A 72,089-nucleotide genomic window follows, 5' to 3' on the forward strand; every position below is an offset into this window, starting at 1 on the left:
TTGGGGACAGGGAAAAAAAATCTTCATTTCATAACCTTGTTTCAAACTCCTTAATTATGTAAATGTACATTCAAGACTTTATGAAACAGTTCACCTACTGTTGGGCCAATGTATCTTGACTTTATTTCACGCTATCTTTTCACAGAACGTAAAAGTGAGAATTTCAGAATTACTTGCTTCTCAAAGCCCACTCTTTCTTTTGTTTTAATTTTTATTTTATATTGGAGTAGAGTTGATTCAATGATGTGTTCCAGGTATACAGCAAAGTGATTCAGTATGGATACCCATACAAGTATCCTTTCTTTCTCCAATTCTTTTCCCATTTAGGTTATTACGGAACATTGATCCGAGCTTCCTGTGTTATACAGTAGGTCCTTGTTGGTTATCATTTTATTTATTTTTTATTATTTTTTTGTTGATTTTTAAAAAATTTTTATTTACTTTGTTTTTGGCTGCACTGGGTCTTCGTTGCTGCGTGCAGGCTTTCTCTAGTTGTGGCGAGCGGGGGCTGCTCTTTTTTGTGGTTAGCGGGTTTCTCATTGCAGTGGCTTCTCTTATTGTGGAGCACAGGCTCTAGGCGTGCGGGCTTCAGTAGTTGTGGCACGTGGGCTCAGTAGCTGTGGCTCACGGGCTCTAGAGCGCAGGCTCAGTAGTTGTAGCACACGGGCTTAGTTGCTCCGCGGCATGTGGGATCTTCCTGGACCCGGGCTTGAACCTGTGTCCCCTGCATTGGCAGGTGGATTCTTAACCACTGCACCACCAGGGAGCCCTGGTTATCTACTTTAAATAGTGTGTACATGTCAATCCCAAATTCCCAATCTATCCGTCCCCACCACCCACCCCCTTTCCCCCTGGTAACCATAAGCTCGTCAAAGCCCACTCTTCTTCCACCACAATCCATGGGCCAGCCTCAGGAAGAATTTTAGGACTACCACTTATGACTGGACAAGCAGTGCATTGCTCAAATACAGGGCCGCACCATTTGACTCAAAGTCACTGTAGATTCATAGCAGGTTAGCAGACAGGTATTTTGGAGAACACGTATTTTTCTAACTTGAATACATCCACCAAAGGGATAAGCAATGTGGCAGTGGATGGGATTCCCAAACCTTCTATGTATTTGCAGGCAGTGTATTCATACCCTTGGCAGTGTACCCTTCAGGTCTTCAAGTTCTCGGGAACCAATGTGGGGCTTCTGGGCTATTTTGGTAGCTGTCTGCTCTATAGTATTCCCTTGCTTTGTCAGTGTGGCAGTGATAATACCCATAAGCTTTAAGAGACATATACCAATGGCCTACAGACCACTGATTTTTGTGTGTCTGAATGAAAAGGAATGGCATCAGTGGTCACTGTAAATAATAATGATTTAAAACACACTGATTCCCCAATATAAAAATAGAAAAATATCACAATTCACAGACGAAATTCAAATGACATTAAACTATGAAAAGCTCAATTTTACTAGTAACAAAATCGATTGAAAATTAAAACAGTAAGGCATTACTTTTCATTTATGAGACTGACCAAAATAAGGGTGCTGACAAAGGCAGGAAGAGTTGGCATTCATATGCTGTTGATGGAAGTGGATGGGCATCACTTTTTTGGGCAATACTTAAAACATCAAATGTACATTCCCTTTGATTCAGACACACCACTTTTAGGAAATTATTTGAGTAGAAAGATGTAAGTAGGCAAAGCTTTGCGTATAAGAATGTTTACTGCAGTATCATTGGCAGCATTGCAATATTAGAGATAATCTTTATCTCCAAATACAATTTATTGGTTGAATTAAATTCAAAATTGAATGTATAGTATTTCAAAATGATATGTGCATATATACATGTGTGCATACAAGTGCATGTATATGCACATATACACGCATATATACATAGTAAAATAGAGAAAATGGTGGGCAGTGATTACTTCTGGGAGATAGGAATGGGGGAAAGAAGGATTCTGACTTTCACTTTATATACCATTGTAATGTCTGATGTTTTAAAAAAAAAATCATCTGTAGCACTTTTGTAACTTTTTAAAAAGTAAACCTATTAAGTTTATATTCCACTTCTGAATTGGAAGCTAGCCAGCAATGTACTTCAACTGTGTACTTACTGCACATTGAAAATATTTTTGTAAAGTGTTCACAGGATGCCAGCTACTTTTCTTTGGGGCAAAAGTGGTTTTTGGCATATCTAACACTCGTGAGTTAAGGTACATTTCATAATCAGAAGCCAAAGAAACTATAAACGAGATTATTCTGTATATAACATGGTTGATATCTGCAGTAGATTAATGACAAACTTGGGACAATGACACAGGTTTAAGTTCTGAGCCCCAAAATATATATTGGAGGAGGCAACTTGTTTTTGTTGATAACAAGAGAAATGCATGGAAGGCCCTGAGAAACAACAACCTTTTTGCAAGAGTCCCTGAGCAGCACAGGCAATTACTATTCTCCATTTTAAAAGATTCAAATCTTCATCTAAGAGGAATCTGCAGATTTCAGCTTTTCTGGGGTGTTCATGCAGTTACCTAACTTCTTCAGGAATGCAAACAGACAAACAAAATTACATTTATAAAACGGCTCTTCTGCTCCACTGTCCTTCCAGAAACAGAAGGACACTGCTATGGCCTGAATGTGTGTGTCCTCCCAAAGTTCGTATGTTGAAATCCTCCTAACTCCCAAAGATGATGGTAGTAGGAGGTGAGGCCCCTGGGAAGAGCTTAAGTCATGAGGCTGGAGCCTCATGAATGGCATGAGTGCTCTTATAAAAGAGAGAGATCCCCAGCCCCTTCCCCGACGTGAGGACACAGGGAGAAGTCTGAGACCTGAAGCGGGTCCTCACCTGACTCTGTTGACACCTGATCTCAGACTCCCGGCCTCCAGAACCGTGAGCAAGAAATTTCTGCTGTTTATAAGATGCCCAGTCTGCAGTATTGTGTTACAGCAGCCCGAACAGACTTAAGGAACACTATTCACAAGACCAGGTTCAAGTCCCGATTTTTCTCTTTCCTGTGGGCCTGAAGTAAGTCACATACTCTCCTATTTCTTTCTGACAATACCTAGGCCAAGTCCTTTCCTATGTTGACACAAGGCTGAAATGTGGTCACATGGGTAAAGTGCTTTCAAAACTGTGAAGTCCTCAACCAACGGGAAAATATTTTAATACGAATGTGTAACTTAGTATTATTTTGAAGGTGGGAACATTTTCAAGGATGAGTCCAAGTTTATGGTTTTTCACTGTTCTGGTTTAGCAGACCGCTATCCTATTTATAAGCACTTCAATAAAATAGTGTTGTATTAAGTTTTATTATATGGTGACCATTGCGGGCCACTTCTGGTATAAAGGATATTAGACGTAATTCTTCTACGCTGGCACTCATAGATGATTTTATTAAAATAACATTTTTAAAGCGCAGAAAATTAAGAAACAATCCTATTTGACGTATTAGAGAGACCATCACAGAACAGACTGTAGAAATTCTTTACATCTTCTGCAACAATAAAATGAAACACTGCCTAAATTTAGCAAAGACACTACTAAGAGGCAGGTATTTTGCAGGCAGGAAAACCTTTTATTTTAAACCACAAATAGTCAGCAGGTGGCCACAACTATCCATGTTTCATTAAAATCACGTAAAACCTAGGTACAAAAGCACCACTGATTATTGCTCTAGAAAAACTGCACGAAAAAATTCAAATACGCACAGTAAAAACACCACAGTATGCACAGGACTAAATTTTTAAAGCAAGTGCATGGAATGCTGAATCAATTTTACAGACAGCTTCCAATATTAAATTGGTATTTCTTTTACTCAAGGATGACGGGAATTTCCAAAAAGCTTGACTATGAGAAGGTAAAATGTCCATCCTTATATATTTTTGTATGCCAACTAGTAGAGTCCTAAAAAATTAGCATTTACAAAATACTTGGTAAAAAGAGCTCTTAAAAGTTGTCCCAAGAGGTACATAAAATCAACCCCAATTTTCATGACAATTCATTCTCCCTCGTTTACAGATTCAGTTTTCTGTGCCTGTGAAAAAAGAACGGAAGACAAAAAAGATAGAGTTACTATTAAAACTACTATAAGCCAAAGAAGAGTCCACCCCACCAACACACACACTTTGGAACATCTGTTTTTTAGCAGCTCTACTGCAAAACCGACTTCAACTCTGGGTGTAAAACAGACAAGGCAGGAATATAGGACACAAACACTTGGCTGCCTTTATTGCTTTCTGCTTTGCAAACGACCACGGAAGCTTTACCTGTGAGCTCCCTCGGTTCACGATAAAAAGACCACCACACTACTATCTGATGCTAGTCACTGCAAACGTGCGGAATTTTCTACTGTACCCTTAACTCTCACTGTTTCAATCTGCCCCTTTACTGACAGTGTGCTGGGTGGGGTACCTCTGGAGGCTGAGACATTAACAGTTGAGCGAGAGATGTGGATCTGCAATAATATTACAGGCAATAAAGAGAGACATTATGAACATGCGGTCGCCAGCTGAAGGATCGAGCAATTGCTTTCAAGACACTGATTCAATCAGCGGGAGGTATTTAGGGAAAGTACCTCTTCAGCTTTAGTGTCACCATTTTCAGATGGTGTAGTACCTTCCTTTCCAGCTTCTTGCTTTTCCTCCTTCTTCCCTTTAGCACCTTTGTTAACCTTTGTTGCCAGTTCTTTCTAACAGGGGATCAAAGCACAGGGAAACAGAGTGTGTTAGACACGGTGTGATGTTGTGTAAGCTCAGCCAGCCTCTGTCCAAACACAGGGGGAAACACAAGCAAGGCCAATGTGGTGGCTTTTAGGGGAAAATGGAAACCCAGTTCCACTGAGCTTTGAGTGAGTTACACTGAGGCTCCATGAACATGTAACAGGCAGCTTAGAAAATCCACTGGACTTTGATTTCCCCTCGTGTGTGTCTTTGGCGAGCACCGTCTCTTGCTAAAGTGAGAAGTGGCTCTGCCGTGGGGAAGTAGCAGCAGGGGGACGTGGTGAAGCCAGGGCAGACCCAGCAAGAGAAACAATGCGCGTGGGGACCTGGGGCTTAAGTGACAAGAAAGCTGAGAAAGCGCTTAAAAGGGAGGCCCAGAGGAAGAAAAATTCCTGATTTTAAGACCAAGCTGGGACTTCCTTGGCGGTCTAGTGGTTAAGACTCTGCGCTTCCACTGCAGGGGGCACGGGTTCGATCCCTGCTCAGGGAACTAAGATCCCACAAGCTGTGCGGTGCGGCCAAAAAATAAAAAAATAAAAATAACCAAGCCACAGAAATGAGTTCCGCTTCCGAACTGCCTACTCACACCATGATACACATCGTTTCAAAAAATTCACAGCAAGGGACGATGCTCTGAAGGGCAGGGTACAGAAAAGCCATTTGGGGGTAAATTTCTTAATAATTCTGTGCCGCAGTTTCCTCATCTGCCAAACGGGATACGTGTACCTACCTCAGTAGGGCTGATGTGAGGATCTATGCATAGGATAAGCACCATGTAACTGTTTGCCGGTATTAATTATTTGCTAGTATTGATTATTATAGGATTATTATCAGTCCTCCGACTGACCTCCTCAGATCAGTTACGTGAAGTCAGAAGCCCCTCCCCACGCCTCCAGCTGTTGGCAGCAGTGTCGCCCGGGCCCGGGCTCCCCCCTTCTGAGCCCCATCTGAACGGCGTGTTCACGAGGCAGCTACCAAACCCCGCCTTGGACATGAGGCTTCTCACACCAACACGCTCTGACCTCCTTCGCTTTATGGACCAAACGGAAAACACACTCCCGGGGAAACATAAAGTTGTGCTCTCTGCCTTGGGAGAAAGCCTGTCTGTAGCTGGGGGAAGTTTTCCAGTCCGTACATTGAGCCTGGATCATAAAATGTGATCGCGCCTCGGATGACTCTGGGATATGGGATTATAATTTATTCACTGCTGAAAAAGCCAAAGCGGGGCGGGGGAGCACCTCTTACCTTAGCAGATGTTTTTCTTGGTTTAGGTTCAGGTTTTGGGGGAGCAGGTTTCTGCAAAGATAAATTAAGTTATACAAATACTGAAAAAAGACAACCCTCAGCACCAAAAGGAACAGCAACAAGACTGCCAAAGACAGTCCATTTTGACTATGACGTTCATTTCAAAAAACAAAAATATGTCGTCCTATTTTCAGCATCAGGTAGCAGCAAAAAGACCTCCGCATTTCATAACTATTTTCATCCTGGGTTCTCAAGTGAATGGCAGGTGAGATCTGAAAGCCAACTCACTATTCCCGGGGCCAGAACAGCTCTCTGGGAACAGATTTAAGCTTCTGTGTCCCGTGTCTCTGTACTTCCTTTTATCACAACACAGCAGCAAGAGGAACGACTCAGGCCCTTGGCCAGATGACTCAGTGAATTCAGTCACACCGACCTTCCGAACAGTCTAGAAATCCTAGCACCATCACAGGCAAAAGCCCATCGGGAATAAGAGAGCTGCCCGTGAAGTGTTCCAAAGCCAGTTCCAAATCGTCCCATCTCTGATGCAGGTTTCAAGAGCTTGTTGAAGCTTGAGCTTCTTCCTACTTTCCTCTTCCAAGGCCAGCTCAAGGCGAGGAGACTCTCCTGCCCATCCAGACCCTGGGCTCATTTGTCCCTAGAGCTTGTTATTAAGAACACAATTATAATGATACAATGTCCACTGTTAGCTCCCAAAGTTCAAGATTTTTCACAGACCCTATTAGCCAAAGAGCCCACCGGGCAACTCTTTTTCTCTTGCCGCGTGCGGCTCTCCCCAGTCCTGGGAGCAGTGCCCACCCGTCCCGTGGCCCCAGGCCCCCTCACACAGGGCTTCAGCCCGGCTGCTTCCTAGGGGTCTGAGATGGGCACATGGAGATACTGCGGAAGTGTAAACCTGTGGTTTTCTACAGCTATCTTAGGGCAAATATTTCTCTCATTGAGTTAGGAAAAAATTATACTTCTTTCCTGGCACCAGGGAGAATGATTTTTAAATAGAAAACACTGCCCAGAGTCCCTCTCTGCCCCCCCCCCACCACCCCGTGGAGAAAAAACACATGTTCTTCCCCAACACCTCCAGATGTTCAGGATCATACAGAACCTGGCCCTTTCCATCAAGGGCATAAACTGAAATTGTAGTCGGTTCAGTTCTGGAAGATTGACCATTGGACACAACCTCTCAAATAAAAAAAGAAAGTGGAGCTTGAAAAGTAGGGACTATTTTCCTTCACCTTCTGGCCACTGTAAATTTGTACTTTGCTCCCCACATCTATCAGCTTGCATGGCTCCTACATTTTCAGGATTAAAAAAATTTTATTTTGGGCTTTGATATAGTGTATTAACATGCCCTTGTTTTCTCAATTTACAGCAAATAATGTCCTTTCATATTATTTTCTGTTAAGACAGACCTTTCCCCCAAACTCAGCATTCGTGTTTTGATGGGGCAGGAAATGATGAGGCTTTGTAGTCTGTAATCCCACTGGCTTCCAAGTGCTCTGCCTCAGCACCACGGGCAACGACGTCAGTGGAAGGTATTATACTGCTGGTCCCTGGTGCTCAGGAAAGTCCTTATTTTAAATTTTGGCTTTTGACTTACATGATCTACCCCCTTGAAAGGCTCGATATCCATGGAATACAATGGCTTTCAGTATAATCTACAGTGAAATCTACAAAAGAGTTAAAACTTAACTTCTCAACCACAGTGAAAATTATACCACTGGACAAGCACACCACCTTTGAGGGGTTTTGGCAGAATCTGGATTAACAGGGTACACACACGACCACACCTCCCAGGTCTTAACCTTCCTGTTCACACATGACCACACCTCCCAGGTCTTAACCTTCCTGGCAACTCTGACATTGCTTCCTAGGTTGGGACTCATGTGAAACACTGGCTCACCCAACCCAAACCTGGCTATACTTCTGAACTTGTGAATGGTCCCAATACCTATTTCTTTTTTTTTTCTTTAAATTTGTGAAACAAGTTTAGCAAAAATATATTGAGAAGAAAAGCCAGAAACTGCTATCTATTTTTTTTAATTTGTGAAACAAGTTTAGCAAAAGTATATTAAGAAGAAAAGCCAGAAACTAGTATTTTTTTAAAATTCAAAAACAAGTTTCCAATATCCATTTCAGCTTGGATTCCCTACACTGTGCCAGGCACAGGTGTGGGCTGAGGAGGAAATCCATGCTTCCCTGAAGGTCACAGTAGCTTGCAGCTCCAGGGCTATCTAATATCGGGATACGTGCCATCAGCCAAGAGGTCAATGCCTTTCCCTCTGCGTCTCAGCGGGCAGTGCACATAAAGTAACCCAAGTCCTCCACCAGAGAGCCAGGCTGCCCTGGCTTGGCAGAAGGAGTACTGGTGCATGACCAGGGCGGCAGGGAGGAGCTCTGGAGCCAGCCAGGAGCACGGCGTGCTGAGGAGGGCTGAGGCATACTCCTGGCCAAGGCTTGCTCACACCAGCCGGTCCCAGCTTTAATGATCTTAACCCTTGTCCTTTCCCTGGGCCTGGCCCACAGAGGGAGACCCCAGGTGGCAGAGTGGAAATCGTTACTTTTTCAGGTTCTCTAGTTCTGAAGTGAGGCTAGAGCCTATGGATTCAGAAAACTTTCAGAATGTCCTGACTAAGGTATGAGTCATGGAGGGAGAAGTGGAATTCTTGACTCCTTTAGCAGATCAGGTATAGAATGGGAGACTAGGACTTCGCTAACATAATTCTTCATCTCAGGGATCCAGTGATATCAAACAGCTTCCTGGGCTTTGTATGCTTGCCAACCGGGCTGCCCACTGTTTTTCACCAACGTATCTGATCAAGTGAGTTGCTGGCCACACCAGCCAAAGTTGCTAGAAATTCTGACCCAGGTTATTTCTAAAAAGGAAATAAAAAAAGCTCAAGGGAAATACCACCTTAAACTTCCTTCTGCCGCTTTGCTCTGGACCGAGGGAACATGTATTCATAAGAGCTAACAACAACGGGGTCCAAAGTACTCACCGCTGACAACCTGGCAGACCGTCTGGTGGGCTACAAAGGAAATGAAAACAAAAAAACATATTTTTTGGTGATTATACACGACCAAGTTGAGTTTAAAAAATTCATTCTTACTGTCTTACTTTGTTGAAAGAATAGAATGCATGAGTCCCATGACCCTCCCCAGGTGAGCATAGTGAAACATACCCCCAAGTGCCCTGGGCACTGGAATATTCCAGAGGAAGTGTTCCTAAAGAGGTGTAGGCTCACAGTTCAAAGAAATGGCCTTTCGCAGTAGAGGGTGGGGTGGACAAGGAAAGGCAAAGAAGACACGTTTAGGCTCCGACCCAAACTTTTGTGATAAAACTGGCAGCAAGAGCACTGAGGTGCTATTTAAGAACGAGTCCAGTCTGACTCTTGTTCCTTACAAATGGAACTAAAGCTTATAAATTAATACTAAAAGAGACTTATATAATTGTGCAGAAACCAAAATAGCAGGAGTCCCCTCCCTGGTTACTACATTAGAGAAGAGAATGACTACAAATCTTAGGCAGTTAACAAGCAAGACTTCCTTTTACCTGTAACAAAATAAACACATATATTTATCTACGAAATGCACATGTTGAAAGAGGTAAATAATCTTTTTAATAATCTCATCTTTTCATTTAGAAGTTTACAAATTTAGAGAAACTGGGTTGAGGTTGGTATTTTTTCAAGGAAATCTCTTCTTCTTCAAGGATGGTGCGAGTTAACAGCAAAGGACATGGCAAAGAAAATTTCTAAGAGCAGAACTGTTCTAGGCATTTCAGAAAAACGCATATAGAATTGATATTCTACTTCCCACCAGCAAAAGATGGCTCCCCGAGGGATTTCACTTTCTAAAAGTACAACTGCCTTTCTTTAAAAGTGTTCCAAAAGCAAATACTCCATAGTTTCTGTCTGTTTTGTTCACTGCTCTATCTCCAGTAGAATAGTGTACCACCTAACATACATACAGTGGATATGCAAGAATATTGGCTGAAAAAAATAAACTCAAGCTTTTCCCTAATTTGCTGCCTTAGGCAGACTTTGCCTCATTACAATAGCTTAAATGTCTCAAATAATCTTTTAAGGGGGTCAGCAGGAGCCTGGGTCATGATTGCAAGGAATCATGGAATTCTCTTGTCAGTCTAGGTCAGCTGGTCAAGGCCAAAGTCAAAGAAATGTTTCTTGCCATCTCCACATAGAATAACCTTCTTGCTGAAAATAGCTAGAGGAAGCTAAAGTCATCTTTCTTTAAACTACAGAAGGAAATGAAGGGCCAGAGCCTTCTGGAATAATTTTAACCTTGGGGTCGTGTGCAAAGCTGAGCCGGACTTCAGGCTGGCAGGCAGAACGTGCCGAGTCGGGGAGACTGTGCAGGCTACGTGTTGGCTGTGACACGTCACTGCAGGGGTAAGGGATGCACAGTGTGGGAGGCAGGGCCTGTACCAGATGCTCCATGGGAATCACCACGGCATCTGCTGGATTATCATGGGATAATTGGAACCAATAACCATTCTGGGAACCAGAACCCAAATCCTGTAGTGCCTTTCCCACCCAGGCTGGTTAATTGCATGTGTTGGGTATCCCCGAAGAAGAGGCAGCATTATCACTTAAACCGGGCAGCAAGTGGGTAACCTGTGCTTCTTCAGTATGCTTTCTGAGCGTGTTGGAGCAAAGGAGCATCCTCCAATTACCAACCAGAGCTCAGCTTAACGCTTCTGTGTGGCCTCAAGAACCGCCCACACTGCCTCAAGAGTGAAGTGCAGCCGGCAGAAGAGTACTCAGAAAGATGCCCTCAGAGAGGAAAATCGGCGGCCTCTCTGCTAAAGAGGGTTGAACAGGTCTTGTCTGAATCCCTCCCCACTTGGTGTCGCCCTGCGTGTGCCAGGTTGGCCTGCCCTCCCCTGTCTCCTATCTGTACCCCATCTGCACAGAACCCCATTCTCTTGCACTTCTGTAGCGGGAGCCCTCAGGAAAACGTGGAGGTAAATGGAGTGGTGAGCGCCAGACATGCAAGCGTGAGCTTGCAGGGTGCAATGCCAAGGCCACTCCTCACTTACCATCCAGTCTGGAGCCTGAAAAGGGGCCGACAGGTTAACCATTACTTATAAGGGCCTCTCTATCCACCAACGAGCTGTCCTGAATAAGATCTCATTGAAGCGAAGCCAGATCCTCTCAAAAATCCCCAAACTCTGGGGCCGTTGCTCCCCTCCCTCCCTCTCCAGGCAAACGCACGCAAACACACTGAAGAGCAGAGGAATGTCAGAGCCGCCCCCAACCCCGGTCCCCATCCCCCATCCGCCCCGCCCCCGCCCCACCCCCCGGGATTTCCAGAGAGCCTTGCAACCAAGCCCTGCTCTGCAGGGCCTGCAAGCTGTTCCGATCCAAAAGACTCGCTACCTTTTCATAATTCAGGTCCAGTACAAGAGTTTCAAAATAAAAAGCCTAGGAAATTAATGCAAAAACAGAGTTTGCCTTTCTAGGCTGTCTAAACCAAGCCATCTCTAAAAACCACATGTTTTACTGTAAAATGATTTTATGACTTCCTGCTAAAATTTACCAGCTCTTCTTTCTATGCTAAAAAAAAAAGAGACTTCTCTTAAATGTTCCTTTTCGGTAACCATCCTAAGAGATCTTCTTTTTCACTGCAGACACGGGAGGCTGAAATGAACCTTCGCTCACAGTCAGCAGTATTGATTATGCACCAAGTGTATACACCTTCCTGGAACGTTTCATCAGCTTTCACAAGCCTTCAAATCTATAAATGATTGGACCATATATACCAGATATAAAATAGACCAGACTGCTCTTTTTCCCTCTTTCAAACACTAGAATTCAAAGTATTCATTTAAGACTCAGGCTGTGGGGCAGAACTACTATGAAAAAAAAGATAGTAAGAATTTCTCCTGAGAAACAACAAGGATTTACTGTAGCGCACAGGGAACTATATTCAATATCTTGTAATAAACTACAATGGAAATGAATTTAAAAAAAGAATACAGATATATACATATATGTGTATAACCGAATCACTTTGTATACACCTGAAACTAACACAATATTGTAAATCAACTATACTTCAATTTAAAAAAAAAAAAAGAGAATTTCTCTCCATTTGTTGACTGTGAATCCTCAGGAAAAGTGGCCAAAAGAGCAGTTCTAAGGGAAAAGAGGAAGGTTTTTAGAATGACAGATCGCTAAAAGTTACAGAAACAATGTAAGGGTTTGTCACTGTGGTACACAGGTGCTGGGCACAATGGTATTATTCAGTAATCATTTATTGATTACCTGGTAATTCTCCGGGTTGGAGAAAATTATGGTGAAGGCTACTATGAAAGATGTGATGTCTTTCATTTTAATGTCCTGGTTGTAAAAGCAACATAGAAGTCTAATCTCAATATGACAAAATTCCCTGGGAGAGCTAGATGCAAGTAGAATCACTGGACTTTGCTGAATACTGCTTGAAACATATGGGCCATTTCACTGGAATTCAGAAGCATATTTACTTTTATGAGATTTCTTAATGCTTCTGAGCTTCACCATGTACTTCCAAGCAAAGCCCACAAGTCAAGTCGCTTTTAACTTTCAAAAACAAATGAAGAGCTAATTAGAATTTCCCTTCTTTGCAAAACTGGGAAGTGGGGCAAGATGTGTATCAGGGCCTTGGCTGGAGAATGAAGACAGAGAAAAGGCACTGGGTGATCAGATTTTTTTTTTTTTGGCCGTGTCCTGCGGCACGCGGGATCTTAGTTCCCCGACCAGGGATCGAACCCATGCCCCCTGCATTGGGAGTGCGGAGTCTTAACCACTGGAACGCCAGGGAAGTCCCATGACCAGATTTTTATGATGACCCCAAAAGGGGCTTGAGGATAGGGGATTTTGAGTCAGAAGACGCAGACGTCTTTCCTGATTCTGCAATCTACAAGTTGTGACACCTGGGGAAAATCATGCATTTCTCTGTGAACCTCGTTTGCTCTCATCAAATGGGGATAATAACTCCTATGTGTTGACCAAAACAGTGCTTCTCTGACATGAATTACTCCCTCTCATTGCTTTCTTTTTCTTCATAGCAAATTTTCAGTCACTTTTTATTTACTGTCTCTTTCCCCCTACTACAACAGAAGCTCCATGAAGGCAGAGATTTTTGCTCCTTTTGTTCACTGTGGAATCTGTGCAGCCAGGTGCATTCGAGTGCTCCCTACATTTTTTGTTTGCTTTGGTTGGAATGTCTCTCTGAAAATGCTGAAAGGCTCTCTGCCCTCATTCCAGGGTTATTTTAAGGATCAGATCAAACAATGGAGGTGAAAGGGCTTTGAAAACTGCCCAGCGTAATGACTGTAGCATATTGTTTTGGTCATTTATCGTCCAGATACTATACTCTGCACTATGCCCTTCAAATATCATGGAGTGGAAGATGATTTTCAAAAGGGGATCCCCCTTTGTAACGGATATCTGTTGGCTGTAGCCTAGACTGTGCACACTCATGACATAACTAGAAAATTCAGTCAATTCACTGGGGGAAAAAAATCAATCAATATACGGTCAGACAGTTCTTACCCCAAAGCACCACCAACCAACTGATCTTTTCCCTTTTCAAACAACTATGTTGGTGTCCTGAAGGCAAATCACAGGTTTTAATCTGGTGTTGGCTTAAAGGACAGGAAAAGAGTCTTTTCTAGGAAAGACTTTTGTTAGCAATAAGATAATACATGTAATCAGATAAAATATTAGAAGTAATAATGTAAAAATATAAGTAATAAAAATTCTGGGGTAAAAGAATATGCATAAGGAAGTTGAGACACAGATGTAGAGAACAAACGTATGGACACCAAGGGGGGAAAACCGCGGTGGGGTGGGGATGGTGGTGTGCTGAATTGGGCGATTGGGATTGACATGTATACACTGATGTGTACAAAATTGATGACTGATTAAAAAAAAAAAAGAATATGCATAAAACAGTTGTATAAGCAAAAATCTTTTACATATATTCTAACCAGCTTGATGGTTTTTAGTGTGGAAGGGAGGGAAAGGCTATTTTCACTATCCAAGATCTGCTGTGTGTAATCGTTTCCAGGTTTTCTCACTGTCAAATCAACTTAAATAGCAGTCCCCAAGGAGAAACCCAAATGCATTTTGTGCCCAAATCTAAAAACATTAAGGGGGTATTACACTTAGCCAACTGTCCTACAAATTGTATTTTGCCATTTTCAAGAAAATTCAAGCATTTGAACTTTGGTATGATAACATTTTTCGGTTGGTTCTAAGCATTTGTTTAGCGACTTGACTTTGGATCACCAACTTTACCTCCCAAACTCTATGTTAGACACTGAATACTGGGTAAATGGATGGTGGGGACTTGGCTATCGGCAGTTCTGTTTGTTTTGCTTTTAAATGATTTCTTTACAGATTCCGTTAAAGATTTTCCATTCGGCAGAACGAACTTCCTTGTACAAATCGTGTGTAGGGGTTTTGCTCTCATGACAACCTCTGAATTATTAACACAGTATGAGTCACCCAATCAAAGAATCCGTAACTAGATATTGTTTTTGTCTCTCCCATGACCCCTTTTAGTTTATAAGTTCAAGGATTAGGAGCTGAAGTTTTTCCACACACTGTAAAGCTCTGTGCAAAAGGGAATGGCTGTCATCAGAGTTACCATCTCACTTGCTGCTTTTTTAGCTCATCTCCTTTTTAGAAGTTCATGATATGACCACGGAAGGTCAAATGCAAGCATCTCTTCCTAGTTTTCTGGAGATTTCTGTATTTTATACAGAGCTTCTGTGACTCATTCTCTAACTATCCCAAACCCTAAGAATGTTCCTGATTAAAAAAAGAAAAACTTTAATATTTTGACATTTTACGTACCCTTCATAGTTTTTGACTTTAGAGATGACTCCTTTTAGGCAAATATTCAGAACCCAAAAAGTAATCTATAGTTCACTCACTGGAGCAGAGAATTTATTAAATCAAGTCTTTCATTTCCTTGCTGTGAAAGGCCGACTTTGTTCTGCTTGATGAATTTACCTATTATCTCGCTCTTTGCCCAGAAGGAATTCTCAGTATCCCTTTTAACAGACAGCAGCGCCAACAGGTAGAAACATAAACAACATAGCAAGTGGAAAATGCCTCATGAGTGCCCCTAACTGAAATCTATCCAGGCTAAGGGAGGCTACACAGCCACACTTTTATCTCTGGTTTATGTCGTCTCAACGATCTGGTTTCGAAGAGTATTCATTCAGATGTAGACCATCATAACGATATTAAAAATTCCAGTTAATAATTAAATACAGGATGTCAAAGATACACTTACCTCCTGTTTAGTTACTTTGGATCCATCCTTGCCCTCTGGATTCTCTGGAGACTAGAAAGAAAGAATTTCGGTGAATTGTATTTAAATTGGAAAATGCATATTAAAAGACCACATAAGCCCATGATATTCTGCAGGGAAAAATAAGTTTGTAAGAGGATATGTTTCACACACACACACACACACACACACACACACTGCATTTATCTGCATAACTGCTCTAAGATTATACCAGGAAATATTGCAAGAACTGATCTGAGCCCCTGTTCTCAATGCACATTCACTCTAAGGAATTTTCATTGATCTCTTGCTGCCCGGTAAAGAACAGGGACCCAGCAGTCAGCAGCAGGGGTGCCTGGGACCCAACACATGTTCCAGTCACTTTGTTTCCCTAAGGTGAGAGCAGGGAAAACCTAAGCCAAGCGCAAAAGCATACTTTCACCCCATACTGGCCTAGCTTTGATTTCTAGCCCATTTCTTGATACGACTTGATACATTTATCGTGAGTTCCTATTTTTCCATCGTCAGCTCCAGGCTCTCTCCCACACTCCCAGCATCAGTAGGACGGCCCAGCGCCCGGCCACCCCAGCCGATTTCTTTCCTGATTTTGATCCATCTCCGGGGGGGGGGGGGGGCGGGCACCCTCCCACCCTCGCGACAGCTCAAACCTGACTCACAACGGGGGAAATACACTTAGATTTATGAGACACATCAGTTATCCCAATATATTTTTATTGGCTAAAGACAATAAATAAGATAAAAACTATTCAACTAATTAGAAAATTAAAACTATTTAACACAAGATAGGAACGGAGTTCCCAGGGTGAAAACATACAAAGAGCAAACGACATTTGGCACAAATGTTTGGCTTAGGAAAATGAAGCAGCTATGCGGCAATGGCTCATCTGATAAAATGAGAAAAACATTCAAAGCTCCTAAAACCCACTTTTTGCTGGGGTTGGTGACACTGTAAATTAATATAATATTTTCAAAGAACAGCCTGGCAATATGAAAAAGACACTTAGGACTAATCATATAATGACCCAGTAATTCCAATTTTGGAACGAAGACTCAAAGAAAGAGACTTTGTAAAAATACGGTTTTGTTTGTACTGTTTCTAATATGAAATAACTAGAAACAACTCACATGATCAGTAAATAACAGAAAAATGTTTAAATAAACGATATAATTACTAGTGCAATGCAATTAAAAATAGGCTATGTGAATACATGGAATGTCCACATAAAGTTAAGGCTAAATTTAAACACTTAGACTATAGGGAAATCCCTGGCAGTCCAGTGGTTAGGACTCTGTGCTTTCACCGCCAAGGGCCCGGGTTCGATCACTGGTCAGGGAACTAAGATCCCACAAGTCGCACAGCACAGCCAAAGAAAATAAATAAACACTTAGATTATAAAGTAATATGTAAAACACAAGTCAGAAGTAGATAAAGACTTTCAGAAAGACAAAAGCTTTTCTTCAAGACACAGTAAACCTTCTCTTCTTCCCTGGGGCTGCCTGTTACCCACTGTTACCCACCGTCTACCAATTCATCTCTCTTCAGAACCTCCCAGATCCATGGAGCTCTCTCCTGTTTCCCAAATCAATCAATTATTTTTCCCTCATCCATGGAATCTTCTCTATCATCAAGGAAAACAAAGTCTCTCTTTTCTTTCTTTTTTTTTTAAATTGTGTGAAATTTCTTGGTGCAAATTTCTATTTATTTATTTATTTATTATTTTTTGGCCATGCTGCGTGGCATGCAGGATCCTAGTTCCCCAACCAGGGATCAAACCCGTGCCCCCTGCAGTGGAAGCTCAGAGTCTTAACCACTGGACTGGTGGGGGGGGACGGGGTGGAGTCCCAGAACTTCTCTTTTCTGTCCCCACTCTCTTGCAAAGAATGTCTGGCTCACAGATCTCATGCTATACCAGCCAGCTGAGTTAGAGACAGAAAAATCTTAGAAAATCGAATTCCTAAGTGAGCCATTTGGCTTTGCTCATTTCCACGGTTACAAACTTGACCCTTCCGGCCACAAACCAGATCCTCTGTTGTCTAAAGTGCTGGGCTCTCATTCTTACTTATCAGGCCACTCAGTAGATTCAATCTGGGGTACCCTCCAGCTGTAACTGATAGGCTTTTAAAGAAGCAGCACACAGCTACTACTGATGTTAAATGACATTAAAAAATTTTTCTTAAACTGATGTTAATGACATTATGTTCAATATTCTTCTAGGCAGTGGATTTGTGACAGCAATTTGACTGAAAGATCACTCTCTAAACACTGACCTAACAATGTTTGTACTGGATGCAAATTATTGAAAAAGAGAAACTTGGAAAGACCCCACCAAAAAAGCAGGTATAACTGAAAATGTTAATACTTTCAGATGCATGAACGAATGAACCTAAGACTGGAGATGGGAAGAGATACAACTCCAGCAAAGCTCAACCTCTCCATAAGAGCATTCTATGAACAAGCACATAGCAAATTGCAAGTCAGGAACAACCCAAGTGATCTTCACCCTGGGATCAGTGGGGTATTGTGGCACACATGCAGGTCAAGACACTGGCTTCAATCTTGGCTCTCCACCTAGGAGCTGTGTGATCTGGGGCAGTGACTTGATCACTGTGGCTCAGTCTCTTCATCTGATAGATAATAATGACATCTAACTCAGAGGGTCATGTTTACGATCAAGCCAGATGTTGGGGAGAGCATTTCACAGACTGCATCGCTATACAGATGTTATACAACAAAATATATAAGTCTTCTGAATTATCAAATATGATATATCATATTCAACAGAGCCTTGAGGTTGAGCACATTTCCTTACACCCAGAGTCCCTGCAACCTTGTCTGTTTTTGTTACACAGAGTAACAGGTACATGATTTTGGAAAGACCTACCGTTTCAGGCTGTCTTATCACACACTCTGTCCACCGTTAACACTTAGCCATGAGGCTGGAGAGAGCAGGAGATCATGGTATGAAGGGATTAAAAGAGAAGCCCGAAGGTTTTGTCCCAAGGGATCTTGAGGAATAAAAACAAAGAAAAGGGAGAAATGAGGCTTGGGGGTGTACATAGATGATCTCAGATGTACTTCAACCACCTTGTGGGCTGACGGGAAGGATGAAGTGAGTTAGACGGGATGTGGGGAATTCCAAGGCAGAGGGGTTCTTGCCCCACTCCCCCAGACAGGGCAGGCTTATGCTAATCCAGTTGGAACCCAGAATGGTCAAGAGGGCAGAGAACCATGGTCTGACAAAAAGATCTCATTCACATATCTGAGGCTCCTTCAGCACCCAAGTGGATGGGGACTGAGCTGAGAGCCAGCAAGGGGTGGGGGACACATGTGGTGGCCTGATGGAAGGCACAGCAGGGATTCTGGGGAGTCGGAAGCACCACTGAGAGATGATCTGAGGGCAAGTTGGCAGGCAGGGGGATCACTGAACACCTGGTGACCCAATGGAGACACAAAATCAGCCAAGAGCATGAAATTTGGCAAAAATCAACAGGTAGTTGAACTTTTTAAAATTACAAGTTCTGAAAATTAAAGTAGGCTCGTTGAAATCAAAAAACTCAAAATATAAACTCTAGAACAGGGACAGTAGAAGAAATAATGAATTGTCACAGACTGCTGAGGAATTAGCCCAGAATGCAGGAAAGAGCAATAAAGAGATAATATGAAAGACAGGTTAGGAGACATGGTGGCTAACTGCGAGGTTCCACATGTATCTAATAGACATTCAGAAGCAGAGAACAGAGATACTAACTAGTAGTAAGGCAAAGGCTTAATGGGTGAGAACTTTCCCAAACTGAAGTCATGAGTCTCCAGATGGAAAACTCACACCAAGGAACAAACTGGAAACAAAACAAAGCAAACAAATACAATGAGACATAATAAAACTACAGAAGGTCAAGGAAAATGAGAAAAATCTTTAAAAGTTATCAGAATTAAAAGATGAATTATTTTTAAAGAATTACTTCTCAAGCATCTATAAATTATAAGAAACTACAAAGCAATGTTCAAGGAGTTGAGGAAAACTGTCAGCCTAGAATCCTATACCCAGCTATCATTCTAGAGTGAAGGCAAAATAAAGACATATCAGAATACAAATACTAAGAGAGTTTACTACCAACAGAGCCTTTCTTTCAACAAGGATCCAATACTAAATAATCAAATTCAGCGATAAGAAAAGTGAATTAAGATGGAAGGAAAATATGTAAGAAAAAATGTATAAAATATATTGGCAAATCTAATTATTACCTGTAGATACTAATATCTATTTTTTGTGTGTTTAAAAATATTTCAGTAGAAATCCTAGACTAGTGCTGCCCTATAGAATTATAACACGTAATTTTAGATTTTCTAACAGCCACATGAAGAAAGTTAAAAGACATGGGTGAAATTAATTGTAATAATATATTTTATTTAACTGAACATATCTAAAGTTTTATCATTTCAACATGTTATCAATATCCAAATTATTAATGAGATATTTCACAAATTTTCTTGGTACTAAATCTTCAAAACCTGGCATGTATTTTACACTTACAGCACACCTCCATTCAAATATTAAGTTTTCACCAGGTACACCTGACCCTCTAAATATGTTAGAGATCATAAAGTTTATAGTAGTTTCACATATCCAGGTTGTTGCAAACATATTTAAAATTTTCCAGTAACTGAATCTAATACCAGTTCTTAAATTTAAATTGATTAAAACTAAACTTTTAAAAATTCAGCTCATTCTTTCTCATTGGCTAATAGACTCATGCAGTTAATGGCTGCCATATTGGATGGCACAATTCTAGACAATAACAACAGCAAAAGATGAGAGGAGGGGGAACAGATCATCCTCACCCCCAGCATGGGAGGGTCCTGGTTTTGTTCTGGAAAATGATACTGATACAGAGTCATTTTAGACTCTGTTAAAACAAAATTTAAAGACAGTCATTAAAAATTTTAAGAAAATAAATAAGATCTATAAACTTAAAAATCAGGAGAAGTGGAATAAGGCAAATTTTACAATCAAAGGCAGGGGAGAAAAGAGCAAACCAAAGGAAAACACATCATAAATAGAAACCACAAAATAAGTCATTAAAAAAGTCCAAATATATTAGTTATCATAATATACCTAAAGAAATTATATTCATTCATTATAATGTCAAGTAACAGAAGACATAGAACAATACAGGTATATGATTCCACTTTTACAAATTTTAAAGCAAATCAATATTATGGATTTATATATGACGTATACATCATAAACGTATAAAGTCATGGGCTGGAAGGATACACACCAAATTCATGATCATGCTTCTCTCCAGGGAGGCTGACAAGGGAAGGGAACCAAGGGGGTGTTCCGAACTTGAACTCTATCTGTAACATTTTATTTTTAGAAAGATCTGAAGCAAATAGGATTAAAAAAAAGTTCAAATGTGTGAATTCTGAGTGATGGGTAAATAGGTACGTTATATTATTTCCTGAATTTTTCTGTACTTAAAACCCCCTAAAAATATTACCAATATTAAGGGGGTAGGGGAGTGGAAGCAAAGCCCAGTTGGCAGTGACACATCTACTCCCAACACAAACTCCATGACTATTAGTGCTTTCTGTATTCCTTTTTTTTAAAGTTTTTTTTTTAATTTAATTTTTATTTTTATTTTTATTTTTGGCAACGCCATGCAGCGTGCAGGATCTTAGTTCCCCAACCAGGGATCAAATCCATGCCCCCTGCAATGGAAGTGCGGAGTCTTAACCACTGGACCGCCAGGGAAGTCCCAGTGTTTTCTGTATTTCTTAAATGGCTTATAAGTCTGGTCCACACACTGCCTCTTCCTTTTCTGTTCAAGACATATAATTCATAGTCATTTCATTTGCGCTGATATGAAGGAATCTGGAGCTGGGTAAGGAAGCCGAGAGCATTAAAAACGCGAATTCAGAACTGTCCCTCTTGGGTGAGTGTAGGATGAGAGCTGGGCAGAGGCAGCTCGGCTTCCTTCAGCAGCTGACCAACTGCACTGTCTCCATTCTCCCATCTCACAGAGATGCCTGGGTCCTGCACCTGAAGACACGAAAATGCACTGAAGGGGACACAACTGTATTTCCTTAAGATAACTGCAGCAGCAGCCCTTCTCAGGAAACCAAGAAAAGAAACTTAGAATTTTCATTCTGTAGACCATCCATAGGAATCAAGAGGACACATTACCAACTGCTGAGCTTCTCCTGCAATAAACAGTGGTTACCACCTTACACAGGGGCGCTTGTGGGCATCGTGAGCCCAGTTTTCTCTCTCCAAACTCAGGAAGGTATCAGAGAAGATGAGAAAATCCTTATGGTCTTCAACAGTTGCTTGGGAATAGCACTACATGGTCTTAGCCTCCAAATTTGTCACTACAGAGAAAAATATTGAGGGTGTGGCAGGAAGCTAGGAACAAAGGCTAGTACCTCCTGGTGCCATATTTCTCAGCCACAGGAGAAGAAAGAGGAGGGCTCGGGGTTCTCAGCAAAGAGTACTGGACCTTGTATTAAAGTTCCAAATAGTCTTTACTGGTAAGTGTAGGCTCTCAGAGTTTTCCTTCTAAGATTTTAAGTGACAAGGGCTACTGCTTTATAACCTAAGTGAATTTGTTGAGAGCCTAGAGTACCTAGAGTATGAAATTCAAGTAACCATCTGCCAGCAGCCATAGAACAAATCCAGTCTCAACTCCTGGGTTATCCATGCTAATGCACAAAAGCTGGGAGTAGACGTAACACTGCAAATAAACCAACAACCACTTCTTTTCACCTGGGGAATGTATTACTTTGAGGGGATTTTTCTCTAACTTGCTGGCCAATATGTTTAAATTATTATTATTTTTCTTTACATTTTCTTTTATAAACCTAAGGCTGGAGAAAAGAAGGTAGTCCAATAGTAAGCTGGTTAGAGGAGGAAAACCATTCTAGGACAAAAATCCAAACAACCCACCCAGAGAAAGACTGAAATGTGTCCATAACTAACTCTTTACTTTTCTGCTAAAATTAACACATAAACACAACTACTTGATTAATTTCCCTCCACAAATGGGGGCACTGTCCAGGAAATTATGAAGTTTTCCAAATAACAGGTACTTCCCTTAAACTCAAATATTCACATATTTGAATTTGACATATGAAACAGACACTGAAAATTTTATTCAAAGCCACAAGGACCACTGTTTAACATCAGCATAGCTGTTTTTCATTCATGCTGTAAGTGTATGTTTGGGATCCTCCAATACTGCCTTGCTTTCTTTACAATAACCCTTAAAAATCCAGCATTTAGGATTGAGAGCTCACATGCAAAGGATTAATAATCAAACTGATGTCAAATTTCTTTCTTACCTCCTTCCTTGCTTGTGCCTATTAATTTCATCAACTTCTATAAACCCAAATAGCTTATTAAGGCCACGAGGCTAGTATGTCTTCCCCAAATAAAATTTTGTTGTTCAAGATAAAAGTAATTGAGTAAGAACTCTGCTTTAGAAGACTTTGGATGAACCAATATAAACAGCAACTCTTCTTTTCTGAGAGATATTTTTAGGGAAACTATCTCACATTGTACTCCATTACAAAAGATAACTGAAAGCAAAGAAAAAGCCCTCTTCAAGTATGTTCAGTGAACTTTTCTTAGTATAAATACACATAATTTAATAATGGAAGTATATCATTAATATGAAATAATTTAAAATATTTTACACATCTCTCTGGTCTGAGCTGCCTCTTTCATGAGAGCTATCTCTTCCCCCGTGTTGTGTGAATGGGATCGTGGGTGAAGGTCCCAGCTGAGGTCCGAAGCCTGATCCCAGTCTGGCTTGTATCTTATGTCCCTGGGCCTGAGTTTCTTCATGAGGAAAACTAAGAGGATGGACCCGAAGATCTGACTTGCCTGACTTTGTGAGATGCTCGTATACATACTAATCACATTATGTAAGCGTCTAGGACAGAGATGCCAGGTATGGGAGTCTTAGAAAAGGACACGAGAAGAGACCCAAAGGAAGAGCCATAATCTCAGTAAACATGGATTCTGTGCTGCACTCATGTGCAAGGCAATGATCTGAATGAGTTAATCTCCTCACCACAATCCCGTGAGGTTGGTAAACAGCATCATGTCTATTGTATAAATGAGGAATTGAAGCCAGAGAGATTAGGTAACTTGCCCAAGATGACCCAGCTGGTAATCTTGCTGGTCAGTGGAAGAGCTGTGATTCAGAGCCAGGGAGGCTGGCTCAGGTTCACGACTCATCCACTACACCACTCTAAGTCGTTTCTGCTGGCTTTCCCAATTTCAAAACTGTGTGCAGATCTGGGATGCTAGGAGAGCAAAGCGCTTCCAGGGTGGGAAATATCTTAACCTGTAGACCTAGCCAAGCAACACATAATATTTAATGGAGTGTTTCCTACTCCCCCTCATTTGTGAGCCTCTTGGAATAGCAAGACACAATTGCCAATTAAAAATATTACATGTTGATTGCTTCCATGTCCTGGCTATTGTAAATAGCGCTGCAATGAACAGTGGGGTGCATATATCTTTTCGAATTATGATTTTCTCCGGATATATGCCCAGGAGTGGGATTGCGGGATCATATGGTAGCTCTACTTCTAGTTTTTTAAGGAACTAAATGTCCATCGACAGATGAATGGATAAAGAAGATGTGGTACATATATACAATGGAATATTACTCAGCTATAAAAAAGAATGAAATAATGCTACTTGCAGCAACATGGATGGACCTAGAGATTACCATACTAAGTGAAGTAAGTCAGAGAAAGACAAATATCATATGATATCACTTATATGTGGAATCTAAAAAAATGATACAAATGAACTTATTTACAAAACAGAAACAGACTCATAAACTTAGAAAACAAACTTATGGTTACCAGAGGGGGGAGGTGAGGGAGTAGATAAATTAGGAGTTTGGGATTACCACATACACATTACTATATATAAGAGAGATAATCCACAAGGACCTACTGTACAGCATAGGGAATTTTACTCAATATTCAGTAATAACCTATATGGGAAAAGAATCTGAAAAAGAATAGATATATGTATAACTGAATCACCTTGCTGTACACACCTGAAACTAACACAACATTGTAAATCAGCTATACTCCAATATAAAATAAAAATAAAGATTAAACCTACAAAAAAAATAAATTTTTGTCAGATAATTCTAAAAAAAGTTAAAAAATAAAAAAATAAAATAAATAATATTACATGTTTACAAAAAAAATTACATACTGAGATGCACATAAATGTACTATTCTGGGTTTTTAAATGGTCACACACACATATACAAGTATTTTTACCTCACTATTAAAAGTAAAGGCAACACACCAAATCAGTTCTATCATTTTTAACAGTACTTTACATTTCTCTGTATACTTTCACCTTGTTGCTGTATTTCATCCTCTCAGTAGCACTGAGATACACAGGGACTGTCTTAATATTCCCATTTTACAGATGAAGAATAGAGACTCGAAGAGGTCAAGTGACTTTCCCCCAATAAAGAGTTGTGGAGACCACACTAGACCCCAGTCTTCCAACTTTTACACCAGGGATTTTAAAGGGTTGTTATCAGATGGTTACTTTATTTTCCTGTTTGCTCAGACATGAGTTTATTTCTACTAAATGGTAAACACAGTTATGATGTTCCTTATATTTTTGCAAAATGAATTAGCCAGCTCTGATGTGACGGACATGTGACCACTCAAAGGGGGAACGGTAAAATTAAAAATTGTAATTAAGAGAAGCGAAAAAGGAAAGCAATGAGAAGTAGATAGAAAAGATACAGTTAAAAACTGTATTATGTGGCATATATACGTAACTTCAGAAGAAGTCTTTGAAGCTTCACACATTGATCACCTCAAGACTTTGGTATGTTTACCTCCTACATACACCAGGCCCAAGACTCACAACTGCCCGAGAAGTAGAATTTAACAAATTCTGTCCAGTACTGTACTGTAAAAAGCCACAGCTTGTACCCAAGAAGAAAAAACAAAGAGAGAGAAAGAAAGAAAAGAAAACAAAAATCTCTTGGGGTAAACTTTGTATTTATCTTTGTATGGGGTCAGAATAATAAAAATATAATTTTAAAATAATATCACTTTATATCTTTTAAAAATACCTTTGTAATTAAACATGAATCATTTGGTAATCCAGGACTCTGAAATAAAAATCCATCCAGCTTCTAGGTGCAACAGCTTTGATAACTATGAGGCTTTTAGCACCTGCTAAAACAAAACACCTGCTCATTTTTAAAATCCAATGTGTAAGCAATGGTGGCTTAACACTTACATTATAACCTCTGAATATATTGTATAATATGCAAGTGTGTTTACATGTTTCTGATCACAGGGGAATATCCCTATTATTTGAAATATAACAAATTAACGAAGACAATGCATCTTAGAAATAGTAAATCCAGCAGTTCATGGTGGAATTTGAGAAAATACGAAGTTTTAGACCCTCAATACTCAGATACCAAGGCTTGGATGAGGAAACGTCATATATATACCTTGTATATGACCCTACAGTCCATTAGTTCCTGAAATACCCAGAAGGCTTCATGATAATGTACATCTTTCAGAAGCCAGAGGCCTGGACCCTGAGGGCAGCCTTAGGGGGTGATCACAGGTAATAATGACTTGTGGGGTACCTTCCTATGACTGGTACCTAGAAACAACGGCATCAGCCTATATCTTAATAAAGACAACATTTTAAACAGATGGACACTCACATATTTACGTAACTCCTGAATCTTCCCTGTTTCATTCGTTGGGCACCTTGATTTAAACAAAAATACATGAGGCCATTAGAAATAAGTATTTATGGGAAGTACTGTGGTGTCATGGTTAGGAGAAAAAGCTTGAGTAAAAGAGGGCTGGGGTAGAATTCCTGGCTCTGTCCCTTCCCAGCTGTGTGACCCAGGGGAAATGCCTTCATCGCACTAAATCCCAGTCTTCTCACTGTGGATGTGGATGGGACCGGCCGCAGGGTTCGGTGGTTCAGAGCACGGGCTCTGGAGCCAGCCAGCCAGGACTGCACTCCCGGCTCGGCCACCCCCGACCTCTGAAGATGTCAGTGTGGAGCGCACACACCTGACCAGGTGGTTGGACGATTCAGCTGATGAATGCAAAGTGCTGGGAACTTTGTGACGGAGTCATAGAAAGCCACCTAAATGTTATTTACTGTGGCTGTCACTCTCACGATCTGTGAGATGAGGACAGCCTCGCAGAACTGCGGGGAGAATAAAATGAAATAATATGAAATTACACCATAATACTTGCCACGCAGGTTTATTTCTAACAACTTCACATATTTTTATTTAATTTTTATTTTATTCTAACGACTATAAAGCACAAAGCTCAGGTCCGGTACAGCCAGGTATTCAATAAGCGGCAGCTATTTAAATTTTAATGGAAATAAATATGTGTATATATTGTTACAGATATAAGTTCTGCTTAAAATATTAAATTTTGGAACCAATTTTGAGATTTAAAACCTTTTTCTATATCTCCCTACTTCTGATTATGCATATCATTTACTTGCTGGGACCGACCATGCATTTGCCTTGGGCATATATAAATGGCCCTGTTTCTGGACATGCTCACAAGATGTAAAAATACTGGACTCAATAAATACCTTGACCAGGAACCCATACATGATTCCACTGAACTCTTCCAAGAACGCAGTTAAATGTACAATAAATAAGCAGCCAGCGGGAGAAAATATTCAACATTTTGATTTGGTTTGTTATCTTCAACACTGATTTTTAAATTACTCAGGAGACTAACATCGTATTTCAACATACTAGGTACTGTGAAAGCAGACAGCTTAAACGGTGTTTACTTCAGTCGCCATTTCCAAATTGTACCCTGCAGCAAAGTGGAATCTATTTAACTTTGGTGTAAACAAAGGCAGTGCTTTAGGGGAAAAAATATAGGAAAAGGGGATCACTTGATAACTGATTTGCCAAGGGAATTTTAATGTTATGTGGCAATATTTTTAAGCATAATTTTTTCTGTGAGAAAAATCAACCATGTAAAAATGCACCAGATGAAAGCTTATGTTCTTTCAAAAACACTACCTACTCCTATATTGCAGTTAACTGGACATACAGGGTGAGATCTGTGCACCACTGGTCCTACAAAATGGAAGCTTGGCTTATTAGAAGCCTGTTATTTCACTGTAGTTCTCTTAATAATTAAAAATATCAGCCCCACAGTAATGAACATCCATTGACCGTCTCACACATGCCAGGCCCTGTGCTAAGAACTGTGCATTCACCATCTCATTTAATGCCTCCAACGACCCAACGAGGTAGAACATATTTTTAGCCCAGTTTTGCAGATGAGGAAACTGAGTCTCAGAGAATTAGGAACTCAGAAGCTTAGGGAGGAGTTAAGTAACCTGCCTTAAATTACACAGCTAGTAAACAGTAAAGCCAGGCTATATTGGACTATCTCCCCAACAAGGATATGAAATAATTAAAGTTACTACCTTCTTCCCTTGAAAACAATTCATTCATGCACTCGTTCAGCAAACAGTTACGGTACCTGGGCTAGGAGCTGTAGGGGGATTAAAAAAAGACCAGAGCCACGAAAGACTTCATGGTCAAGTGGAATTAGAAGGATTACAAAGTTAAGTCAAAATTAGGTAATCAATCAAATAACATGTGTCAACTTAGACACATGGTCCCAGACAACCACCTTTTAAACACAAGAGGGTGGTTACAGAAAAGCATAGAGGCCAAGAAGTCACTGAATCTTTACTAATGAGTGAGGGCAGCTACCGTACACAATCTAACCCCAAGTGTTGTAACTGGCCTTGAATTTAACTTCCTTCTACTTCAAAGAAAGCAAGACGTCAGAGATCACCTTTATTAACAAACTAGCACTGATCCTCTTGTGATTTTAAAAAAAGCTATAATCCCCAATCCCCTTTTTAACCAAACAACTTTCTGCCAGTGTTTTTTCTTTGGACACAGAGTCTGACCAAACTTCTGAATGCTCAGAGCTCATAGTTTTTCTTGTGGCTCATTATCACTTTTTGCCCTGAATTATAAATACTGACATATGTATATTACCTACCCTGTCAGACTGAAAGATCCTTAAAAATAAGGGCCTTTACTCATTCACTTCAAAAAGGGTTGGAAAAAACAATAATTCACTTACTTTCCCAAGGTGATAGTACTTTGCGTAAAGGTGATGCTTGATAAATGTTTATTTAACATGAAGTGAGTGAAGGAATGAATAAAATGCATAACCCTGGCATTTTGGAGCCTTTACTCAAATACAGGTTTCATATCAATATTGGCACAATTAAATTCAGCAAGTATTTATGGATGGCATACTACATATCAGGCCCTTTCATATTCAGACTGGGTAACTCAATATGGCTAAGAAGGCAGTTCTCTCCAAACTGACTTACAGATTCAATTCGATCCCTATCAAAATCATGGCAGGCATGTTGTAGAAATTTACAAGTTGATTTGAAAATTTATATGGAAGTGCAAAGGATGTAATAGCCAAAACAGTTTTGAAAAGGAAGAACAAAGTGAGGAACTGACATTACCAGTACCAAATCTTACTATAAAACAACAGTAATCAAGATAATGTGGTATTGACATATGGACAAACCTATAGATAATGCAACACAACTCAGAGGATAGAAATCGAACCTTTACATTATGATGAATTGATTTTCAACGAAGGTGCCTAGGCAATTCAGTGGAAAAAAGATGGTCTTTTTAACAGTTGGTGCTGAGACAGGTAGGTATCCACATTGCGCACACACACACACACACACACACACACACACACACAAGAATTGAAACCCTTATCTTATACTATACACAAATTTAATTCAAAATGGATCATAAACCTAAATATAAGAGCTAAAATTATAAAACTTCTAGAAGTAAATATCTGCGGCCTTAGATTAGGCAAAGATGTTATTAGACAGGACACTAAATGGATTCCATCAAAATTAAAAAGCTTCTGTTCTTTGAAAGACATCAAGACAAAATTTCTTTAAAAGCCACAGACTGAAGGAAAAGATCTATAAATCATATATCTGATAAAGGACTTGTATCCAGAATATATAAAGAACACTCACAACTCAATAATAAGATGAACAATCCAATTTCAAAATGGGCAAAATATTTGAATAGATGTTTCACCTAGGATATCCATTATGCTAGTAAACACATGAAAAGATGCTCATCATCATTACTTACTATGGAAATGTAAATTAGACTAATTAGAAGGTTATAAGCAAAAAACCCTGACAATACCAGCTATGAGCACAGATGTGGAAAAACTGGAACCCTCATTCACTGATGATACAATTACTTTGGAAAACAGTTTGGAAATTTCTTAAAGACAGACTTTCATACCACCCACCAGTTCCACCCTTAGGAAACTTCCCAAGAGAAATGAAAATATGTCCGTGCAAAGACTTACATACAAATATTCACAACAGCATTATTTATAATAACCCCAAATTGAAACAATCCAAATGTCCACCAACTTGTGAAAGGATAAACAAAAAGTCGAATTTCCACACAGTGGACTATTATTGGGCACTAAAAAGGAATGAGGTACGGATACATGCTACCCCATGGGTGGACCTCAAAAACACTATGCTGAGTGAAAGAAACCAGACGTAACGGACTACATACTGTGATTCCTTTTATATAAAATTTCCAGAAAAAGCAAATCTATAGAGATAGTAGGTTAGTGGTTCTCTAGGACCGGGGTGGGAGTAGGGACTGTCTGCAAACAATGGGAGAGACCTTTCTGGAGTGATAGAAGTGGTTTAAAACTGGATTATAGTAATGTTACACAACTCTATAAATTGATTAAAAATCATTGATTTGTATACTTTGAATAGATGAACGGATTTTATGGTAAGTACATCATACCTCAATAAAACTTTTTTATTTCTTTTTTTAAATGAAATTATACCCCCATCCACATTGCTTGAGAGTTGCTGAAGTGTCAGTGTCACTAAGCACTGGGCAGTAACACTTTCAAGCTTTTCTTTAAACCAGACTGGTTTTAAAAACTCACATCTCATTATTCTTAATAATATACATTTCTTTGATTTTTAGTAAAACTAAATATTTTCATCTATTGAATCTGTTATTTTCTTATAAGCATATACATCTTTTCCATAAGGACATGTGAGCCTCTTTATCTTTTTAAAATAGCACACTTTTTTCAGTGATACGTGGTACAAATATTTTTTCCCCAGTTGTTCATAAGTTTTAAAATTTTGTTAACAGGTTTTTTTTTCTTTGCCATACTGACATATTCATTTTTATGTAGTCAAATTTATCTCTATTTTCATTTACAGAGTCTGTCTCTGGTGTTATAATATGTGATATTCCTTTGAAAGATTAATCAGAAACCTTGAGTATTGTTAGTTAAGCATCCCACGTGCCAAGCCCAGACCTACTGGGCCTTTCCACTCTATGAAAAGAGATAAAACATAATTTCAAATCTCAAAGCTAGAGGCAGACAGACTTTTCTTCCTTAAACCTTTAACTGTAAAGAGAGACTAGTGTTTACATCCCAAATTCCTGGAAAACTGCCTCATTAGAGAAAATTTCTGATGTGATACACTAGACATTTCCAATAGTTCCAGTGATGAAGAACTGGAAAAATAAAAAGAAGGATGTGAAAATGTGTTTGCTACTCACGACAGAACCATGGCTCTAGGACTTGCTGGCTGAGGTCTCTTTGTAGACCATCAGGTAGGTCATCACATAACAGCGTGATCACTGTAGGCATTGGTGGATGTCTGACCAGAACAGTCCAGAACTCAGTCATTCACTGTCCCACCACCACCTGAGTCCAGGAATTAGTGGGTGGTAACCCACCACCCATTAGGTAATGAATAGAGGAAACTCAACTTTATTTAAATCTCACCAACTTGGGAAGAGATGGAACGCTAACTGAAGAACTCGTCACTACTGAGTGCTATACTGCTTCAAAAAAATACTACTGCAGTTATAAAAACCATTTGGTTTCGTGTAGTTATGACTATCACAGACGAAGATATAAATTAAATTCACAAAGGTAAGACAGACTCAAGGATGTATTGTACAACACGGAGAATATAGCCAATTTTTTTTTGTAATAACTGTAAATGGAAAGTAACCTTTAAAAATTGTATAAAAAATTAAAACGAGGGCTTCCCTGGTGGCGCAGTGGTTGAGAGTCTGCCTGCCAATGCAGGGGACACGGGTTCGAGCCCTGGTCTGGGAAGATCCCACATGCCGCGGAGCAACTAGGCCCGTGAGCCACAACTACTGAGCCTGCGCATCTGGAGCATGTGCTCCGCAACAAGAGAGGCCGCGACAGTGAGAGGCCCGCGCACTACGATGAAGAGTGGCCCCCGCTCGCCGCAACTAGAGGAAGCCCTCGCATAGAAAAAAACGAAGACCCAACACAGCCAAAAATAATAAAGAAATTAATTAATTAAATTAATTAATTAATTAAAAAAATTAAAACAAAACAAAAACAATAATAAAATAAAATATTTAAAGAAAAGAAATGTCATAAGAATGTTTTATATTAATGTGGATACTGTGGCCTTCGAGGTACAGTATATACCTGAGGCCTGGTCATGTTGAGATACAATCAGAAGAGGCATCCAAATGCCTGAAAACAGAAAATGCCTGCTTTTCTCTTTGTATATTTGAAACCGCACCCCCCAACACACACTTTCAAGACTGGCCCCAGTTCAACCTTCTTTCCTTACCTATCCTACAGCTTTTAGAATCTATACTATGTATTCTGGGACATATATACAGACTTAATATTATTCAATTGTTTTGTGGCCACTACCCTTATCACCTTATTGAATTAAAGAGAAGCTCCATGAGGGCAAACTTTATATCCCTATGGCACGCAAGCAGTGCTAGGATTCCAGATGTTTCTACTGACTTTATTAGTGCCATTTCTTACTCTGCAGCCTCAACAGTGCTCATTAAATAACATTTCTTGATTTCTGGGAAAAGTGGAAAAAAAGGGGCCAAGACGGTTAAAAAAAAAAAAAGTATTGTGGGGACACTTTCAAAACTTATAATGTAGAACAGGCAGTGTTTCAGCCAAGAAAAATATCGTGGAGTAGTATGTACATGATACCCCAGCTTCACAGATCCTGCAGAGCAACGCACAGATTGTCTCCAGTTCTCTTCTTTGCATCTAGGCAGCCTTTACCTAATCACTATTGGTTCCTATGTAAGTTTCCGTGAACTCCAGGGTTCCATGACGCAGCTCCAAGGTTTGCCTTGTAGATGGGATGGCCGTGGAAGCCATGTTTAATTTGTGGCTGCTCCTGTCCAGGTACCAGTCTAGGTCTTTTGGCCATGGGTATAAATGGAGAGCATTTCTATTACTCAAGGAGAGCTTTCCCACCTCTGAAAACACTCTGATGTCCCCAGGATGACACACAGGTGCCTGCACACAGGTCTGCCCCTAGTCCCAGGATGCCTGGCTAGCTTCTTCCCTGACTTCTAGGGAAATAAAACAATAATTAAAAGCCAGTTCCCCTACTGCTCTTCTTTTCTTCCCTTCTATTTCCTTAAGAGAGGTGGGCAATGAGGAAAAGTAAGAGTAATGGTTTCACCAACTCTGACCCTAGGACAACAAGGATTCCGGCACATCAGGGTCCATTATAATAAAGAATTTGTGCACCTCTAACCTACTATTTGTCTAAATTTGTGAATAATTCCCAAGAAAGGAGATGGTATCAACTCACTCTGCAATCCATTTCTTGGTGACTCTACTAGAATTCCCAGCTTCGTCATTAAACCAAAGATAAAATGCTGAAAGTTGTGGCATCATTCTAATAGCCTCCTTCTAGTAATAGAAAAACAATACTTTCATAAAAATTAAGTTTAAATAATGAACCTAAAGTATTAGTACTCAATATGCCATCCATCTTCTTAGGCTGGGAGTCTCTTTGCATTTCAAACTCCTCTTGACCCACCCACCACTAAATGAAGAGAATGAGTAAATACTGTCTGAAAATAAAGCCTCTACACCTGCAGCATCTAATTAAATCTGTGGTACTAGCTATTGGTTGGTGAGACCCTTGGGTAATTCCTGTCTCTAAGCCCCAGTTCCATGGAATACCCCTGTCAAGGTTAAACGAGAGGATTAAATGAGATGTTAAATCAAACTCTGCCCACACTATGAGGCACATAGTATGCGCACAATAAACTCTAAGATTTTTTTGAAACTTTTAATTATAATGTTTTTTTAAAAATGGAGGAGACAAGTTTCCACCAAATTCTTAGTAAAGACAGATAAAAAGGCAAAAGCTTCTGTATTTTTAAAGCTTCAATATTTTAAAATAATTCAGTCATTTACACACACACACAAATCATTCCACCATCTTTAACCGATAAAGCAGAATATTATTTGCCCTTTTGCTTCAAATGTAATACCCTCACTGGTTAACGTCGTTGGAAACACGAGGGCAAGGCATTTTCTTAGAAACAGACGCTACACAGCGGTTTTGCCTCGGGGTGGGAGGAAAGCCTTCCCTTCCTCCCTGGGACAACGACAAGTCGCAGCCGGACTCCGAGGGAAACGTGCGTCCCCATGCGAGTTACTTGGTGTCCGGGGCCTGTGCGGAAGGGGACATAATAGTCCGCCAGGAGTGACCCCAGTGCCCCTTACGCACCCAGGGCCGCGGGAGCACGCGGACCCCGCCTTCCGGGACCGAGTGTGAGTTTCGGTCCCCGCATCGGACCCGGTGGCCCCTGCCCTTTGCAGCCACGGTGCGCGCGCCCCCGGCGGCGTCCCGTCCTGCGTGTGGCCAACTCCGCGGCTGCCGCCGCCAACTGCGGGCAAGTCCAGCCACCCCGGCCCCGCCTGCGCCGTCCCCAGCCCTGCCTGACACTGGAGTTGGTACATACGGGTCTGCAGCGCAGGCGAGCAGGGGAGTGAGCGCTATTTTAAACATGGCTTTCCCTCTCCTGTAGCCTCAGAGCCATCGCGGCGTACCGGCGTGGGCACGGCCCACATGGGAATAACCCCGACATCTGCCCGACTTATTGGATTCATTTTAGATCTCCCTACGCGTGGACTTGTTCCCCACCCCGCGCTGCTTTTCCTCCACACTAACCGCAACCTGGCAGTTTGTAAAGAGGAAACTCCCCTCCTGGAAGCGGGGGTGAAAAGCGCTTTTGCTTCTTGTTCGAGGTGGAAACCATACCGGCTAGAATGAGTTCAAAAAGAAGGGAAGCCGGGTCGCCGGAAAGAAAGTAACATTCAGAGATCGACGGGGACAGAGGGAGGGCGCAATGTCTGCAACAGGCAACTGAAAACAAGCACTGAAGAAGCAAAGAGATTCGCAACCCCCGAGTTACTACCGAGTGCACTGCACGCCATCCATTGCAATGACAAGATTTGCTGTTAGCACAATTTGAAGGCCTTTGAAATGTTTTTTGGTAAGACTTACCTTTCTCTTCGGCATAATGACTACGTTGGTGCAGCTAAAAAGTAAAGCAACGGGCTGGAACTGCTGGCACCGCCGCTGGAGGCTGGCACCGCCGCTGGAGGCTGCCCCCGCCGCAGCTGTTCACGCGCAGGGCTCGGTGTAGCCCGGCCTCCGGGACCTGAACCTCCGCGGCTCCCTCCAGGGACCCTCTACTCGCTTGCCTCCCCGCTCCTCCAATGAGGAGCCCCGGCAGCCGGCCGCGAGGCCCCATTGGCTGCGGCAACGTTCTAAAGTCCACGAGGGCACGCCCACCTCCGTGCACACGGTACGCTCTGTTGTAGTTTCCACTTCACCGAAAAAAAAAAAAAAAAAAAAAAATCCTGCCTGGCGACTGAGCATGCCCAGTTCAACTAGTAACCTCCAAGCCACAGGATCCTGTAGTTTCATTGTTTTGCCGCTCCCTTTTTGGATTGTGTCAGTAGGAAGAGTAGGCCTTCATAAGGAAGAAAAAGAGTAAGGATGGACAGATTAATTTTATAAGGTAAATGTATACACAGCAGGCACTTTATATAGTTTCCTGTAAAAGCTTGTAATGAATGCTGTGTGATGGAGCGCTGTGAAAGTGGGAAGGTACTCTGATCTGGAAGAGTCTGGCAACCTTTAAGGGTCTCGGTTTCCCCTTCTAGGTTTCTAGTGACAATAATCCCTAAAATTGCTTAGGAATAGTTTCCTGAAATCTGATTACAAATCACTCATTAATTCAGCCACCTTCAAACCAGCCTTGAAGGTGAACAGAGTTCACCTTCCATATTTGTTATGGAAATTAGAAAAGACTGAAGAAGGTCAGAACAGATTATTTTATTTTTGAAACATATTTAAATGACAATTTAAATATGCATAATTTAATGTTTCTCAAAGTTCTGCAAGGCATTTAACAGGCATTGCAAACACTTTTGAATTTATGAAATCATGCTTACCCTGATACCAAAACCAGTGAAAAACCACAGAAGTAAAGAGAGCTACAGACCAATATCCTTCATAAACATAGACACAAAAATCTTGAACAAAATTTTAGTAAATCAAGTAACTATAAATGAAATATAACTTTTAAAAACTGTGAATCACCTCTATGTTGTCTACCTGGAATCTATATAATATTGTACATCAGGTATACCTCAATAAAAAAAGTTCTTTTTAGTAAATCAAATCCAACAACATTTAAGAGTTAAGTTTATCCTGGGAATGCAAAATTGGTTTAACATCTGAAAATCAGTCAATGTAAATCACCGTATTGCTGGAATAAAGGGAAAAAAACCCCATCAGTTCAATAGATACAGAAAAAGCACTAGTGAATGGTTAAGCAAATTACGGTAACTACATACAGTAGAATACTACTCAGCTTAATAAAGAGGAATAAAATATTCCTGAATGGATGAATGTCAAAAACAAAATGCTATGTGAAAGAAGGCAAATACAAAAGACCATACTGGATAATTCCACTCATATGAAATCATTTTTTTAAAAAAGCAAAATTAGGCATGGTTAGTTTTATAATCATATTAGAAGGCAAAAGTTCACATTATGGGAAAACACTAATGAAACCTTATGCTACAAATATGGCCAAATCCACTTTGGTCACGAAGAGGCTACAAATATGTATTAAATAACATTATCAAGTAATTAATTTTAATGCTTGACATTTTTCTTTATTAATTTTCAGAGTAATGAATTAGTATCCTAGAAAACTCCGGAAGTGGTCAATGGCCTTCTTTTTTGTAATATCTTTAGGAACTCACGGATTTTTATATATTTGGCATGCTTCAATCTATTGCCATTATTACTTTTTTTTTGATACTCATATTGCCCCAATATGAGAGACCCTTTTCAAATTAGCGCCTGTATACTTTTGACATGATCCCAACTATCTTTGATAGACTTCTTGTTTTCAGATATTCAGTGGATCACGATACACTCAAAAGAGCTGGGATAAAACCAGTTCTTTGCTTTAGAACTGGATAGAAACTCCGAGGTTTATAATTTTACCATGATAATTAATTTATAATGAAGTTGTTTTGGAAGAGAGTTAATTTGCAAAAGTGCTTGTTTTTTTTTGTAAACCAACGAAGACGTTTTATAAATAAGGTATGTGTGGGAAGGATGCTGGGTAGTACTTGAAATCTGGGTTGAATTGTTGTTTTTCTTTATGGATATGAACAGGTGTCACAACGAAGGTGGGACTGGGGTGATTTTTTTTCCCCGCTGTGATGAAAAGTAACTCATGAAGGTGGCTTGTTTAGCTGATATTTTTCAAGGCTAACCACTCAACCAACAACAGCAGACAAAACTGTGGCTGTTTTTACTGCACATAATTAAATGACAGCAATGAAAATGAACCTTGCTAGGTGGGTGAAGAAGGTTGATGGTGAGGACCTTGTGTCATTTGAGTCCCAGAGTTCATTTACAAGTGATGAAAATAATGGCTTTAGTTGTAAAATAAATAACAGCACTGGTTCTTTTGACTTTGAAGTGGATTGTACCTGCTTGAGCAGGATGCTAGGGGAGGGAGGGTTCACCTGTGCCTTCAGTAGCTTTCAAGGTCTGGGAAGATGAGCCCAGACCTCCACTGGCAGCCCTGGAGGTGAGAGGTGCAAGTGAGGAGAATGATTTTGTGGGTAGCTGGAATTCCAGGTTAGGAGGTAAAGACAGTGGAGCAGAAACGAGCATGCCCCGTGCAAGACAGTGAGGAGGCCAGCCTGGTAAGACGAAAAGACTTCTTTGTTTATCAGTAAATTCCGAGGAGCGTTTCTCTTGTTTTGATGTATCAACCTCTAAGACTGTAAAGTCTTCTCTGCAGGATATGGATGCTGTCTTAGCCAATTTAGACAATGGATAAATGAAGAGAGTTACTTCCTGGGGAAGGAAGAAGGAAAAAATGAGTAAACAAACCTCTTTTCCAACTCCAACTCCTCTCCCCTTCTTTCCTACTCAGAACAGTTGGAATCTTACCCTGACCCCAGCACTTTTCAAACAGCAAGATGAAACCATTTTATGGTACCATGACCATCATTAAGGAAGATGGGGAAGGGAGAAGGGAAAAGAAAAAAGGGCAGAGCATAGAAAATATCAGAGTGCATTTCACACGGTAAAGGTAAGTCGTGTTTTATAAAGCGTTTCCATTTTCCATACGTTTCCACATAAACACATACCACATGTAGGTACATGTATGTGGAATGTGTGTGTGTGTGTGTGTTGTAGGTTGTGTCTTGAAATGTATTTTTAGGATGGGTCTTGGTGAAAAAACCTTAAAGCTACTGCATAGCCCTAATGAATCTTGTGGATCTCTGGGGGTGCCAGCACTTTCTTCCTCTAGAAGAAAGGTGTTTAGTCTTCAGATCTCGAAAGGAAATCTTGAAAGGAAGGGATTACCTCCTTCTTGATCTGTCCCTCCTGCCCTCTTTCAGGCAGGCACAGGCAGGCTTTTGCTCTAAGTAATGGCAGTTGTGGAGAAATCAATACTAGAATCATATTTGGTTGCTTCTGATAGTTCTGTAATTCCTGGGTAAGTTACTATTCTTCAGTGAATAGGCCAAAGAACTCCAAAGGTGAATGAACGAGAGGTGGCAAAAGAATAGTCTATTTTTTTTTTTTTTTTTTGTATTTTTATCAGTCAAGTCTCTAATTGGATTGAGTGCTAACTTTTGAAGAGACCACATTTAGTTTTTGCAAAGTAACTGGGACAGAGAGCCACTGGTCCCAAATCATAGACACTGCCTGTGATTCCCAGACCCTAACCCCAACTTACTGAATCAGAATCTTTTATGGCTGGCCTTGGGAATCTGCGTTTCAAGCAAGCTTCTCATGTGATTTTTATACTAGAATTTGCTTGGGCTCCATCCTTCCCCAATTCCAGTTTTGCCAGGCACTACCCACCTTCTCTAGTTGCAAGATTAAAAACGTCCCACCCCGAGGTCCTTAGAAAAGCACCTCCTCCCAGCTTCCCAGGCAGCGCTAGGCAGCTCCTCAGCCCCTGGCGAGATTAAATTCCCTGGCCCCCCCATCCTCAAAGGGAACCCAAGCTGAGCAAAACCCCACAAGCCACATCCTTTGAAGGCTCTATTATTTCAATGATTGGGCAAGCACACCTTGTAACTGCATTAGCAAGGAGGGCCAGGGCATTCTGTGATCTTCCAACAGGAACCCCCTTTTTGTTTTTCCCAGCCTTCAATCACATTTAATCTGTGTGCAGATTCTCTACCCCAAGTGTGTTTTACACAGTTTTCCCACCCCTGGTCCTTTTCAGATCCAATCTCCGTGTTATTTACCTCTCCTTCTTCTTGTTGCTGCTGCTTAAACTCACAGGAGTGTAATTAATTTGCTCTTTGTAGTTCCCAAATGACTATTTGGGCAGGAATTAGCCATGCTCAGTAGCTAGAACCAGGGATTGGGCTACATTTATTCGGCCATCCTTTTTGGCCGGATTGTCCGCATGTCCGGCGCCAAGAGCCAACCAGGTTCAAGGTGGTGAAAGTTAAGGGAGGGGAATCCTCAAGGTTCAAGGTAAGGGCACAGCAAAGTAAGGACACATCCCATCCCCTTAAGGGAAAAGCCACAGGCTGTCAGGTGCCCAAGACCGGTTGGGGGTTGTACGTTCTTGCACACTAAGGCCAGGGCTAGGCACTCTCAAGCAGGCCCACCCCTTCCCTCTCAGCTGGGATCTTGGCACCCATTTCTGACGTCTTCTGCATTTCCTTCAAACCTCAGAATCCCTGGGAGCTGGTAGGAAATATCCAATAGCCCCATCCCTGTCACTATTCACAGGGGACCTGCCTTTCAGGGCAGATCAAACCATTTCCATTTCTCAATGATAGCAAAAAACACCAAACAACAACAACAGCAAAAATAGCCAGGTTTAGGGAAATGAGAATCACATGAATCATTCTGGAAAACACCATATAGCAATTGGAGATGATTTTCAGGTTAGGTTGGTTAAGAGCTGCTTTAATTCTCAAGCACTAGGTAAGAGTTAATAGAAGCAATGAGATGACTTTGCCAGGTCAGAATGAATTCTAACCACAAGGCAATGAATTTTTACCCAGCAGCGGGAAACTAGCCTGAAAATGTTCCATAATCTTTAAGGCTGCTTTTAAGCATGGAGGGTTTTTGTTGTCATTGTTTAAGCATGAGATTGTGCTGTTCCCACGGAAAATCTCGTCCTTTCCCCCCTTCTAATTCCTACTCCCACTTCTGCTGTCCAGAATCTTTAGCATATGATTTCTTTTTGTTTGTTTGTTCTCTGAATAATTCAATTTACCTCTTTAGAGGTCAAATTTTTTTGTTGTTTTAACTATTTTAAAAATAAATTCTTTCACAGACACAGAAAACAAACTTATGGTTACCAAAGGGGAGATGGGGGAGGGGAGAGATAAGTCAGGAGTTTGGTATTAACAGATACACACTATTATATATAAAATAGAAAACCAACAAAGACCTACTGTATAGCACAGAGAACTATACTCAATATCCTGTAATAACCTATAATGGAAAAGAACCTGAAAAAGTGTGTGTGTACATATATATATATATATATGTATACACACACAATGTATGTATAACTGAATCACTTTGCTGTACACTTGAAACTAACACAACATTATAAATCAACTATGCGTCCATAAAAAATTCCTCCCCCCAATAAATAAATTCTTATCAAAAAGCCCTGATTTTGCAATCATAAGGCCTGAATTCAAATCCCAAGCTATGATCACATTACTCAACCTCTTTGAACCCTGGTTTCCTTGTTGTACAATGAAGAGAATAATGTTTATCTGAGGCAGACGCTGCTAGTTACCTGCCTGATATTCACTCTGATTTTCTTCCTTATTAACAGAATTCTGTTTTTGGTAATAGCTCTGGCCAAAACAAAACAGAACCTTTCGTCCTCCAGTTCCCTGGCAGAGGGAGAGGTAGCCTCGTGACACTGTTCTGGAAATGAGATGTGTGCGGGAGTCATGAGGTTGTAGTGTAAACATCACCTATAACAGGGCGGACCCAGCCCCGCAGCTGCCTTCTGCCTTCATTCCTCCCCTTTCCATTCTGGAAGTTGCTGGTAATGTCTGGAAGTAAGACAGCTATCTTATGTCTGTGAGGATGAAGGCCACAAGTTTAGGACAGAAGAGCAGAAAGACAGGCATCCGGGTCCCTGTACTGGCCCTGGATCGCTCCCTTCCAGACTGCTTATTACATATGGAAAATAAGCACCTTGCTTGTTCAAGCCACTGGAGCTGGGTGTCTGTGACATGCAGCTGAATACAGTCCCTCACTGATACACGACCTGAAAGAATTGGTGTGAGAATTGGAGACGATAAACTATGGGAATGCACAAAAGCCTGAAGCACAGTCCTTAACATATTTTGTTTGATGAAAGTAGTCTTCCCCCATGGATTGTAAAGGAGAGCACAGAAAAAATTTAACTTTTCCTGAATCCCTAAGGGCCTGCTTTTGGATGTTTAGTGTAAACCTCTTAACATAACTTTAAAGTAGGCAGGGGCAAAAATCATAAACAAGTTTTATTGTTGGTGTAGCATGTGCCACCCTACCCTGTGGCTTGCTGCCGTGTGTTAAGGGATGGATGTGTTGCCTTCTTGCTCAACTTCATCTTTGCTGTGGTGTGCCTCCCCGGACTGTAGATGCTAGAGTCTAAAAACCATACCTAGAGCCCACTGCAGCCTGGGTTCCGGGTGGGATTTGGATTTAGCCAATCAGATGCACTAGCAAGAGAGTTAGAAAGTGGAGACTAGGAGAAGGCCACACTTAGCTCTGTGTGTCATGTCTGCTGCTTTTTGTTTTCCTGTGACCATATCAGCAGAGATGCCAGGCACCAGCTTTGTGGGTTTTGAGGGGCAGGCTTCCTTGCATCCGTCCTGTGGACATAGACTGTGGCAGGTGTAGCCGGGTCTGGAACTGGTGGCAATGATGGCTTCCTGACTGAGAGAGAGTTTTCATTCTCCAGGGGTCCTAACGCTAGTGGATTCCTGATTGCAGGAGAAGCACAGCTCCTTTGATGACCCGGTTCTGGGGTGAGACTTTGGGAGAGTTTTCTGGAAGTTCAACCTACAGTCTATTTCTTTAGTCCTCCCAACTATCCATGAGCCATTGAATCTTTGAATCTCTCTCTTCCTCCTTAAATTAGATACAGTGGGTTCTGTTCCTTGCATTTGAACTCAGAGCTATAGAGCTTCTATTCTTGCTTCTTACCAAATATTTCCAGTTCTAAGAGGTGCCCTCTCTTCCCCCTGGAGCTCTGCTTATGGCAGCAGATGTTGAGACAGAGACTGGCCATGTGTGTCCCTCCCTGAGTGACCACTGTGAACAAAGTCATCTGAAGACCCTTCCAATGGACACGGGGTACAAGAGAAGAGAAACCTCTTATTTAAGCTGTTGATATTTGGGGGAAATTTTGTCACCACAGGATTATCTATCTTATCCTGAAATGACACAGAACTTGGGCCCTAAGCGTGAGCCGCTGCTTTAATAATAAAATAAACCCCAAAATATGTGGCACTGGCTTAACAGCTGGTCAGAGGGAGTCAAGGAAACTATTCCTGAAGATGGGAGGACTGGAAATCCATGTTTTCTAGTGGGGAAACATTTGAAAGTGTTGCCGACAGTAAGCTGGAAGGTACGAGGCACACCTAACTTTAGGGAAGAGATTGAAAACAAATTATTATTATTACTGTTTACGTGGTTGCTATTGGTTGCTATTTGGCAAGATATTACAAGAAAGAGATATGTTGGGAGAAGATTGGTCAGTTGCTAAGGATGAGTAACAGAGATGAGAGAGTTTACAAATTCAGGGACTTACAACGTTGGAAAGGCAACTGCTTCTCAACCCAAACAATAAAAGATAAAACTGATACTTTGGGGACTTCCCTGGTGGCGCAGTGGTTAAGAATCCGCCTGCCAATGCAGGGGACATGGGTTTGAGCCCTGGTCCAGGAAGATCCCACATGCCGTGGAGCAGCTAAGCACATGTGCCACAACTACTGAGCCTGGCAGCTCCAGAGCCCGCGAGCTACAACCACTGAGCCCGCGTGCCACCACTACTGAAGCCCGTGTGCCTAGAGCCTGTGCTCCACAATGAAGAGTAGCCCCCGCCTGCCACAACTAGAGAAAGCCTGCGCGCAGCAATGAAGACCCAATACAGCCAAAAATTTAAAAAATAAAAATAAAATAAAATCGATACTTCAAGCAACGAAGCCTATTAAAACCCAGCTTTGCAGTGAGGATCAGATCACTGAACATGGATTAGGGTGTGGTGGCCTGAAATTCCCTTCAGTTGGACCAAATGGCTCAAAATGACTTAAACACCGTTCAGGGGAAGAGATGTTGCTCTCACTGCTAGGCTCAAGGAACCTGCAATTAGGGAGGGGGGCAGGCAAAGAGGGAGAGAGACAGGCACTGGGGCAAGAGAGCAGAGAAACATGGCAGAGAAATATGTCCAGAAAGGAAACATGGGTGTAGGTAAGAAGTCAAACAAGTTTAAGTTTAAAAAACTGTTTTACTGTGAAAAGAGGCACCAACTTGGATTAAATGTGATCGTGGCTATTTGAGACTTAAAATGACCCTTGGATTCCCTATCAGAGATGAGCAAGAAGTAAGCTGAGAAGGTGGCTCAACCTCTAAGGCAGGTAAGGTCTTTCCTGGGTATCCACTGGGTGATTGGTTCCAGGACCTCCACAGATATCGAACTCCACGGATGCTCAAGTCCCTTGTGTTAAAAGGTGTGGTGTACCTATGGCTCTCCATATCCACGGATGTGGAACCCACAGATACGGAGGGCTGACTCTGTATTTTTCAGTGCCTACTTCAGACAAGGCCAAGAAGGATAATAACGGAAAAGGAGGAGTCTCCCAAAGGGAAAATCCAAGGCCCATGGAGACCCCCCTCCTAGGAAACCCAGATGGAGCCTCTTCAGGGAAAATTCCTCACCCTTCGGGTCGGGGGGCCTAAACCTTCAGCCTAGACTAATATCAGAACTGTAATAGGCCAGTGACTGCCTTGTGTTTCCCATTCTTCTTATTTTTAATGTGAGCATTTATTTAAGTTATCCTGATGCTGCTCTAGCACTGGAGAGTGTGCATGCGTGTGTGTGCGTGTGTGTGTGTGTGTGTGTGTGTGTGTGTGTGTGTGTTGGAGGAGGGGTGGGTCTGTGGATCAAGGGGAGGTGCACTTGGACCTGTAGGAGAGGCCGCTTGCACGTTCTCTTCTGATATAAAGACTACTGTGCAGCCCCCAGGGATCCTGGGCTTTGAGCTTGATGCCGTCGCTGGGACTTCTGAGTTGTCTTTCCTGGAAAGGGAATGAATGAATGCATGTTATATGCAGGAAGGAGGGTGAAAGAAATATTTCGTGGCCAGGGGGAAGAGATTGTGATAATACTTAATACTGTTCACCAAATAGATTTGCTTTACTGCTAATGGGCCCATGCAAGGATTATACCTCCCCTCCCCACACTTTTAAAGTCAGGCTGAGCTACTGTAACTTACTTTGCTAATTAAATGTGAACAGAAGTGACATTTATCTTTCCTAAGCACCATTGTTTTAATTGTGGTAAAACCCACATAGCATACAATTTACCATTGTAGCCATTTTTTTTTTAATTAATTAATTTATTTTTGGCTGTGTTGGGTCCTCGTTTCTGCACGAGGGCTTTCTCTAGTTGTGGTGAGCGGGGGCCACTCTTCATCGCGGTGCGCGGGCCTCTCACTATCATGGCCTCTCTTGTAGCGGAGCACAGGCTCCAGACGCGCAGGCTCAGCAGTTGTGGCTCACGGGCCTAGTTGCTCCGCGGCATGCGGGATCCCCCCAGACCAGGGCTCAAACCCGTGTCCCCTGCATTGACAGGCAGACTCTCAACCACTGCGCCACCAGGGAAGCCCCATTGTAGCCATTTTTCAGTGTACAATGAATTCTGTAGCGTTAAGCATATTCACATGAATGTGTCTGTGAAACAGGTCTCCAGAACTTTGTCATCTTGCAGAACTGAAACTCTACGCATTAAGCAGCAACTCTTCATCCTCCCCTCCCCCCAGCCCCTGGCCACCACCATTCTACTTTCTGTCTCTATAAATTTGACCTCTCTAGCTAACTCATGTAAGTGGAATCAATCCTACGGTATCTGTCTTTTGCGACTGCCTCTTTTACTTAGCGTAATGTCCTCAAGGTTCATCCATGTTGTAGCATGTGATAAGATAGCCTTCCTTTAAAAGGCCGAATAGTATTCCACCGTCTGAGTATCCTACATTTTGTTTATTCATTCATCCATCAGTGGACATTCAGGTTGCTTCCACCTCCTGGCTACTGTGAATAGTGCTGCTTTGCTGGGCACCATTTTTAAGAACCAGTATATGGTTCACCATACTCCCTTTTTCCTGCTGCCACAAGCAAAGAGGCACATGTTAAGGTGAGTCTTTCTCAGCCTGAGTCCCTGAATTATTAAAATGAGTGGTGATCCCCGCTGTCCCACACTGAACACGTACAGTGAGTGAGAAATAAGCCTTTGTTGTTCTAAACCATTGAGATTTGGGGGTCCTTTTATGCCCCAGTGAAAACTGGTAAGGTTTTAACTTTTAAAGCTAAAATTTAACTCTTTCATAGTTGGCAGAGAAAGACACTGATCAGAGGCTCCCACAGTGTAGCTGCATTTGAACCCTGTACTTCTGTTGTGTTCCTTTAGTTAGGCTTTTTTCTTGAGGTTTTGTTTTGTTTTTGTCATACTCATGACTTCTCCTTCTTTAGCTGGCCAGAACCTGGAGAAATTTCAAATCCCTTCTTCTCATTTCCTATCCATTTATCTTGTTTTCTATACTTTGGATTGGCGATGTCTTTGCACCCTGTTTATTTGATAGGAGCAGGTTTGACTCAGCACCCAAACCCCCTGATAACAGAAGCTAAGAAGATAGAAGTTAATTTCCCCCTTGCATTAATAACACAGGGTTGATATGGTAGCTCATGACCCATGGAGACCCAGTCTCCTACCCCATGACTCTGTCATCCTCATTATGCAGCTTCTCTGTCACGTTCCAAGATGCCTGATCCAGCTTCACTCCTCATCTGTGCATTTTGGCCAGCAGGAAGGAAAAAGAGAAAGGGAAAGACATGCCCTCTTTCTTTAAGGCAACTTCAAGAAGCAGCATATACCACTTCCACTTCCATCCCATGGTAGATTCAGTCACATCAAACATATCAGAGGAAACAGGGCAGCGTGGTCTTCATTCTGGGCAGTGATGTTCCCTGCTTTCAGTAAATAACATGGAGGTCCTACTTCTGAAGAAGTGGAAAGCAGATATTGAGGGATATGCCTATGGCAGGCAGAATAATTGTCCCCCAGACATATCCACATCCTAATTCTCAGAGTATTCCTGTGCATATGTTATTTTTCATAGAAAAAAGACTTTGCAGTAAGAACCTTGAGTTGGGGAGATTCTCCTGGATTATCCAAGTGGGCCCAATCTAATCACGTTGACTCTTGAAAGCAGAGGACTTTTCCTGGCTGTGGTCAGAAGGCAGGTCAGAGAGATTCCATATGAAAAAAGACTCAACCCACCACTTCTGGCTTTGAAGAAGAAGAGGACCATGAGCCAAGGAATGCAGTTGGCTTCTAGAAACTGGGAAAGGCAAGGGAACAGATTCTCCCCCAGAGCCTCCAGAAGGGAACACCTTAGCCCAGTAGCGAGACATGTTCAACCTCTGACCTGTAGACATATAAGATCATAATTTCCTGTTGTCTTAAGCCACTAACTTTATGGTAATTTGTTACAGCAGCCATAAAAAGGAACGAAATAGTGCCATTTGCAGAGATGTGGATGGACCTAGAGATTGTCATACAGAGTGAAGTAAGTCAGAAAGAGAAAAACAAATATCATATAATATTGCTTATATGTGGAATCTAGAAAAATGGTACAGATGAACTTATTTGTAAACAAGAAATTGAGTGACAGATGTAGAAAACAAACGTATGGTTACCAAGGGCAGAAGCAGGGGAGGGGGGCAGGGTGGGATGAATTGGTAGATTGGGATTGACATATATACACTACTATGTATAAAATAGATAAATAATGAGAAACTACTGTATAACACAGGGAACTCTACTCAATGATCTGTGGTGACCCAAATGGGAAGGAAATCTAAAAAAAAGTAGATATATGTATACATGTAACTGATTCACTTTGCTGTACAGCAGAAACTAACACAATATTGTAAAGCAACTATATTCCAATAAAGATTAATAAAAAAAGAAAACTAATACACTGGCTTCTCAGCCACAGTGCCCTCCTTTGGCCACCCAAATATCCGCGCCCAGTCTTTTTTTCATACATAGAACAGATTCACCTTCTGGCCAAGGGAGAAACTTCTCAAATCCCATCCATCTCTTCCATTTACATTGTCCAGCTGAAAGTCCAGGACCTCCAGGAGCTCTTCAGTCCTCTCCATCAGGTCCTGACGTAGCCAAGTTACCTGCTCCCCAAACACCTGATATACTGCGACTGTGTAGACAAGACTCATTCTCTAGCACTAAGTTCCTTGATGGGCTCATCTGGCAGCCTGGATGGCAGGGTCTCCTCCAGGACGATCTCCCATGCCCACTTTCCCCAGCTACTCCCCTACTCTGCCCTCTGGAAAGGTCTTCCTTGTGCTACGTCCTCCAGGGCCAGTATGAAGTGGCACTGAAGAGTTCATACTGTTCGGAAGCTGCTAAACTTTGGTACCCTGCTTTTCTTCCTGGTATGTGTTGGAGGGCCCAAGGATTGCTTTGGAGATTAAACAGTTCGGGGTTTTCTAAGTTTGCAGTTTCTTTGACAACATGCTTCTCACAAATGCTTGGTAGGCTTCCCATTTATTTACTTTCAGTTAATTCCATTGGCAATTAACAATAGCCAGATGTTGTCTAGATATAATTATTAAGCCTTAAGATTATTCGTTAAGCCTTAAGATTATTAATTAATGGGCAAATTGAAACATAGAGGTGTTGAGCTCTGCCTGGCAGCTTCCCAAAGACCCTGATGGGTTTTGCTTTAATTGTCTACCTCATGAAAGCTGGATAATGTGCATCCTAATTTACAAAGTTCTGCAAAACTGAGGTACCAGAGCCAGAGTGACCTTCACCATGGCCAGCTGTCACACACAATACATCACTTTGGCTGTCAGGGGGACAAGATGCCAGGACAGTTCCTTAATCTCAGGTCCAACCATATAATACTAGATACAGTAAAACAAGCTTTTGGGCTTCTCTTAAAGATGGGGAAAGCCTTGAACATTTTGGTTAAGTTCAGAAACACTTTTTGTATTTCAGACCCTGAACAAATTGTGAGTTTCATTTGGCTTCTGTTTCCCAAAAGACAAGGGAAAGGAGCTTAGAGAGATTTACTTATGCTTTTGTACTTGAAGGGGAGCTTTCAGAAATGATCAGTGGTTTCCAAAAAAGTATTTTAAAGAGTTAGGATGAATGAGGTTATAAATAAATCAAATCTTATTTATATAGCAAAATTATTATATATTTTTTCTATTCAGATTTTTATAAACTCAGTTTTTGGCTAACTTGTCACTTTCTTTACTTGTTGTACAAGAACCCCTCGCTTCAGGGAAATGATCACATATCAGAACCCACAACTTCAGAAAGATACCTCCTCTGTCTAACTCTGGGCCTTTATAACCTGTGCTCTACACAGGGCTACCCTACAAGGACATTAGAAACCCCTTTCTAGATCTTTAATCTAGTGTGACATTTTATACTATTTTGACTAACATCTCTTGCTAGACCAAAGAGAAAAGGCTCTAAAGAGGCTTCACATCTGCTTTTGGCCCTAAAAGGAAACCATGAGAAATTTTAGTTACAAGGTGAGGCTCAAGTGACTTTCCATAAGAAGGATTTGAAGAGCTTTTGGTCCACAATCTGAGCACTAGCGTTGTCCCCAGTGTTGTGACCCATTTCTAAGTATTTCATTTTGGCTACTTCCCTGTCCTGAGACCCGCTTCAGAGTAACCTGACTAGTGTGTCTCCATCTTTAGGCTGGAGAAGTAATCCTCATGTCAGGTGCTGGCATGCCCCTCCTGCCTTAAAGGTTTAAGTCGAATATAAAATCCCTGGATACTATTGTTTTTTTCCCTTTATCAAAATGGCAAAATTAAAATAAATGGCATTCTGCTCCAGATAGGATGTAGAAAGTTGTGACAATCACTTCCATCTTTAAACAGAAAAAAATTAGATAAGCTAAGAAAATCATTTTAAAAAGACAAATGGTTGCTGAGTGCAAAGACGTCTAAAGGAACTAAATTCCAGAGAGGGGGCAAATCCTAAATATATATATAAATATATAAATAAATATAAAATATAAATATTGTACTTAAGTATATAAATAAATATATATACATAATATATTATATATATAATAATAACAGTGTAACTGAATAATTTTAAAAAAATCACTCAAAAGTGTTATTTTTCCAGAAGTAAAACTATTGAAAAAATTAATTTCTTATTAATAAACTTTATAGTTTTTTATATTTAAGGTTTTTAAAATTGAAGTATAGTCGATTTACAATATTGTATTAATTTCAGGTGTACAACACAGTGATCCAACATTTTTATAGATTATACTCCATTCAAAGTTATTATAAAATAATGGCTATCTTTCTCTGTGCTGTGTAAAATTAACTTCAGACTCTTGCTTGATATGAGAATATAACTTTTAATTTTAGCTGCTAGATATTCATCTAATATTGTTCATATTTTTCTTTTTAGCACTTGACATAACTAAAAGGGTATCATATAATTTTTGTCAAGTTAAATAATAAAAGAGAGACTGTTCTTATTTAATGCTCAAAGTCCAACTCACATACAAAACCATGAGGAACAAACATAAATGACATTCAGCATGCCATCAGCAGCCCATGGTCATGCAGAGACCACCTCTCATAATGTGAGACTGAACAGTGGAACAAGAGAAAGCCCTCAATGCACAGCCTTCCATCAGCCATAGTTTTGTAGCACTGATCCATCATACATTTTGTATACCTTCCATGAGTTCAACGTCAATGCTGCTTATGCGATACTCCTAAAAATCAAAAACGCAACAAGAGGAATTAAATACTAAGAATAAGGTTTTGTTAGGTAGGGCTGAGCTTTGGAGGGCCACATGCCATTTTAATATTAAGATTTTTTTTTAACATTCCCCGAGGAACGAGTTTTGTCCTGTTTGGTGCAACAGTGCTTCCAGTGAGAATGCATAATGTAAATGAATTTACACCGCTGATAGAAAATATTTATGAAATGAATATTTGCAAGAAAGACATATTTCCCCTTGAATTGTATAATTTAAAATATTTTGACTTCTTATATGTAATAGTATATGTACCAGGGATAAATGTCCCCCTCTAAAAAAATTTTCCCTAAGTTGATTACAGAAGTCAGCGATCCCAAATCTCATTTAGTAGAAATTCATTTTGGAGCACACTTTTCCTAGGGACTTCAGAGATCAGCCTGTGCAGTGAGGTCCAGCCTGAGATCTTTAAATAATCAGAAAAGTAGCTATGGGTGTCATGAGCTATTTTCAATATTTCAAAGTACCTGGACGAAATCATACTCTTGCTGGGCTTTTTTCCTGCTAATGTACACAGTTTTATAGGTCTTTGTTCCATGAAAACAGGGCATCAAATTGTCGCTTAATTACCTGATGAAATTGACGTGTCCTTCTAGCCCAATCACCTACCTTGCCCTCTGCCTTCCACTGCCTCACGCATTTGTGTTACCACAGTTTCTAATCCCCTTTAGAGGTTTGTCGGAACGTTTAAAAAAACAGAAAAATGAAATGCTTAATTATTGCTCACTAAGTGATTTTTCTAGACAGAATATTTTGGAGCACAAGGTCCATGGTTAAAAATTATTAGCAGGAGAGCTTAGTAGTGAAAATTGTTCAACTACTTATCTGGTTTAACATTCTACAGAGGACTGAAGAGGTCAAATTCATTTTCCAAGGTCATGCAACTGGTTAATGATGGAGGCAGGATGAAGTCTCAAACTTCTGACTAAAACCTGTCATGCTTTTCATTACATTAGTGCTGTCCTCAGAGTGGACAGCGTTAAACGCTTGTGCTGTAAGTGCCACGAAGGCCGTTTTATGTGGGTGGAGGTTAGTGGCTGCCTTCACCCCCTAAGGCTTGTGAGAGCTACTTCTGCATGGCTGCTTGTACGCCAGGGCTCTGTCGTCAGCCCAGACACAGCAGAAGGCTGGGAGGCAAAATACTGCTGCAGCATTTTTCACAGATCCCTGAAAGCAAGCTCATGTTGTCCGTGACGGCTGAGTTGTGCTGTGATGATTGTGGTTCGCAATGATGTCCCCAAGGCACTGCAGGTCCCTAGGATGCGATGCATAGTACCAAAGAGTTACTATAGTTGGAACAGTTGTAGCATTTACTACACATGATAGCATTCTAAGGCCACAATATGGCAACTCTGAAGCAAACACAGTTGTTTAATTGGACTTTAAAATAAGATCACTGGAATACAATTTAATAGAAAACTCAAGGTCTTGAGTCATAATGCTTGTTTTTATAGTTTATACTTGTTATAGTAGTCTTAATTTTGCCTCATCAAGCCTTTGCCCACTATTATGGTATGACTCTCACTGATTTTTTTTTTTATTACTTCTTTGAACTACTCTATCTTTTGAGTTCTTTAAAATAATTACTTCATCAATTATGCATTCATTTAATATGTTCATTGAGCATTTACTATGGGCCAGATTTATGCTAGATACTTGGGAGACACTGGTGAAAAGATAGACATAAAACTTAGAGACTATAGAACTTATAGCACAAATAAATATAAAATTACCACTGTGATGAGTGCCACTGAAGGTAGGGTATGGTGATATCACAGTTTATTAAAGGCAGATTTGATGAAATTGGGGATAACAGAAAAGGATTCTTTGAGGAAGGAATGACTAAACAAAAGTCTGAAGAAATAGCATTTAAACAAGCAAAGAAGGCAGAGAAGAGGCTTCCAGGCAGAACGGCATGTGCAAAGTCCCTGTGGTGAGAGGGTGGTTCAGTGAAATGAAGGCCAGTATTGCTGAAGTGCAGACAGAGTTGAAAGTTGTTACATGAGGTGATGGGAACTAGGACCAGGTCATGAATGATTTGTAGACAATGTTAGGCATTTTGGCTTTATTCTGAGGGCTGTTGAAAGCATTGAACGAGGTGGGGTGATCAAGATTTATGTTTTAGAAAATCATTCTGACAGCATTGTGAGAAACAGATCATAGAGGCAAGAAGGAGGTAGACCCCCCCCCCTTATGAATGGGGACTACATTCCAAGACCCCCAGTGGATGCCTGAAATCTCAGATAGTACTGAGCCCTATATATACTAAGTTTTTCCCTATACATACATACCTATGATAAAGTTTAATTTATAAATTAGGCACAGTAAGAGATTATCAATAACTAATAATAAAATAGAACAATTAGAACAATATACTGTAATAAAAGTTATGTGAATGTGGTCTGTCTGTCTCTCTCAAAATATCTTACTATGGAAATTTGATGCCTTTTCTATCTTAGCTAAGCACTTACCACGCACTGTGGCTATAACTTTTGCAGTTGGAGGTACCACAGCAAAACTAGCACGAATTTCTTTTTCTTCACAATTTCATGGGTAGAAGATTCGTTCTTATTATGGTAGATCTTAGCAACCTCAGCATACAATTTTTTTCTTAATAAGTCGAGAACTTTCACCTTTTCACTTAGAGAAGCAGTTTATTGCTTCTCTTTGGTGTATCTGAATTGTCAACATCACTACTCTTGTGCTTTGGTATTAAGTAAGATAAGTTTGACTTGAACACAAGCACTGCAATACCAGGGACAGCCAATAACCGAGAGGATTACTAAGGGACTAATGGGAGAGATATGGTGGGATGATTCATGGCCTGGACTGGACAGAGCAGGATGGCGTGAGATTTCATCACGCTACTCAGTACGATGAGCAATTTAAAACTTATGAATTGTTTATTTCTGGAATTTTCCATTTAAAATTTTCAGACTGTGGGTAACTAAAAACACAGAAAGTGAAATCCCAGATAAGGGACTACTGAATTGAGGTCTACTAGGAGACTATTTTAGGAGTACAAATATTATGTGATGATTGTTTAGACCATGAACTCTCAACAGGGGTGATATCTTCCTCAACAGGACAAAATTGGTACATTGGGAGCAAAAATTCTTAGCTATTACAATGGTTTGTTAACTTCCAAAGCCCAGCCCTAGCAGATAAAATCTTATTCCTTAGTATTTAATTTCTCTTATTGAGTTTTGGTGTTGTGTTGAGGTATCACATGAGCAGCACTGGCATTGAATTCATGGAAGATACACAAAATGTATGCAAGATCAGTGCTCCATAGCTATGGGAAATCCGTAGCTGTGATGAAGGACTTTCTCTTGCATGATTATTCAATCTTGAATTCATATTGCAAGAGATGGCCTGAGCATGGGTATGGGCTGCTATTGGCCACCTTGTAGATGTTGTCTATGTTTGATCTTCATGCTTTTATGTGTGAGTTGAGCTTTGAGAATTAAATGAATATAGTTTATATTTATTGATATTTAATTTGACAAGTTAATGGACTAATCATTCATTTATCAAATGCTAAAGAGAAAAAGTGGCAGCAATATCTGAATGGCTATCTAGCAGCTAATTAAGTTAAAATTTATTTTCTCATATCAAGCAAAAGTCAAAAGTTAAGTTCACTAAAAATAATTTTTAAGAAATTAATTCAATTTTTTAATAATTTTACTTTTGCCAGAAATTACAATTTATGATTTTAAGAACTTGATTCCATGGCTATTATTATGTATTTATATAAATTGCTCATTTGCTTATATGCATATTTTTGATACATTACAATTTATATTAGCCTATAAATTACATTAAAAGTTACTCAGCATACAGAGTTTTAAAGTTAAGTGTTGATAGCTTTCTAACTTAGCGTTTTAAAATTTTTTTTTGTTTTTTATTTTATTGAAGTATAGTTGATTTACAATGTTTCAAGTGTACAGCCAAGTGATTCTGTTTTATATATATATATAGTTTATTACATTATAGGTAATTACAAGATATTGACTATAGTTCCCTGTGCTATGCAATAGGTCCTTGTTGTTTACCTGTTTTATATATAGTAGTGTGTATCTGTTAATCCAAAATTCCCAATTTACCCCTCATACCCCTTTCCCCTTTGGCAACCATAAGTTTGTTTTCTGTGTCTGTGAGTTTATTTCTGTTTTGTAAATAAGTTCATTTTGTCTCATTTTTTTAGATTCCACATATAAGTGATATCATAGGATATTTTGTCTTTCTCTGTCTGACTTACTTCACTTAGTATGATAATCTCTAGGTCTGTCCATGTTGCTGCAAATGGCATTATTTCATTCTTTTTTATGGCTGAGTAATATTCCAGTGTATATATGTACCACATCTTCTTTATCCATTCATCTGTCGATGGATATTTAGGTTGCTTCCGTGTCTTGGCTATTGTAAATAGTGCTGCTATGAACACTGGGGTGCATGTATCTTTTCAAATTAAAGTTTTCATCTTTTCCAGATATATGCCCAAGAGTGGGGTTGCAGGATCATATGGTAACCCTATTTTTAGTTTTTTAAGGAACCTTATACTTTTCTCCATAGTAGCTGTACTAGTTTACATTCCCACCAGTAGCATAGGAGGGTTCCCTTTTCTTCACACCCTCTTCAGCATTTATTATTTGTAGATTTTTGATTTATTGACTTTTTGATGATGGCCATTCTGACCTTTTAACTTGGAAATTTTACTTAGCCATTCTTAATCCTCTATTGAACAAAAAGAGTAAGCTTTATAATTACTCTTTTTATATGTAAATCACAGCTCTCCAGTATATTTGTGGTATTTATATTTCATGGGTGGGGCAATTAGGAAAAAATGTCTAAAAGGTCTTCCTGGGGCATAATAATGAAAAAAAAAGGTTAATAAAAGTGGTTTAGATTAGGGTGATGGAAGTAGAAATACAGAAATTTTGGGGGAGGTAAATCACTAGCGTTTAATGATAAAGGGGATTTGGAGAGAGAGAGGGGGAGAAGGTTTTAGAGATTACTCCTAGGTCTAGTATACACAAGAGCATAGATGATTCAGCTAGCTGCTGAGACTGGGAAGCACTGACAGAGCACCAGGAATTTGTCATCTGCTTGTTTATTTTGTGGAGTCTATTAATGTGTGTGTTTGTGGGCACACATTTAATGAAAAGGTCTTGGACATACTGACCTTTAGGTACTTGTGGTAGACAGAATAATGGTCCTCTCAAAATTTCCACGTCCAAATCTCTGGAACCTGTGAGTAAATTATATTACATGGCAAAGAGGAATTAAGGTTACAGATAGAATTAAGGTTGTTAATTAGCTGACCTTGAGATATTAATGGTAATCCCCAGGGAAACCACTAAGCAAATAACTCAGAAATATATAGTAAAAGATAAATACTACAAGGGAATTGAAATGCTACACTAGAAAATATCTATTTAATACAAAAGAAGGTAGTAATGGAGGAACTGAGGAACACGAAAGACATAAGACATATAGAAAACAAATAGCAAAATAGCAGAAGAGAATAGATTTTACTATGTATAGAATAACAGATATCTACAGATAAATTCTATCTTATCAATAATTACATTAAGATAAATGAATTAAATACTTTAGTTAAAAGACAGAGGTTGGTAGATAAATTTTTAAAAGACATGATGCAACAATGTTTAGGTCCAAAGACTCAAATAGGTTGAAAGTAAAAGGGTAGACAAGAGATACCTGCAAACAGTAACCAACAGAGACTAATACTAGACAAAATAGACTCAAAGACAAAAATTATTACTAGATACAAAGATGGATATCTTACAGTGATAAGAAGTCAATCAACCAGGAAGATACAGTAAATATAGACATATGTGTACCTAACAGAAACCCATTACCTATGAAGCAAAAGCTGACAAAATTTAACAGAGAAATAGTCAACACAATAATACTTTAATAATTTAATAACACTTTAATAATAAGACTTTAGTGTCCCACTTGCCATAATGAATAGGTAAGTAGGCAGAAGGTCAGCAAGGAAATAGATTTGAATGACACTATAAACCAATTAGACCTAAGAGACATTTGTGGAGCACTCCACCCGAAAACAGCAGAATACACGTTCTTCTCAAGTACTCATGAAATGTTCACCAGGATAGACCATATGTTAAGCCATTAGACAAGTCTCAATAAATTTAAAAGGACTGAAGTCATATAAAATATGTCCTCTCCACCACAATGGAAGGAAATAAAAAACAAAAGGAAAATTTGAAAATTCACACATATCAGGGAATTAAACAACATGCATCTGAAGAACCAATGATGCAAAGAAGAAAGCACAAAGGAAATTAGAAAATACTTTGAGATGAATGAAAGTGAAAACACAACATACCAAAACTTATGGGGTACAGAGAAACGTAGTGATCAGAGGGAAATTTATAGCTGTAAGTATCTACATTTACAAAAGAAGGAATATCTCAAATCAATAACCTAAACTTCTACTTTAGGATATAAGAGAAAATTAAAAAAAGAGCAAACTAAACCCAAAGCAATCAGAAGGGTGGAAGTAATAAAGCTTACAGCTGAAATAAACAAAATAGAGAATAGAAAAATAATACAGGAAATGAAACAGACCAAAAATTGGTTCTTTGAAGAGATCAACAAAATTGACAGACTTTTTGAGAGAGTGGCATGGACTTATAGATACTACCAAATGTAAAATAGATAGCTAGTGGGATGGGAAGCAGCCGCATAGCACAGGGAGATCAGCTCGGTGCTTCGTGACCACCTAGGGAGGGTGGGAGGGAGATGCAAGAGGGAGGAGATATGGGGATATATGTATATGTATAGCTGACTCAATTTGTTATAAAGCAGAAACTAACACACCATTGTAAAGCAATTACACTCCAATAAAGATGTTAAAAAAAATTTGACAGACTTTTAAGTATAGATTGACCATGATAAAAAAAGAGAGAAGCTTCAATTACTAACATCAGGAATGAGAAAGGGGACTTTACTACCAACCTTATAGAAATAAAAAGGCTTATGATGAAATACTATAAATAACAATATGCTACAAATTTGATTACCTAGATGAAATGGATACATTTCATTGTGTGAAATGAAGACACAAATTACCAAAAATGACTCAATAAGAAATACAAAATATGTATTGATTTATAACAAGTAAGGAGATTGAATCAGTAAAGCTTCCATCAAAGAAAAGCCCAGGACCAGATGGCTTCACTAGTGAATTCTACCAAATATTTAAGAATAATTAGCACCAATCCGTCACAAATCTTTCCCAAAAACAGAAGAGAGAGGAACACTTTCGAACTCATTCTATGAGACCAATATTACCTTGATACCAAAGCCAAACAAGAACATCATAAGAAAATTACAGACCAATATCCCTTATGAATCTTCAACAAAATACTAGTAAACCAAGCCAACAACATATACAAAGGAACATATACCATGACCAAGGGGAATTTATTCCAGGAATCCAAGGTTGTTTCAATTTGCAAAAATGAATCAATGAAATGTACATAGAAGAAAAGAACAAAACCTCCACATGATCATTTCAATAGAAGCCAAAAAAAAAAACCATTTGACCAAAATACTTTTTCATGAAAAAAATACAAAACAAACTAGGGGCAGAAAGGAATTTCCTCAAACTAGTAAAAGGCATCTATGAAAAAGCCACAGCTAATATTATACTTAATGGTAAAAGACTTAAAGATTTTCCCCTAAGATCAGCAACAAGCAAATGATGTCAGTTTTTACCACTTCTATTCAACAAGGGGGAAAAATCCAGATTGAAGAGGAAAAAGTAAAACTCTCTCTATTTCCAGATGACATGATCTTATATAGAGAAACCCCTAAAAAATCCATGAAAAAGCTATTATGATTAATTAGTTCAGCAAATTTGCAGGATACAAGATTAATATACAAAATAGGAATAAATTTAACCAAGGAGGCATATGACTTATACCCTGAAAAATACAAGACATTGCTGAAAGAAATTAAAGAATGCCTGCATAAATGGAAAGACATTCTGTGTTCTTGAATTGGAATACTTACTATTAAGATGTCAATAACACCCAAATTAATCTACAGATACAATGTAATCCCTATCAAAATTCCAAATGCTTTTTTAACAGAAACGGACAAGCTGATCCTAAAATTCATTTAGAATTACAAGGAACCCCAAATAGTCAAAACAATCTTGAAAAAGAACAAAGTCAGAGGACTCACACTTTCTGTTCTTAAATTACCCTACTTCAAAGAAACAGTAATCAAAGATGTGTGGCACTGGCATAAGCATAAATATATAAATTAGTGGAATAGAAATCAGAGTCCAGAAATTAACTCATATATTTATGGTCAATTGATTTTTGAAAGGGTGCCAAGACCATTCAATGGGGGAAAAAATAGTCTTTTCAACATACAGTGCCAGGACAATTTGATATCCACATGCAAAAGAAAGAACTTGGATCCCTTCCTCACACGATATACAGAAATTTACAAAATGGATCAAAGACCTAAATGTAAGAGCTAAAACTGTAAAACAGAAGAAAACATAGGTGTAAATCTTCATTACATTTGACTAGGCAATGGCTTCTTAGGTATAATACCAAAAGCACAAGCAACCAAAGAAAAAATAAATATATTGGACTTCATCAAAATTAAAAACTTCTGTGCACAGTATCAAAAAAGTGAGAAGACAACCCACAGCATGGGAGAAAGTAGTCTCATATCATATATCTGAGAAGAAGAGTCTGGTATCCAGATTATAAAAAGAACTTTTACAACTCAACGATAGAAAGATGAAAACTCAGTTAAAAAGAGGCAAAAGATTTCATTAGACATTTCTCCAAAGAAGATACATAAATGGCCAATAAGCATATACAAAGATACTCAACATCATTAGTCATTAGGAAAATGCAAATCAAAACCACAATGAGATACCATTTCATAGTCAATAGGATGGCTATAGAAATTTTTTTAAAAAAAAGAAAAAAAATAACAAGCATTAGTGAGGATTTGGAGAAATTGGACTCCTTGTACACTGCTGATGGGAATGTGAAATGGCTCGGCCACTTTGGAAAACGGTTTGGCAGTTCCCGAAAAGGTTAAATATAGTGTTACAATATGATTCTACTCCTAGATCTATACCCAAGACAATTGAAAACACATGTTCACACAAAAACTTGTACATGAGTGTTCATAACAGCATTATTCATAAAGCCGAAAGGTAGAAACAACCCAAATATCCATCAACTAATGAATGGATAAACAATATGTGGTATACCCCTACAATGGAGTATTTTCAGCCATAAAAAGATAAAGTACTGATACGTGCCACCACATGGATGAACTAAGTGAAAGAAGCCAGAAACAAAAAGCCATGTATTGTACTGATATGTTTCCATGCATACAAAGCATTTATAATAGGCAACCCATAGAGACACAAAGTAGATTAGTGGTTGTCAGCGGTTGGGGAAGAGAGGAGTGAGGAGTGACTGCTAAGAGGTGTAGGATGTCTTTTTGGGGTGATGGAGAAATTCTGGAATTAGTAGTGATACTTATACAACTTTGTAAATATACTAACAACCACTGAATTTTATACTTTAAAATAGTGAATTTTATGGTATGTGAGTAACATCTCAATTTTTTTTTAAGTGAAGAGGGAGGCAGAAGAGAGTCAGAGAAAGAGATGCAATGTTGCGGGCTTTGCAGATGGAGAGGCGACCATGACCCGAGAAATGCAGGTGGCCTCTAGAAGCTGGAAAAGGCAGGGAGACAGAATTCCCTCTTGAGCTTCCAGAAAGGAAGCTCTACCTTCACCTTGATTTTAGCCTATAGAGACCCATGTCAAACTTCTAACCTTCAGAAGTATAGGATAATAAATTTGTTTTAAACCACTATTTGTGGTACTTTATTACAGCAACAATAGAAGACTGATGTAGTACCTTTGAGACATCCAAGTGGAAATGTCCAGGAGGCAGTTCAATATGTGAGTCCAGGGTTCAGAAGAAAGATGATTTCTAGGCTCTAATCTGACTAGTTTATATATGTGTGTGAGAGAATTAATGCATTTAATTCCTATGCATCTTTGAGTTTGGTTATTACTTAGCTACATTTTTTATATGAGGAAATCGTGGCATCAAGAGGTTCAGTAACTTCTCTGAGGTATAGAAGCATTAAATGGCAGAGCTATGATTTGGCTATGATCTGGCCTCAGGTCACCTCTCACAGATAGATCTATGAATTAGTATCATGTAAGTGATAATTGAAGCTCTCTGAAAACACCCATCGAATTTATCAACACGGAGCACGTTGGTCACATTTGCAAGAGCTCTTCTGGAGGAATGATGGAGCAGAAGCCAGATGGGGTTGATGAGTGAATGAGAGTTGAGGAGGTAGAGACTGCAGGTGTAGACTACTCTTCTACAAAACGTGCCTGTGAAGGGGGAGAGGACAGCACGGTCTCTGCGGGGGGCAGTGGGAGTTGAGAGAAGTAGTTTTTCAAAAAATTTATTTTATTGAAGTATAGTTGATTTACAATGTTGTGTTAGTTTCTGCTATACAGCACAGTGATTCAGTTATACATATACATACATTCTTTTTCATATTCTTTTCCATTATAGTTTATCATAGGACATTGAATCCTCCCTGTGCTGTACAGTAGGACCTTGTTGTTTATCCATTCTATATATAATAGTTTGCATCTGCTAACCCCAAACTCCCAATCCATCCCTCCCCCACCCCCCTCCCCCTTGGTAACCACAAGTCTGTTCTGTATGTCTGTGAGTCTGTTTCTGTTTCGTAGATAAGTTCATTTGTGTCATATTTTAGGTTCCACATATAAGTGATATCATATGGTATTCATCTTTCTCTTTCTGACTTACTTCACTTAGAATGATAATCTCTAGGTCCATCCATGTTGCTGCAAATGGCATTATTTCATTCTATTTTATGGCTGAATAATATTCCATTGTAAATACATACCACATCTTCTTTATCCATTCATCTGTCGATGGACATTTAGGTTGCTTCCATGTCTTGCCTATTGTATATAGTGCTGCTATGAACAGAGGGGTGCATGTACCTTTTTGAATTATAGTTTTGTCTGGATATATGCCCAGAAATGGGATTGCAGGATCGTATGGCAAGTCTATTTTTAGTTTTTTAAGGAACCTCCATACTGTTCTCCATAGTGGCTGCACCAGTTTGCATTCCCACCAACAGTGTAGGAGGGTTCCCTTTTCTCTACACCCTTTCCAGCATTTGTTAGTTGTAGACTTTTTAATGATCATTCTGACTGGTGTGAGGTGATACCTCATTGTAGTTTTGATTTGCACTGAGATAAGTTTTTAAACGTTTAAAACTTTTAATTGTTTAAAATGTTTAAATGTTTAAAAACATCTTCTGTTTTTATTCTGATGGGAAATTCTGATGGAGGGAGTAATGAAAAGGTGAAAAAAGAAGTGAGAAAGAATAAGCATCTCTATTTAAGAATTCTGAGAAGGAAGGGTGTGGGAGGGGCCCATCATACCGTGGAAGGATTGGTCTTACATAGGCGAAGGGGTAGATCTTTTATTATAGCAGAGTGGAGTGAAAGGGATGGGGGTGGGTTAATACATTCGGCATCAGGAGGATGAGGAAGTTCCTGAGGGCTTCTATGTGTTCTTCTGTCTTATGAGGTAGGAGTCAAGGTCACACAGAGTGGGAGAGGTGGCAGGAGTATACGTGAAGTCAGTGGTTGTGGCCGTGGCAGCCACCATATTGAATCAGAAGCTTGAGGAGAGTGGAGAAGGCTTGACTACTCATTTTGGAGGATGGGAGAATAAATTGACCAGAGGGCTATAGGAGGATTTTTGTCAGTTTCAGGGGCCTATTTAAGGATTTATCCGGTTTGCTACTATGGTCTTAAGTTGTTCATACATTTTTGCATGTGTCTTAAATTTCTCCTTACCCTCAGTTGTACTGTAAAATTCTTCTGATTTCTTCTCAATGTCAAGGACAGTGTTCAGAAAACATTTAAGAAATATTTTTGGATTGATTAACTAGAATGTTCAATTAATCAGAATGTCTCAGTTCCCAACATTTCTAGATAAAGGAAGTTTATTATAACGTGGTTGTAAAAGGCAAATAATTTGTATTTCTCTCCCAAATCCTGATTTTAGTAGAAGTCTTCCATTAAAAAAAACAGTTATAGAGTATCTGGGGTTTTTTTTTTAGTGCTTATAATTTATTTTCTTATTTTATATTTTTACTTTTTTACTTTTATTTGGTCATTCTACCTTTAGGCAGACACAGACATGGAATAAAGAAAAGAAAGGCCAAATTTTGACCTAATAACATAGCATGGGAATTGCAAATACATTATCATTCTCTTACTGCACTTAGAGTATCTGTTTTAAAGTTTGAAAGGAAAACAATAACAAAAAGACCTTATCCCACAAGAGCTAAAAAAAAAAAAAAATCTTCAACCCTCTCATTTTTATTTCAAGGGTAATAAACCCCCTAATTTTTAAAGTTTGTAGATCCATTACCAATAGAATAAACATTCAAACTGGAGTGTGGAATAGTGAGAAAGCGAGGTCCTTTTGGAGGAAGCAGACGGTGAATAAGACACGAGGGATGACTCTGGGAAGAGATAAGGAGACTCCTGCCAAATTCCTTCCCTGCCTGTTACAGGCCACAAATATGAGTGTGGTTGCAATTGAACTTCTCCGAGATCCTGTTCCATTCCAGAGGCTGATAAAAATGTGACCATTTAACTACAAATGGAAATCTCAGAGTCCTTGAAGCTTAGCAAGCAGGAGAGAGTTGCAAGGAAATCACCCAGTAACAATCAGAAAGTTGAAAACAAAGCAACCCTGTAACCAAAACATAACCCAGACATACTAAGGAAAGAAGGAAACACTTAGGCAGAGCAGAGATGCTCTGTGTCAGATTCAAGTCAGTAGCGTCACAAGACTTGTACTCACTTGCTCACTCGTATTTAGTGGATGCCTACTGGGTGCCGGTGCTTTGCCAGAATTATTGCCAGAATTATCCAATTCTAAGTTGAATAGGAAACAGTCCCTGTCTTCAAAAACATAATAATATATTTTTAAACCCCCAGCTGTATAGTGTGATAAATGCTAGTATAAATCATCAGCAAAAAATCATGAGAGATCAGAGGCTTGGGGAGTTTAGAGTTGTGTTTAATCTGAGATGTTTTGGGGACACTCAAGTGGATCTATGCATTTGGTAGTTGGATTTACAGGCCAGAGACTGGAGCAGGCAATGTGAATGGTGATACAGGTATAGGAACCTGTATAGGTGGTAGAGGAAGTCGTGGGTTTGGAGAAAGTCGTGGAGAAACACTTGAAAATGAGTGAAGAGCTGCATGGAGCACTGACACTTGAAAAGGGAACCAGAGAAGAATAGATGGAAGGAAGTAGAGGTAAACCAGGAAAGAGAAGCCATAGGCAGGGACGGAAGAGAAAGCATCAATAAGTATCCAGTGCAGCACGGCACTCAGAGTCTGTGTTGAACTGGAACCAAGGGGGTCATTGGTGACATTCATCAAATCAGCTTAGAGCAGTGCCCGAGGAAGCCAAGTTGCCATCGCTGAGAAGCCATTCAGGCTGAGGAAGGAGGGAGAGCAAACCTAAGTATTTTCCTGGTATTGTAAAGAAAAATGTAGCAACCTTTGCGTTGACAAAGCGCCCTCTGACACACACTCGCCAGCGGCTATTCGGGTCATCATTCTAGGCTCTATTTCAAGACTTTCCCCTCATTAGCAAGATCTGTGATCAAACCCTGAGAAGCCAGGAGAGAGGCCAAGTGAACTGACACTTTCCAGCAGTTATCAGGTGCAAAGTCCTTTATACACACGATTTCATTTAATTCCTACAAAAATCGTTTAATAAATTATTATTTTGGCTTAAGATGTGAAGTAATGACAAAAGTGAGGTGTAAGTTAAGTAGCAATTTTACTAATCTCAACTGTTATCACTTTGCTTTGATTTTTGTAGCCTTAGGAAGACCTTTCATTTCTCTTGCTTATGATTTTGAAGAGCTTTCGACCATTGGCTGTCATGATTTACCTGAACACTGCTTGTAGGGTCTATCCCTCCTTCTCCTGCAAACTGTATGCTAGGATCACTGTTCACATCAGAGTGACAAGCTGTCCCAGCTCAGCTCTCATCACTTAGCTGATCCTTCTTCTGCCCATCCCAGGGGATCCTCAAACCATCATTTCTTTCAAACTCTATTTTTTTTCCCTTTTGGTCATAAACTGAAAAACTCATGCTGCATCTAGAAGCTGTGTCCAATCCTATGATGATTTTCTTCCAACTGAAAAAATGTACTCTGAGCAGCTAGTTGAAATCATTCACCTGCTGCTCCTATGTCCATTTTGTATCAGGTTGGACCATGTGAAACTGCCATGTTTGGAGGTCAGAAAAATTAACTGTCAAAAATTCCATATAGGCTTTTGGTGATCCCTTGTGCTTCATGGAGGAATTGATGGGAATATTGACTCTTGGTGCTTTAATTTAATGTTTGTACAGTTTTGTATATTTGAGTTCTATTTTAAATTTTATGTTATTTACATATTAGGAAGGTCAGTCTACTATTTTAATGTCTAGGAGACACACTAATTTTAATGGTATAGATTAACTGAGTAACCTGTTTAAAGCTTTTTTTTTTTTTTATCATTTAGAGGGGACATATAAGAAGCTGAGATTTTATAGCACAGTTTTTTTTTAAATTTAATTTAATTTTATTTTTACAGCACAGTTTTTAAAATAAGAAACTATCATGAACTGTGAACTGCCCTAGGCACTTTAATCAGACCTCTGGTTGGTGATGGGCACTGTTAGTTAAAGTATGTCATGGAGGAAACACAATGAGATGAAAGAGAAGAGATTCCAAAGTCATAAAAGGAAAAACAGGGAAGGCTAGCCCCGGCTTTCACACCTGTGATCTTGTCATAGCATGGTGTAGTCAGAGTGCTAGAGCTAGAAGTGGCCTTGAAAACCTCTGCTCTACTGCCTCGTTTTCAGATGACAAAACTGAGCCTCAGAGAGAAGCTATATGGTGGCAGAAGTGGGATTTGAATTGGGAAATCTTGTTCCCAGTCTTGGGAAAAAAATTTATATTATTTAACATCACTTAGTATGTTCTCATTAGTTATTGCTAAGGTGCTATTATAATAAAAGGGATGCCATGGATGCACGTAAATGCATAAAAATGAGCAACAGCAGCATTACTATTTTTACTGAGCATTTGGAAAGGAAACTCTGGTATCCACCGTAGATGAATGATGAAAGGACCAGACTCTAGATCAAACCTCTAAATTGGCTTGAATCCTCATCAAGTTTCTGGCCTTTAGCTTTCTTGGTGGGAAGTTCCTGCTTACTCTCAGTCTCCAACCTGTTGGCTTCATATTTCTGAGAAGCCATTGAATTACTGCGAGAATGTGTGACTCAATATCTACGTCAAGTGTGTCTGTAAGCTGAATAAATAATATTAATTGTTATTGTGCTATATATCTTGCACTCTGCCCATTGCATACAGTATCTCATTTAATTCTCACAAAAATGCTATGAGGTAGGTTTAATGATCACCCCCATGTTACAGGTGAGGAAACTCAGCCTCAGAGAGAGGAAAAAAATTGCTCAAGATCACAAAGCTAGCAAGTGGATAAATATATTCAAACCCAGGCCATTTAATCTCAAAGTTTATGTATGGTCTTAATCATGACGTAAGTATGTCTCTTACATATGTGTAATTACTTTTTTACAAATATCTATATATGTTTTTATTGAAAAATTATAAACTTCAAAGTATTATATAATTTATAGTAGATTTGTGTTATTTTTGTCTTTTCATTATTTTTCTACACTGAAACTGCCTCAAGTATCATGTGCTTGGTACATGATACAGTATTTTTTAAGAGCTTTTTTCAAGAATCTTGCTCAAAGCCTTTAAAAAATAAATAGAGAAAAATGCCTTTGTAAGTTGGTAGAACATCACACTTTTACCTGCTCTTTTAACGCATCCTGCAGTGCCTTAGGCAGGGAGCCCTAATTTTCCCTTTGACTCGAATGAGCACTGAGACACTTCTCAATTAAGACCTGGAATTACATCAAAATTGTCAATCCTGACACAAATACATTGAAATAAACAAAATAAGGTGAAATGATTTTAATCAGTTGGCTATTTTCATTCGTTTATTCACATATCCGTTTATTCAACAAATTTTTATTGGCTCCCAGCAGACATTGAGTTAGGAACTAGAGACATAGCCTAGACACGGTCCTGGCCAATTGCAAAAAAAAAAATGACACCTGCCTAGTTATTTCACCTGTAAAACTCCTTCTTCGGTTTTTATATTTATATTTTATACATCCTCACTTAAAAGAAATTCACTTAGCAAATGTAAAACTTAAGGAATATAGATAAGTTAGAATTTCACTCTCAAGAATCATCAAGTCCCGCCTTGCCTGCTCCCCAAGCTTCTAAAATATCACTGGCTGTGGGTCACTCCACAGGGATAGATACCATAGCTGCTAGCTCCATCTTTGAATCCAGTTTAGCACCCTACAGTATGGGTGCTCTCTTTGGGTGCCAGGGGGATTACAGGGAAAGTTCTCAAAGAGCCTTTACTTCTGCTTTTGATTCTAAAGAAAAAATCTGACTAATAGATTTTTAGGAAATCTTATTTCAAATTTGTAAGTTAGAATCAGGAGCTAGGTTATACAGGAGGAATTTAAGGAGCTTTTGCCTAACTGGAAATCAGCATCAAGACAGCTTTGCTGCTATTCCCAGCAATGTGGCTCATATATAAAACTTAAGTTTGCCACTGCCCGCGGGCCTGAAGCCCATGGTGAATAAAATGCCGGGTGCAGTGTGCTTGTAAGACAAGAGCCCTCCCTTACTTTGTAGGATGTTTCTTTCCCAGTCTGCGTTTCTATTCCTCATGCCTTGGCAGTGCTGAAGCTCTGCTACCGGCCAGCAGACTTGCCTGGTACTTTTTGCTCAAGTCACCTGTCCTGGATCATCTGTAATCAGGGTCTGCCTACCTATTAGGGTCCCTGGTTATATGGTTTTGAATACTCTGTTTGGCTGATCTTTCACCTGAATGCTGCTCTGTCCATTGATAACCATGTTGATCCATTCAACAAATATTTACTGAGTGCCAGGCATTGTTCTAGGACCTGGAAATATAATAGTGAACAAAATAGAAAACAAAACAAAACAACAAACCCTGCCTTCATGGAGTATTCTAATAGATATCAAAGCCTGGTCAACTGGGTTCCTGCCTCATCTGCCACAGCTGAATACTTTCCCTATACCTGAAAATCCTTTTCCAGCTCTCAGTTCTCTACAGTCTGCTGTCCCACTGCAGTGAAGTGAACCCTCCTCTTATAAGATAAAAAAGTGTTATACGAAGAAAGGGCACCTGTCCAAGAGCAAATACATAGAAGCAGCATAAATCCGGAGGTCAAAAGGAGTGGAGGTTGGCAAATACACAGGGGACAATAAACACAACTTTTAAAGTGTGACTTAAAAAGAGGAACAAAGAAGCAGCAGGCCCATTGGGTAGAGTCAAGTTGGCTGTGATCTACTTAGGAAAAAGTATGCGATTGAAGGTCAATTTTACTTCTGTCTTCTTCCAGAGGAGAGTAAGGAGGGGAGGGGAGGAGAGGCACGCCAGCAAGAGAAAGAGAAGCCCAAGGTGGGAGGACCCAGTTACTGTAAACAGTCTCCCAGCTGTAATAAATGGCATCCCAGTGTGCTGTGAAAAAGGTTCAAATCATATGGCGGATCCAGTTTATAAAGAAGTAGAATTATACAGAATGGTAGAAGTGCCAGTTTGCCAGAGATGGGTAAGTACTGCCCCTATTTTCACAAAGTGTAAGAAGGGAAATTTTACATAATAAAGACCAGTGGCTTGAGGTTAGATTTGTTTCAGGTGTATAAACTATTTAGGTATATAAACAGGCCTGCAGACCTGTTTCTTCTTGGTCACACCCACGGTGTGGCCACGGCCCCAGTGGTTTTGGGGTGCTGGCCTTGGAATAAAGGCACCAGAAGTAGCCCCTGAATCCTTCTTGGGTTTTCCTACTCTTTATGGAGCTTGTCATCCAGATCACTGGCCAGAACCTGGATGTGATTTCCATCCTTCACGTCCTTCTGTCTGTTCCAGAACCACTCTGTGATCTTGTGTTGGCTTGGCTTTTGCGTGATGGTGATCGCAAGTTCCACTTCATCCTCAGGGACCTCTCTTTGGGAGTCAATGTTTATTTTCCTCGGCACCAAGTGAGTATACGGTTGCCCCACCCCCTTCCTGGCAGTGATGGCAAAGGCTGTTTTCTGCAACCCAACAATGTTGGTGTTGAGAACTCACAAAACGAGCTGGAACTTCTCAGGGATCACTAGAGATATGGTGGTGGTATGTAGGCCTCCTGTGGAAGACAGATGTTGTATTTTTAAAGAGTTTGTTTGGAAGCCTCTAGGTCAGGAGCGGACAAACTATGATCCATGGGTCAAATCTGGCCTGTTGCTTATTTTTGTAAATAAAGTTTTATTGCAATGAAGCCGCGCCCATTTGTTTATGACTGCTTTTGTGATATGGCAGCATTTTGGAGAAGTTGTAACAGAGACCATATGGCCTGCAAAAGCCTACTTTTACTAAGTGTAAAATTTACCGTATTTACTATGCTGACCCCTGTTCTAAGAAAGAAGCATTGGGAACTAGGACTTGAGTTTGCTAAGAACAGTTACGTCCAATGAAACAATACACACACACACACACACACACACAGACACACACACACATATACACATATGTATATAGATACATATATATATTATATGGATACATATATTTTATGTATGTATATGTCAGGTTTAATGGATACATAGGTCAAGGAAATGTTATTCACACTGAGCCCATGGTCTTCACTAAAAATTCGACCACCATTTCTAAAGTATTTACTATATGCCAGCCAATCACTAGGAATGCGAAGATGAATAATTGCCTGGTAGAGGAGACACGTACAGAAAGGGACAATTCCAAATAGAGTAGTACTTGCTATGAAAGGAATATGTCCAGAATGGTGAGAGAGCTCAGAGGGGGAGTTTACCCACCTGAAGAAGATAAGGTGGAAGTTGAGTATGGAAGAATGAGCTGGAATTGGGCCCTTGAGGAAGCAGGGTATTCCAAACAGAGGCATCTGCTTCAGCAGTGGGGCAGGGCATGGGGTAGCATGTTTAGTGGGAGAGTAAAACTCGGTGTGATATTGTTAGAAAGTGCAAAGTGGCAAATGGCAGGAGATGCAGGATGAGGCCAGGTTCAGAGAAGAAATGTTTTGCCAAGTTGACGAACTTCAACTTTATTATAGCAGCAAACAAAACACTACTGAAGTGTTTTCATTGCTTGAGGAAAACTGTCGGATTTGCAAATTAGATGAGCCCCTTTGGCAATGATGTGAGTCAAAGCAGGAATCCCGGAGCCTGGCTTAGGTGTTATTGATAGAAACAAATCAAGAAGAGGTTAGTGACTGGACTAGGGTAGTGATGGTGTGGGTTGAAAGGAGGAACAGATTTGAGAAATATAGGATGTGAGACAGGCATAATGTAGTGGCATTTGATTTGGTAAAGGAAGAGTATGATAAATCAAGACTAACTCATAGATTCCCAGCATGGTGCCTAAATAAATGATGGTAGCTGATATGGGGAATCAGATGGAGAATCAGGTTTGGGCATGTGAGAGATGATGAGTTTGGTTCTGAACATGATGATATGATGAACTTGAAAGTTATCTATTTGGAGATTTCCAGCAAGCAGTTATATATGTGATCCTGAAACTTAGGGGGAAGATGGGGCCAGTCAGCCATCAATGTCCACATAGTGGCTTAAAATATAGTAGAAGAGCATGTAGATCAGAAAAGCATGGATCCAAGTGGAATCATCAAGAAATCTAACGTTTTTGAGTGACGAGCAGAGGAGTAACCTATAGAAGAGACCAAGAAGGAACTGTTGAAAGTCAGGAAGGGGGCTCATTTTCCATATATAACTTATGAAAAATGGATAAATATGCTCTGTATAAAAGTAAAATCAGGGGCTTCCCTGGTGACACAGTGTTTGAGAATCCGCCTGTCAATGCAGGGGACACGGGTTCGAGCCCTGGTCTGGGAAGATCCCACATGCCGTGGAGCAGCTGGGCCCGTGAGCCACAACTACTGAGCCTGCGTGTCTGGAGCCTGTGCTCCGCAACAAGAGAGTCCGCGATAGTGAGAGGCCCGCGCACCGCGATGAGGAGTGGCCCCCGCTTGCCACAACTAGAGAAAGCCCTCGCACAGAAACGAAGACCCAACACAGCCAAAAATAAATAAATAAATAAATTTTAAAAAGAAAAAAAAAAAAGTGGCTGGAAATATAGGTTCTTTAAAAAATAAATAAATAAATAAAAGTAAAATCAGGCAAATTGAAACTATGTCTCAATGCACTGATTCATGCCCAATGTCAGCCTAGATAGAGGACCCTAGGACAGAGGAGCAAGACTCTTTATTGTAGTCAGCATTTCAATCCATGTCTTAGACAGAAGACACCTCCTTAAATGTCTAGACTATGGTAAGCCGAGAGGAATACAAAATACAATCGATAAAAGAATTAGGATGTGAGAAAATCTTGACTGACTAGAGCCACAGGCCCTATCTAATAAAATAAAATTTAAGAAGGATTAAAGGTTCAGTAGCAAAGTACAGGATGGGAAAATGTGACTTAGCAATTGATTGTAGAAAGAAAAAACTTATAGGAACTAGTTGATAATTAACTCAGTATGAATCAAGAACATGAAGTAGCTGCCAAGAAGAGGTACGATGAGTCCGACCAATGGAATTGGAGCATAGCGTCTAAAACAGTGGTTCTCAAACTTTAGTACCCATGAGAGTCAGCTGGGAAATCTTTACAATGCCTTGAGCTCAAGCTATACTAAGTACCAATTAAATCAGAATCTCTGGGAGGGGGCGGGGTGTAGGCATCAGTAGTTTTCTTAAAACTCCCCAGGGGATTCCAAAGGCAAGCCAAATTTGAGAACAAGTGGATAGACTTGAGAACAGAAAATAGAATAATGGTTTTTACCTGGGAGCAGGAGACATTAGAATCACCTGGGGGTGGTGTTTTTCAAAATACATATGACAGACCCTCTTCTTCCCAAGGTTCTGATAAGCCTTTGGGGTTGGAGTTCTAATGTACTACCCAACGTCACCTGGGTTGAGAACCATGGGTCTAGACAAACTCTACTCTGTCCTGCTCAGACCACACCTAATGTCCTGAGTTTGTTCTGGCTGCCTCTCTTTAAAAACGCTATAGATTAAAATTCTCAAGTTTAATGTGATGTAGCCACAGGCTGCACCTTGGGTTCTGGGAGACAGGGAGCATGGCAGGGGCCGGAGGGATGGGCAGGAAGTTGGGGTGGGGGTGGGGGGGCGGGTAGCTAAAAAGTGAAATACTGTCAGTATTTTAAAAATCAAGAAATTTCATATGATCTTGACTTTCAGGTTCCCTTAAAAACTGGTAAAATCTGGCAAATCTGAGCCCACCTTCCCCCCGCCATAGTCATTTGGAACTGAGTGACTGCTGCCTGCTTCAGAGCAGGCCTGTACTTTCCAGCCCTCACTTCACTTACATTTATCAGACAAGCTCCCACAGATGCTTGAGTTGGCTGCCCCTCCTGTAGGCTAAGGGATCAGGTTCTAGGAAAGGAAGAAGGAAGGTGGAAAATCTTAAAATCACATCACGTAAGGAGTACTTTTAAATATCTGAGGTATTAGATAGAAAACTCGGGAGGCTTCTTCAAATTCTTGGTGCAATGCCACGTGAAGGAAGATTGGACTTGCTTGGGTCCAAGACGAAACACTAGGACTACTGGGTAGAAACTACTGGGAGACAGATCTGAACTCCATCTCCCAACTAATTTTCTAATAAGCAGAACTGTCTAAAGAGAAAGAGATGCTTTTAGAGACAGTGAGTTCTCAGTCGTGGAGATGTGTTGGGCTCAGTTTCTGACACCTGTGTCAGGCTTGGGATGGGCATGGGGGTGGAAACGACAGCCGGGCTTAGAGTTGGGTGGGGAACCTGATGCCATTGGATCAGGGGCCT

At 40.1% G+C, this 72,089-nt stretch overlaps 1 protein-coding gene across 2 annotated transcripts; it reads right to left on the bottom strand.

Annotated features, from left to right (window-relative positions):
• Nucleotides 1–3,576: 3,576 nt before the first annotated feature.
• On the bottom strand, nucleotides 3,577–35,020 carry HMGN3 (high mobility group nucleosomal binding domain 3). Of its 2 annotated transcripts, XM_061207443.1 has the most exons (7): nucleotides 34,792–35,020; nucleotides 15,287–15,337; nucleotides 8,977–9,006; nucleotides 5,966–6,016; nucleotides 4,576–4,689; nucleotides 4,413–4,455; nucleotides 3,577–4,035 (listed from the first exon to the last, which is right to left on the bottom strand). In XM_061207443.1, exons 1-7 carry the CDS (start codon nucleotides 34,804–34,806, stop codon nucleotides 4,022–4,024), a joined length of 318 nt encoding a protein of 105 aa, XP_061063426.1. In that variant the 5' UTR covers nucleotides 34,807–35,020; the 3' UTR covers nucleotides 3,577–4,021. The 2 variants fall into 2 exon arrangements, with proteins under 2 accessions (XP_061063426.1, XP_061063425.1); XM_061207442.1 differs by lacking the exon at nucleotides 3,577–4,035 and having other exon boundaries at nucleotides 4,043–4,455.
• Nucleotides 35,021–72,089: the final 37,069 nt, after the last annotated feature.

This window comes from Eubalaena glacialis, chromosome 12 (assembly GCF_028564815.1).
Source record: "Eubalaena glacialis isolate mEubGla1 chromosome 12, mEubGla1.1.hap2.+ XY, whole genome shotgun sequence".
NCBI lineage: Eukaryota > Metazoa > Chordata > Mammalia > Artiodactyla > Balaenidae > Eubalaena > Eubalaena glacialis.

Bases quoted from the DNA above. Each gene is read 5' to 3' on its own strand.
- HMGN3 (XM_061207442.1), bottom strand. The intron at 9,007-15,286 runs GTAAGTGTATCT...TTTCCTTTGTAG, and splicing joins CCAAAGTAACTAAACAGGAG to CCCACCAGACGGTCTGCCAG. The intron at 6,017-8,976 runs GTGAGTACTTTG...TTATCTTTGCAG, and splicing joins GGTCTGCCAGGTTGTCAGCG to AAACCTGCTCCCCCAAAACC.